The following is a 72,089-nucleotide window of genomic DNA, read 5'->3' as shown; positions in this document are numbered from 1 at the left end:
ATTTTGGAATTAATATTATTCTTTTTTCAATATCTAAGAGGAAAGATGGATATTAATTCAGATACTGAAAATCACGTTATATTTATCATATAATATGGATATTAAATAAAAGAAATTTTTCAAAAAAATGATATCCAAAGTTTCAAAGTCATTGATTCCAAATGAAGCGATGTACTTTTATCACTATTGTAAAAAAAGTCATGTGTAATATGTTTCCTTTTGGGTGACTCTTTTAAAAAGTTATTTGTATGGAAATAATCCATGAACCGATTAAGTTTGTTCGCGACATAACTCAGTTTATAAGAAACTGAATTTACAGATATAGTTTCCTAGTTTCTAAACGAAATTATATTAGCAGTGAAATAAGAGTTCTCGTGATTTTTGCATTATTGAAAATAGATTTGATTCTATGTTTGCGTAAGTGAAATCACAAAATGAACTTCAGCCAGATCGTAATGACTGAATCGTATGAACTAATGAAACATATTTTCTAGGAGCAAATAATCACGACGGGGGATCAGTCTCACAATCAGCGCGAAATAAAAGCAAACTTCAAATACAGGTTCCATCAGACGTGCCATTTCCTTGCAACGTTATAGGTAGTTAAAATTTTATTTATTACTGTTGACAAATTTTTATCCATTATTATGAAAAAACGAAATCATCCTTAGATATTACTTTTTTGTATTTACTTTTCTAAAATCATTGCTTAATTTAAATTACAGTTAGACGTATTTTGCCTTGAAAATTTAAATTAATTAAACGCACAGAAATTTTAATATACTTTTAAGTTTATTTCTAATCTCTTTATACTATTGCCATTTTTCGTGATTCATATTTATTTAATCGATACAACAATTAGTCAAACATGGCACGTCTTTTTATATCCAATTAATATTTTATCGCCATATTTTTAAGTTGTCATTACATTTAAATAAATAGATTCATTATCGTAGCTTGGTACAATTGTTAGGATCTGTTGCTATCGCTCGATATAATTCCAGGAACTGAGTATCCTAAATTTTTATAACAACCCTTTTAGGTGGCAGATCCCAATGTTCCCGAATCGGTTCATCGTTTGAGACCAGGTGACATAGATGTTATTGCCGCGATGGGCGATTCTTTGACAGCCGATGCTGGAATTTTTGCAACTAATTTATTGGAGGTGCTCGTCGAAAATAGAGGCGCGTCAGCGAGCATTGGTGGTGAAGGAACTTGGCGAACATACTTGACGCTTCTCAATATTTTTAAAGTACGTTACTCAAATTCTTTACTCAAAAACTGATTACGTATATAAATTATATAATCATTAATATATTTATTACTTTGTATGATTTATTAATCATATAAGAGAATAACGCTTTCATAGTCGGCTCTTTTTATAATTAGGAATTTAACCCCAAATTATTGGGTTTGGAGATTCTCTGACTACTCAATCAGCTTCGCAGTTAAACGTCGCTGACGACATTATGAATGACTGGGAATGCTTGAGAGATATTCAATGTGATTTTCAGTTATTTATTTGTCTTCCGTTTTCTATTCTTTCATCGTTGCTTGTTTGTTTTGTTCCTCCTCATTACTATCACGATAAAATAAAAAATTAGTCACGAAGTTATTATTCAGCGAAGTAAAAATTGTTCAGTTTTGCAGAAAAATAAATTTCCTCGAGAGTTAGCCATATTATTAATAATACATATTATTAATAATACATATTATTAATAATTACAAATAATACAAACCATACCATTCCTTTTCGTATTGTAGAAAATAATATCGCAAATGAAAAAGTTCGTACAACTGTTCTAATAGTATTTCCAAATACAACTATCTGTAAAATAGTTTATAAAATACAAATTTATGTTTCCAATTATTATTATTACTTCTACTAATATTATTATTTATTATCGCGTAAAGAGGCGAACAAAAGTTAAAAGAAAATTCGAATTTCTCTAATTAAATTACTATTCTACGATAGATTAGGCTACTTTACTTTAAAACGTCATCATTACTTTTTCAGTTTTGGTTGAATGTATTAGGAAAAATTGTTACTAATCCTTTATAAAAGCACAAAGTAAAACAGCCCAAATATCAGTAGTTGTTCTTCTGCAAATTCTAGTTCATTTAGTTTATTGCCTACTTTATTACTTATTTCGAATAAAATTTCTAAAATTTTTTTTCTATGACTATTCTTCAGTTTTCTACGTCGTGTACTTAATAGAAAATAATAGACTATCTAGAATTACAATAGAAAATTCGAATACTCCACTAATTTTTTATGTTCACATCCCTATTTGCTGAGCTTCATCTGCTCTAGGGGTATATAATACAATTTTATTCCTATAAATGTATTAGAAACAAGCAATTCTAGAGATCCACAAAGCAAACAAGACTTGTTGTGAAATACTAGGAAGGAATTCGAACGATACGTCCATCGAATTATTGTAATACAAACGAAGTCTTGTATTCAACGTTCGAAAGCCATACTCCAAGGTTTTCGTTAATCATTTCTCGTAAATTAACCAATATACATCCTTCACCCTATAATCTGACCTTACCAATTAACACGAGGTGACACGATATACATACTGATATATGTAGTGTGTATTAATAGGTATAAGATATTTTTTAAGATGATTCGCAGTCCTATCTTTTCCTCATGTGAAGTTTCGAAACTTGTTGAGCCATTTTCTGCTTACTCGTTACTTATCGTGAGTATTCTCCTAAATAAATCGGATACATAATTTTTTACAAGCTTTCTAGAAAAAGGTAGGATGGAAAGGTAGGATGGAAAGAAGATTATTTAAAAACTAGTTAATAATAATTACTTGTACTAATGAATAGTAAATACTTTAACTAAGGTTTTTTTAGCCCTACTAGAAGACGCTTTAAAAAATCTTACGATTTCTTTATAAATTCTACTTATCAGAAATCTATTCTAATCAAAATCTATACTTATCAGAAAAGATTTTTCTATAAGTCCTGTTTGTGCAAAAATTTAAAGACAACAAATGTGCGTGCTTGTTTGTAGTAGAGCCTTATTGTTCGTGAATAAACGTTTGTATTGCGTAAGTATAGATTCGTTCCATGCTCCACCGCCAGAACCGGCAAAAATTCCCTTTCTTTTCTTGTTTTGAACTTGCATGTGATTATGAAAATGCTATCAGTATTTTTGCTGGTCTATATAACCATTTGTGGTAATTACACTATCGATATTTTGTATTTCAGTATTTACGTGATTTTCATTTTCTTCTTTCTTCGTTTCTTCATTTTACTGATAATAACTGTTTTAAATGTCTGATATGAGATACCGGTCTTTTTGGTTCAAGGCGCGTAATTAGTAATTAGTATGTTGGTAATTATCAAATTTAAAATTAACTTATCTATCTTTTATTTTCTCCTATCAGTTTCCAAGTAAGATATGTAGCCATTATTTCTGTTAATTCTATAACTATCTTGAGTTGTGCACTTTTAAATGTTTCATCATAGTTGTCATACATTTGTTGGATTTTATTGTTTTCGCACAAATATTACACTCCTCATCTCCATCCTCAATAACTGTGTAATAATTTCACACACATATCCATGAATCGCGGCTCACAAATTCACGAATGTGATCCTTTCAGCTATCTGATGTCTTTATAATAAATAAATTCAGTGAGCGTAATTGCGGTTTTTTTCAGTGTAGGAATATTGTTCGTAGTGCGAAACCCAAGTATTTGTGGAGACACTCCTTATTCTACCGTCAAATGACCGACACATCCAAACCAGCTAACTAAACTAAAAAGAAAGGAAACTAAAAAGAGAACACCACACTGATTTCACTAAAAAAATAAAATAGGCAAACTCGAAGATGGTATCCCGCTGGGGGAAGCCCTCCACATGTTATTTAGCAATTAAGCTAGAAAAATTCACCGAATGTCCAGCTGGATATATTGTAAAGTACGAATTAAATAATAATAATAAAAAAAAAAAACAGTGATCATCCCGTACACAGATATGCTAAATGTCGCCAGCTAAAACAGAACACGAAGGAAGCTCCTAGTGAGATCTCGCATCCCGCGCGAGTTTGCTGATCGGGTTTACTAACCAACTGAGTGTTTGGGGTTACACATATTAAGATATGTATAATTTTGTGTGCTAGACTAGATTGGCCGCGTAGTAGTGACACACATATGTGAATATGAGTGTGTGGAAGTATGCGTGTGCGCGGCGTTTTGAAAAACAGATGAATGTAACTGTTCCGTTGGCAGTGTGGTATGGAAGATGGTGAGACAAAGAAAGTGCTGAGACGCATACAAATGTATACCCACGAAGCTCCTGGAAAACATTTATTAAATAAATCTGAAACTATTTTAATATGAATTCTAAGTGTAACCTTAGTGTTCTTTTACTTTTATTTCGGTAATTAAGATCCAGAATTCTCAACAACACAACAGCTGTAATATTTCGTTTCTCTTATCACCAAGATCGGCGAGATCGTTACTCGAACGACACGTGACCACAGAGATTATTGGGATGCAATGAGGCTATCCCCTATGAACCTAACCCCAATCCCATGAAAATATCTTATCGAAATGGTGTAACTACCACTGCTTTCATCCTCCATTTTCACCGTAGAGAAATCATCGACAGTGCCCTTTCAGTGTGAAACAGTTTAAGTTCGCCTCTAGCCTTTACTAAATCAATATTTGTGTCTATCCCAATTAGGAATGTGGCACTTATACCAAATATCTTGGAGAGATGTTACATCCTTCCATTACCATATCGTGTAACGAAAATCGCTAATTTTGGCAGTGAAACATTTCACATAATCTGCTACCGTGTAACAAAAATTATATTATGAAAAACTACGAACTTTTAGTTACTATGATAATGCAATTGATTACGAAGTATAATTACGAAGGCAAAATGTGATATACTTATACTGAAAAACTGGAAAATCTTGCAAACGAATTTTACCTCTATCTCAGCACGGTGCGAAATTTCGCCCCACAATCGGCCTATTTCTATAATTTCACGTTTATGCGATATTATTTCCCTAACAAATTTCAAGTACCGTTTGATATCCATTCTAAGATGCATATAAAGAATATGCCATTTTGCTTCATCTTTATAGGTAGCAAGAGATAGACGAAGAAGTTGCTGATTATCCAGAATTTCATAGAAATTACTTCACTGTGGAAATTTTACCGACTCTGAAAGATGCAAAAGTACCGCTTGCCGAGGATGGATTCGCCGATCTCTCATATCTTACTGCTGATTGCTTTCATTCGAATCAAAAACTACATGCACTATGTGAATATAACAGATGAAACTATACAATTATTTAATGAGTGTTACGTTGATAATCAGAAATGTTTTGTGTTTCCCAAGATGCGAGTAACCTGTGGAATAATTTGTTGGAACCAGTTGGTAACAAGAGTAGCACTTACACTACGCTATTTAAAAAATGTCTGTGTCCTACTTCGGAAAAACCGTTCTTGATGACGTATAAAAATTCACAGAATAACGAAAATTAGGATGGTTAGAGAAATTAAAAACAGTTTCTGTAGATGTATTTTCGTCTTGGCATTCAATTAAAACAACAAGCAATTTGTGTGCATCAAAACGGCATATTTATGAATAATGAATTAAAAGAAACTTGTTTTTCTACATTTCTTCCTTCTTGTACATAACTGCTTACAGTTATTTTTTCTGTATGACATACTTTTACAGTCGCAGGAAGATTCTGAGGTTTTTGATTCCTTTTGATCCATCCAGACTATTTACTCCAATCTTAAATATTATCAAATAAAATGAACATATAATTTTTAAATAGATTTTCTAAAAGAAACGTAACAAGCTGTAGTACCAGATTTAATGTCGCTTTATTTCACTAGATTCATCTACATACAGTCATGTCCTAGATACAGTAATGTAAATCTCGTGTTCGAGACTCGAGTGGCATAAATTTTCATTTTCTTCGTTAATTTTTTATGTGGTTCCAGTCCTGCGCCTATGGGTCTCTTGGAAACACATCACCCAATTTCTGAAACGCTCATGTAACCACACTTATAAAAACGCATTTTCCGGTGACCAAGCTTCTTGCCGCCCTTAGAACAAAGAGTAAATTCGCCAAGATCATACTTTTTATTCAGAACGCGCTATGCGTCGCACTGCAACGACTTTTTAGTTTAATTTTAAAAAAAGTTAGAATCCTTTCAATCGTCTTCGTCGTAAATGTTGAGTAAATATTAGGTTGGTATGATTACTAGTTCCTACATGCTAAGTTGGTATGACTTTTAGCGACGCTCCTTCGTCTTTGGCGTCGGCCAGGTGTTAATTATCTGAATGTATCCGGTGTGTTCATATGTACATGGTGGTGAAATACAGAACGTAAAAGCTGAATCTGTGTGAATCAATAGATATCAAACTCCAAAACCTGTTTAATAACAGTAAAAATCGTCCACGTAAAGTCTGGTCGTCCAGCACCGTTACTTTTAGTTGTGCAATAAATGTTAAACGGGAGTTCGCCTTTTTCTCTTTTTAATTCATTGGAGATTTCTCCACGACACATCGGCGGATACATCTCAAAATCTTGAAGACCAGTTTATGTCATATGTATCAGTACCAATTAAGTAATATAATGTGTTTTTTCTTTTTTGCTGTAAAATAGGCATTAGTTTGAAAGCATTTATCCGGAACTATTCCGATGTAACCCTTTTTGCATAATATAATATCATCAGTTAGAAACTTTGCAACTTGGAGAGTACAAATTACCAAAAGTAATAATTTGTAATTATTAAAAAATTAGCAAATTCGACAGCGAAATAATCGAAATTTTACGAGAGTTTTATAAAAGTTAAAAAAGTTACAAGCTAACTGATTTAATGAAAAATTACAGAACCTTAAACAAAAAGTGTAACGAAAATGAAGAATAGTGTCAATTAATCAACATTGTTAGATTATCGTGCAAGGCGGTCCAATTTATTGTGAAATATGTCATGGCTTCGTTGATCTGATGACGATGATGGAATATCAATGACGGATTTCACCGTTGCAGAGATGTACTAAATCGTGGTAGAAGCACATGCCGCTACTTCTTCCTCCAATCTGGAAGATTTTCTTATCCATTTTATTCACTATTTTATTATTCCAACTATTTATTTCAGCGACATGACATTCCGACATATGTTTTGACAACTAAACTTATTGTAACTAAATTTTAAAAAAAGCAAATGTCATGGTCGCTATTCAAAAACGACAAAAATTATAGGCAGCGAATGTTCTACAATAAGAGCCAATATTGGATCCATAATCATATTTAATATTTACTGTGGTATTTCAGTCATTATCATATCGTTGTGTTCTTGTATTAAAACTCTGTATCAATAAAAGCAATAATGAAAATTTATAATGCGCTGACCAATGAAACATTTTCCCCGTCCTTGCCGGACGTTCAAATTCAACATAAAATCTAACTTTTTTGAAGATATTTCGTTTTCACTTTAGTTAGTTGGTTGTTTATATCTCCTTTGCAATTTTATCTTTTTGTTTTTGTTTATATAAATATATAGCATATCTCATGCTATGAACGTGAATCGTGCATGAATCCAGAAATGAAAGGAGAAAGGAGATCTTCAGTAAAGAAAAAGAATGTACTCTTCGTAGTCGCATGATCGTCATCTCCACCATTCAAAGATGGTCGAATAATGTTAACGTAACCCAATGTCAGATATTACCGAGATAAAGTATGTTCCTTTTAAATTTTTTCTAAATTGAACTTCTACCAACGTATTTGTAAAATCTTCTTGATTAAAATCAGACCAAACACGGTGTAATTCGAATTATATTTACTTACCAATGTGCATTTAATAACATTTAGCATAAGGAAATATGCTACGAATTATATCGAATTTTTGTTATTTTAGTCGGAAACATCTAACGAACAGTTGTAAAAGTTCTATTCATTACGAATTAAAAATAAGAAAGTTTGATTTTTCAGCTTAATAAGGTCTCAGCTTATTGCGAGGCTTTATATTTTATATGTTGCCGAACGCTTCGACTATCAGTCTCTGTTACGCCGGGCGACTCTCTGCCTGGCCCAGGTCACACACCGCGGGCCAGACGGACACCAGATGTCCGCTCTTCCGTACGGCGTACCCTCAATAGCCTTAAGCACCCGTCATAAACCCGAGTCACTTGCCTGCTAAGGTCCTTCAGACCCAACAAATGTCTTTTCTAAATCAGTTTCCAAAGACTATTGTTTACTACGGCTTGACAGGGGAAAGTTAGTTTTTCTCACGTACGATGCTTTCTACTAGCAACTTTCTATCGAGGGCGGTTAAGACCTTTCCTAGTCCACCAACCTTCGTTTGTCCAATCCGAGGCAATGTATACTGCCCTCACTTCCTGACCTAAAATGGCATGAACAAATCCGATGATCCCGTGCGCTAGACACTCCCATCACTAGCTTTCCTCCGACACAGCATCGTCGCTCAACTTCACTTCTTCTACATCGTTGGAAAAGTCAACTACTAAGTCAAACGCTAATGCCTATCGTGGCAGTCTAAGCATAACGCGAGAGTCGGTCTCGGTATTGTCGAGCATACATTTCCTCTCCTAAATATCTTATAGTGCTACGTCCACTAATACATTAAATCCAGTTATAAGAGCCCTGCTCTAACGTACATATCTATCTTATCTTCGTGCGATAAGTGATTATCTATCTATCTATGCTCATCAGTGTAATCTAAGTGTTGGAAATATATAATTTATAATTCTGTGAATCACAGTGTTATACAAACTCAATCACCCCTATTATCTCAACGGAAATCAGGGGATCGATCAAGTCGTGGTGTCGATTGTTATAATCGCAACGGGAATTTACGACTCCCGTTGACGTCTCTCCTAGCGACTACGTCTCTCCGCGATTGGTCGAACAAACAGTCTCTCTTTCTTTTCCACTCGCATTATTCTTTTCTACATTCGCCACGTTTAATACTTCATTGTCACTGGCTTCAGGAATAAAATCGTTTCTACTTTTATTTTACCCTCTAATTGCGGAATTTAGGTCACGAATTTGTTGCAATTATTGCAGATTTCCTGCATATGATTTATTTACCTAATAAATTATTAGAGAGAGGAGTTGTAGACGCTGTATCTATTTTAAGAAGCTAGAAGAATGCGGGCAACGCCAGAGTTGGCGTTACTTGAAAGTATACGCCATTGAATGCTCGGTAATTAAACCCGCCATCTTTCCTCTTGATGGATCAAGGCATTGGACGATCGAATAATGCAATCTGATCCGAACTCAAATATAGATAAGGCAATACTAATGCAACAGTGAAATTTGATTACTGTTTAAAATTCTTTAAAATAAAATTTTCACTAACGTACTTGTAAAATTTTGCTGATCAAACTAAGACCGAATACAGCGATATGCTAGAAATTATATTTATTTATTGATGAAACAAGGGAAAGGAAGTTGCTAGCGTTTGTTAAACGAACCGCCTTCTTCACCGATATCCGAATAATATGAAAGCTGTATCTGTATAAGGAGCACATATATTCCACTTGTGTGCGATTATACTATTTTCATCCAGTAAAAGTAATCGAAAATAATCATTTACGGGGGATTCATGTGGTCGTCACGAACACGACTGAGGGGCGAGAGCTTTGTGGAAGTAAACATTCCTCCACTCTTTACCGAAGAACAACAATGCTGACAACACAAAGCGGAAATCGTTGCAAATTCAATTGATTAAATATCATGTAATACGGTCCAAATTTTTATTTTGTGATAGTGCCGTTATTCATCTTTCCCAAGATTCATCAGTCATTACTTTCAGGTTACTCTGTCGGAAATGTAATATCACGCGTCGGTTCATATACAGGGTGTTCGGCTATGTTCTTTAATTATTGACAGTGAGAAATCGGTCGAAATATCCCAGTGCGCGGTCTGTGTTGCGCTTCTTAACGACTAGGTGACAGTCAGTTAGGTTGCAACTGATCGGTTGATATCGCGAACTGTGAATGTTATTAACGCTCAAGATGGAGGTAGATTAAAGATGACGAGTAATACTATATGTAATTGATTTAGTTGCACTGTGTAATATAACACGAGGGGTATGGCGCTCCGATGAAGACTGTGTTAAGGCTCCTTGAAGAAGCTTCTTCTGATCCCCAGCGCATGATAACTTTAGAGGGTACCCATCATGCACTTAGTGTGTTAATTAGCCTCTTGATGAGGTCGGCATCGTAAAGTTTACAACTTGGCAGGTAGGAAATTCGGACTTTCCCAAAAATGGCAATTGTGGTGTCCGTATTGCAAACTGAGGGACACCCAAAATTCCGAACACAGACTGCTCAAAGAAAATTGATATGTGATATTTGAGGTGTTCTTTTTAAAAGCATGGTTGGGTATGTGTATAGAGAAAACGAATGGGCTGCTCACCAGATGTTTTTTTTATTTACAAGTACATTACAATCGATTCTCATATTGAGAATTTTGAATAAGTTTCTCTGGCGTGGCGCAGTGATATGACTAATTATTTATAATAAGTTTATTTCTAGCAGAATCTAGTGCTTGGGTCTGAAGGATAGTGTTTTCTTAGCCTGCGGATCTGGTCCGACATATTAAGTAATTTAATAACTAGGGGGTTCGATGGTTGTTGAGTCTTATGATATATCTATTACTACATTTTGTTATTTCTTTTTTGACTATGGGTATCTTGAGGTCACGATGTATTGGAATTACTTGCTGTTCCCCATAGTTGGATTCCGTAGCTCCAGACAGGTTTTATTATGGTCTTATAAAACGTAATTTTGCTCTGCGTGCTTAAGTTGGAACGTCGGCCAATGAGCCAGTAGAATTTTTCAATTTAGACTGGAGTTGCTTCGACTTGTCTACGATGTGTTGTTTCCATGTCATTCTCCTGCCCACAGTCATGCCCAGGTATCTGAGTATCAAGTATACTTAATGCACCTGGATATTGGTATTTTCATTATGATCTTTTTGTGAATAATTCGCACACTAGCGGTACGTGTGCGATTTTCCAACATGATTGAACTTTGTACAAACACTGTCTATATGTGCTTTTGTTTATTAATTATTTACCGAGCCAAAAGATTAGAATAAGGAGACACTCATCCTCTCTATACGAAAATATCATAAAGCGGTTTACAATATGCTTTTATGGATTTTAATGGGTAAGCATAATCGATGATTTTTCTTAGAAAACGTCACGCAGGATAGTACACGTCTCTGAATGTCATGGTTTGTAGTACAAGGTAAACTGCTGTCCACCTATTGTTCAATTTGATGATCACCGTGTACCCCACTGCTTGAGCTGATCTACTTTCGTTCGTGTAAAGAGATTTATTCGCGCACAGTCATATTTCGACCGATTTTTAATTGTCAATAATTCAAAAATAAAACCGAAAACGCAATATTTTTCTTCCTGGTTTTCGTCTTATTTTAGCTTCAAGAATCATCCCTTAAGTTGTTTTACATTGAACACCCTGTATATACCATAAACAAAAGATGGACGGACAACAATTACCAGCATGTACGCTGTCGCGGATGCACAGTTGTGCATAATTATATACATTATACATTGGTAGAATTCATTGGACTGGTATCGATAATTTTTTTGGAATATCTCAGAAACTATGATATAGCCAACAACAACAACAATAACAACAATTACATGCACAGGGAAGAGCTGTTCAGAGTCATTGTTGCGCCATGAGGCTTACTATAGGCCGTATTTCTAACCGTCGCTCGCGGTCCTACAGTATCGCAGACGGATCGTCTTATCTGCCCGACGGAAGATACACAATGTATCGACGAGCGCATAGTTGTCACCAAGCAGCGAGTTCTGGATACGTCGATTTCGGTACGTTATGTCATACACATAAAGAAGGTGGTATACGTGATCATAGGCGCGAACGGTGGCGTGACCCAAGCGTAGTGGGGGTCGTCTCCCAAAGAAGACAAAGAAATGATCGAAGGGCAATTAGTCCCTTCTGAAGAGTCAAACGTTATACATCGAGAGGTCTGACGATTAAAATTAAGGTCGCATAGTCTAACGAATTCATTGAGAGATATCGTAAAGTCGGGTCGACTTTCTGTAACATATTTACTGTATTCATTGTTAAACAATTTGTGGCGTGTTCATCATATTATTGTTAAATATTGTCAAATATACCATTTTATGTCAACCTGTTAATACAGTGTTAAATTCATTGAACTACCTCTGTTATCTTAATCGAAACAGGGGAACGACTATTTCGCGGCGTCGATTAGCAGAATCGTAGCGAGAATTTACGCCTCTCGCTGATGCGTTTTCCTCGCGACCGCGTCTCTCCGCGCACGGTCGTAACAGTCATATTCCCGATAATGTGTTCAAAAGTCATCGAAATCAGAGAGGATGTAGCTGTTCTACAGTTTCACGCTTTTCGTTTCAGGAAAAGATGAACTAACTCGAAGTGCTATTTCACGGATGTGAAAATGATTTTTTTTTATCATTTTTTCACGACGTATGTATAACAAGAAAAGTAATTTAAGAGGACAGTGCGATGGCAGTGATCTTGAATAAAATAACATATTGTTGACGTTAGTGCGAGCGTGTATCTGTAATTGGGTTTGTGATTATTAAATAGGAATGAGGCTATGCTTCATTTTTTGACCACCGCGCCGTAAGGTGGTCAATCATGCGCAAGTAGAAGCTAACGTTCAGCTAATGCATATAAATATGATTCGTGAGTACCTTGACGCTTTTTCCTGTTATTTTTTTCTGTTAGTCGTACTATATAATAGAGTGATTAAATAAAATTCCGCTTCTGTCGCCTTTTGCCCTCTTACTGCTCGTTTTCCGCCAGCTTGCCAGTTTCCATGCTAGAGCATTCAATGCTGCGCTCGCTCAGATTTGTCATTCATAAAATTTATTAAAAAATTGCGAAACAAAGCAACACATCTCGTAATATTTAATATACGTGTATATCGTACAGGGTGTGCAGAAAGTAAGTGTAAATAGAATCTATCATATCGTAATTTTACTCTTTCGGATCGGCGAACATTTGTAAAAAATGATTTGTTCAAAAACGATCTTGACCATGAAATTCGGGGTCTCACTTTTTTGTAGCTATGTACTCTACTCATTACGAGGAACAAGGGTCTCAAAAGTATAATGGATCGCAAATGACCCCTTCTCTGGGCAAAAAATATTAAAGTTCATATTTACATTTACATTTGCTAAGAAAAATAACCTGCTATCCATGACGCAGCGGAGAATTGTAGGTATATCAGAATACAGGGATAACGAAAGATATTTACATGTAGAGAAAAGGTTAACCAACGGTACGATTTTCAATGACTAAGTAAACTTGGTAAGCAAGAACTTAATATTGCGACGTTTAAATCCGTATCAAAGGTCAAATTGACTGTGCATTCCTAAAGAAGAAGAGATTAATTATCGCCTTTATCCATGCATACTCGCTAAAGTGTTTACATAAAATATTTTAAATCAATAGAGATAATGTTAAATGTTAATCGAATTATTCATGCATGACATTATAGAGTTTCAGCAGTAGGGTGGTGTTATTAAGAGTACGAGTATCTAAAGGAGTATTACATCGTGATCTGTGACAGACTTGTCGGGATCTACTATCGTGAAGTCGCACTTTTGTTCGATGTTTGATAAACAATACGCAATGGAAATAGTATCAGTAAAAGTTATATATAATTATAAAAAAATAATAGATCCTTTATAGTAAAGGCATAGGCGAAAATATTTGTTAATAAAATTGTAAATGTTTGAGTCAATAAGAGTGATCACCTGACGTAACTCGTTATATTCGAATGTATTTGAGAAACTTGATCATCAGGCGACTAAAAGTTGGTTTTTTAATTCCTTATATTTTTTGAGATATTAAGGTAACATTAGGTTTTTCAAATGGCGTCGTATATGTATTTTCAACAGTAGTTCATTCAGTTGGACATTCTTTACAAAAAGGCATTAATATATTTATATCGGAAAACCATTGGTTTACTAGATATTTCAATGTCTCAAATTTAACACATACGAGACAGATGACATAGCATATGTATATACAATGTCTGGAAAAAGCGTCCCGATGATCTGCAGCAGCAGCGCAGGTTCCATCTCCATCGTTGCCAGGGGGCCCTTTGCGCGAAGTTTCCGCGTCACCGTCCTGTATGGCCTTCCCCATGGGTCAGACTCGACTGCTTCAACTAGTTCGGACCAGGCACGGTCCTTTGCGTTCTTGATCTCCTTTTGTAGCAAGAGCCGTAGCACGCGGCATGTCCGGTAGCGCAAGGAGACTTCTTCCTTGTCGCGTCGTCGCCAGCGGCGGGCCCTTAGGTACCGTCTTAGGGTCCGGACGCATCTCGCCCTTTGCTCCGCGATGTCGGGGTGCCACCAGTAGACTGCTCTGCTTCGCACCGTGCCCGGTGTGACTCGTGGCATAGATGCGTCGCAAATTGCTGTCATGGCTCGGCGAAGGTTCTCGGCCTCCCCTTCCACGCCTGTTTCGGTCGTAGTCGTCGAGGCCGCCCAGGTCCAAGCTGTTGCTATAGCGGCCGCCCGGAGCAGATCTTCGTTCCTCTCCTTTACCTTCCATCTTGACGGGGGCCGCGTGCGTCCTCTTCTCGGCGGGCCGTGACCATCGTCTGCAGTCGCCGTTCCAGGTCCAGGTGTGTCCACCTCCATGAATATGTAGAGGTGGTCCGAAAGTGTCTCGACCACCTCGGCCACTCTCCAACCTGAAAGCCGCCTGAATGCATCGGGGGAGGCCCAGGTAATGTCGACGATGGAGCTCCCTCTCCACGCCACGCTGATACTAGTCGAGACCCTGTTTGCAAACAGAAGTCCAAGTCCCGCGGCCCAGTTTGACAGCGCGCGGCCGCGCGCATTGGTCCTGGGTTTCCCCATTCTGGGGAGTGCGTGTTGAAGTCTACCAGGACGAGCACTTGCCGGGGAAGTCGTCGCCTGACGCAGTCGCCAACCCCGTCCAGGAACTCCTCGAACACTGCCCATCCGTTGTTGGGTGACACATACACACCCACCACCACCATCCCTGCCCACTCGACCGCGACGTATCCGTTGCCGCACACCAGCGGGGCTCGGTGGGCGAACGCCCCCGCCGTTGATGTCCAGGTGACAGCAACCATTTCGTCCGTATCTCCGGCCTATTTCGGAGCATCCAGAACTGTGTATGGTTCGGCCACTAGCGCTAGGGCGACCGTGCTCTCCTGGATGGTTTGGTGGAGCAGGTCTTACGCTCGTCTTGACCTTCCCAAGTTAATCTAGAGGATACGTATTTTTTGAATCGCTTAGTGTTATTGCTTCCATGACTTCCTCCATACTAGCTTCCTTGTTCACAGAATTAGGGTCGCCTTGTGATGGCGAGCCTTTTTCGTTGCCACTTGTGGCAGTGGATCCGCGGGTGTTTCTTCTTGTTCCTTTCTTCAGGGGGGGGGCAGATCGGTCCTCCCATCCTGTGTACAGATGGTGCTTGAGCGCCTCGCAGAGCAGGCATTTAAGGCTCGCGGCAGTGCATGTTTTAGCTTGGTGTCCCGGTTTGCCGCATCAATAGCACAGGTGCCCCTTGTCCTCCTTGGACGTGCAGATCTTGCTTATGTGCCCAATCTCCAGACATCTGTAGCACTGTAAAGGTCTTCGCTCGATGGCTTCGACCTACGCTGTCGACCAACCTATGGCGACTTTGCCAGCCTGGGCCAGTTTCCTCACTGCACCGGCCGGACTTCGTATCCACGCAGATTCAAGGCCGATGTGTCGTCACGCGGACCTTGTTCAAATCCAAGGCCCGGGTCAGCTGTACTGCGAGCGTAGAGGCCTTCTCCGTCTTCTGGTCCTCGGGGACCTCCAGAACGACGCCTCCGATAATGGTTTTGCGCATCTTCACCGCGTTGATGCCGACCTTGGCCAGGGAGACGCTATCCCTTACCGCGGCCAACACCTCCGCGTAGGATTGGCCCGATTTATCCCTCAGTGTGATCGCTACCGCCGATGTTCGTGGGGTTATGTGAGGGGCAGCTTGTCTGCCCCATTCTCCGATCCTCCCTCTGGGGCTTTCTTCGGGCTCTTCGCCCCTGTCCCTGGAGTTAGCTTCGCCGGCTGTTTCTTCTCTGACTCCTTTTTCTTTTTCTTTTTATTTTCTCCTTCAACGGTCTGGCATTCCTTGGCAGCCGCTTGTCCTCCCTTGATCGCAGGAGTGTTTGGAACTCCAGCATCTACCCTTTTCGTGTTCTCGTCGAGGACGACCTCCTTTTCTTTCCTTCTTTCTATGTTTTGAAGGCGTTCTTCCATCAACCGGAGCAGCAAAGGTCCTAGCTCCTCCACCTTGCGTTCGATTGCGGCGAGTCGCGCTGTGTCGCTGCTCTTTTCTGCGGTGGCGAGGTCAGCTCTTTTCAGAGCGCCTCGTCCTCCGCCCCTAGTGTCGCTATGCGTCCTTCCATTATAGCGAGGGCGCCATAGGCGGTGTCCATTCTTCTCACCATCTCTGTTGCGCCAGCAGCAATGGTCCTCGCCGCTTCTTTCAGCGTTTTCCCCCGTGTGCCCTTGAGGTTGCGAGATGTCTCGGCAACCTTGGTCACCTCAGAAACTCGACGGATCAGTTCGGCTCCTATGTTCGCCGTAGTAGATGTTCGCATCTCTTCGGCTAGGTCCGTGGGGAGCTCGGAGGATCCGCCGGCCTTCCTTTTCTTCGCGCGGGGCGCTTCGCTGGCGGGGGTTTCTTCTTTCTCCGTCACTTTTTCCGTCCGTAGGTTCCCCGCGTTCAGTGTGGAGTAGGAGAACCCCTATTTAGGCGGGATCGCCTTCTTCATGCTTCTGGTGCTGACGTGTGTTGGCTCAGCAGTCAACTCCGCTTCGTCCCCTCATCTCGCGGTTTTCTCTACCTCCTTATCTTTCCCCGCGGCTACGTCCTTTTTCCCCATTGGGCGCGCAAAAATGGCCATTGTTCCGCACTTGTCACTCTACCGGTCACTGCTACTTTCGAATGGCCCGCGCAGTGCGCTTACGGCGCGCGTGCCAATATGGCTGCGTCCGTGTAGTTCCTCGGGTAGCTCGTGTAGCGGCGCTGTTGTCACGCGTCTCAATATGGCTACCTCACCATCATAACTTCACACTCGGTTTAAATTTGCCTTTAACGTCTTTCCAGGCCGGATTTCGTTAGTTCCTACACGCGCTTTTTTTCACAGCCACTAGCCCTTCACTCTGGTTACCTTCCTTGTCCGAATTTTCCAGATTTCCGGAGATTTCCATCACGCTCACTTCTCCGTCCTCTCTACGTCTGCTCCACGTGGATGCCCCAATGGAGCTCCTCAACTTGCATAAACTAATACACGACGAAAGTCAACAACGCTTTGGAGAAATTGAATTCTTGGGTAAGAGTTTCGCTGAAATGCGAGTAGGAGTTCCACATCTGAATTCAACTCCATTATAACTGAAGACGCTAGTGCCAGCACTATGCAGAAAAAGCGACCACCTGTTCCTAAAAAGACTGAAATAAAACCTAACGAAACGGACAATGTGGACAATGAGGAAGACGCAGTAGATTATGACAATCCCATGTACAATGCAAAAATCTGCCTAGGCTTCATTACTACACTCAATGCACAAGACGATATGGGAGTAGACGGCTTTATTAAACGGGTAAGAGAAGCTCGAGCCGAATGTCGAGAAAAAGGCCCATTGTTACGCCTAATTTTGACACAAAGAATCACCGGAGAAGCAGAACGCAGTATCCGCCACATTGATATCGAGAGTTATGAAGACCTGTTTGAAAACCTCAGAAAATTTGTATCCGTGAGTATTATGTCTAATGGAGCCCGTGATAAATTGCAACGTACGCGACAAAACTTTAACGAATCGGCACACAGTTACGTAAAGAAGTTCCGACACAACCTCAACGAACTGATATACACACTCCAACACGATATTCGCTATCCAATACGTCGAGCAGTTGCTATAGATTTTGAAACTGAACGAGCCACGAATGTCTTTATTCCAAGCTTGAAACCCAAAATAGAAATACGCACATCGGCTACAAGACCGAAGAATCTCCAAAAAACACAAGATACAGCTTTCGAGGCAGAGTTATTTATAGGGGAAATCGAACGCAACAAAAACATAGTAAGAGAAAGAACAATGAATCAACCAATTGCGAGAGCCAACCCCCAATTTCAAGAAACACCCAATGCAAGAAGAAATATCACGCTTGGCAACACCGGACGACCAAAGCCAATAAATCCACCTACGGAAAGAAAATTGATAATGGAACGACCACCGCCCAAATGTTTCAAATGTAATCAAACGGGATATTTAGCCAACGCTTGTACCCAACAGCAAAATTTTCCATCAGCCAGCCAAAGAAACTTACCATCTCCGAGAAATTACCATATAATGGCCGACGAAGAGGATATGAATCCCGAGGAAGAAGTGGAAGAGAACCAACAATACGAAGTAACGCCATCACTGGAAGACTCCTCACAATTACCATCGGATCAAAATGTGGACTAAAGCGATATTTAGTAGACACTGGTGCCGAAACAAACATAGTCAAACGCTCAAAAATCATTTCCACTCCATTAAAAGACGACAAGAAAACATTCTTTATGGGCAATGACAAATAAGAGACAGACGAATACGTTTACCTTACAATCTGTGACAATAGAAACAAATTCTACATAGTACCTGACAACTTCCCACCAATTGAATACAAAATTACAAACGACTAAATCCAACTCAACGATCAGGTGTTCTTATTTCAACCACCACAACTAATTTCCCCAGGGCAAACCAGAATTGAAACAATTTATCTGGACAGGAGACCAACGCAAGTATGCTTCTGCAATACTGGTGAGCAACGAATACCAATTTCTAATTATTTCTCTAATGAAGTTCAACGATCTCGAATAAATTCAAAAATTCAAAAACATAATTAGAACGAGCCACATTGAAAACAAATTTCGCATTCCTATCGAAAAAATCCTCCTACACTACATTGACGTATCCAACTTAGACACAGACACTTTGCCATGCACCGATTTAACAAAGCACATCATCACGCTGAAAGAAAACAAAATCATAAACACAAAATCTTACAGACCACCCGAGGCACGCAAATTAGAAATCGAAAAACAAATCAAATAAATGTTAAACAAAAACGTAATCGAAGAATCAGACTCACTGTACAATAGTCCAGTATGGGTCTCCAAGAAATCGGATGCCTTCGGAAAACAAAGATGGCGCACAGTGATAGATTTCCGTAAATTAAACGAATTAACTGATCAAAACGCGTACCCTTTGCCAAACATTAACGATATACTCTCACAATTAGGAAACGCGAAATTCTTTTCCGCACTAGACCTCTCTTCTGGCTTTCATTAAATACCAATGGACGTAACATCAAAGAAATATACAGCTTTTAGTACGCTTCAGGGACACTTTCAATACAATCGAATGTCATTTGGATTAAAAATCGCCCCAGCTACACTCCAACGCATGATGGACACAGCATTTCGCGGTTTATTGAATAAATATTGCTTCGTTTATTTAGATGACATCGTAATATTCGGAAGTAAGATTCAACAACATAACAACAACCTTGTAACTGTATTACAGAGGTTAAGAGAATTAGGACTAAAGATTCAACCAGAGAAATGTGAAATCTTAAAGCCAGAATTAGAATACATTGGACATATTATCACGCACGAAGGAATAAAACCAAACCCGAAAAAGATAAGTAGGAAGTGCAGTTGGAGCTAGGTGAAAAAAGAATTCGTGTTTCGTCCCGGGACGACCGGTGGATTCGTCAGTAACGCTATGCCCAGTAGTCCCTGCCTTAGACGTAGAGGGAGTCACGCTAGGTGCGGTATTTGTATCGTGACATCGTATATTCGACCGCTAGCGAGATAGACAGACGGGTCGTCGTAGTAGCCCTCTGGTGTTGGCGGTTGGTATCCGCGGATCGCCCGGGAGATGTTACGCCGCGTTGATGCCTCGACCTGTCGGCGTTCTGTTGGTACCGATCCGCCACAGATAGAAGCAGTCAAAGAATTAAAAATTCCCAAAAACTCAACCGACGTAAAATCATTCTTAGGACTAGCAGGATATAATAGAAAATTCATACGTAACTTTTCAAAGATAGCCAAACCTCTAACCGACCTAACAAAGAAAGACACACCCTTTCATTGGACAGACAAACAACAAGATAGCTTACAAACTCTGAAAAACGCAGTACGCAAAGCCCCGGTATTGACGTATCCCAACTTTAACGAAACATTTGCATAAACAACCGACGCATCTAACGAACGAATAGACCAGACGACCATCCTTGTTGTTACATCTCCAGAACACAAAGTCCCCCCGAAAGAAATTACTCAAACACTGAAAAAGAACTTCTTGCAATCGTATGGGCAGTAAAACGTTTGAGACCATATTTGCTAGGAAGACATTTTCTCATAAGAACCGACCATCAAGCTTTAACTTGGCTTAAAAATTGCAAAGGCTCCTCATCACGACTAATTAGATGGAGTTTAAAGCTAGAAGAATACGATTACGAAATACAATACCACAAAGGAAAAGATAATACGGCTGCTGACGCACTCTCGAGACAAACTATCAACAATTTGACGACTGAAGACAATCTCCTTGTATGACAGATGGGAACAAGACACCGGCACACTTCCTAAACTACTAAAGATAGTCCCCAACGAAAAATCCTTCTTCCAAATAACAAAAGAAGTTTTAGGACCCTACGACAAAGAGAAATGGTTAAAACAAAATAAAAACATTTTTGATGTATGTTAACGACAAAATAGAAGAATCTTTGCATACGACCCGATTCAAATTCTAACGAACAAGTTGACGCGATTACAAAAGAAAACCATAACAACGTTTTAGGACACTTAGGTATACAGAAATCTTACGCAAAAATCAAAAAACGATTTAAAATCCCACATTTGTTCTCAAAAGTAGAGGAATTTATAAAAAATTGTGTAGCATGTCAAAAACAGAAACTTGTCAGAATCCGCGCGAAAGAAATTCCCATAGTACCTCAAACTCCCACTGAACCAAACGAGAAAGTAGCAATGGACATAACTGGTCCCATGCCAAAAACTCAATATATACTCTCTATTCATGATGATTTGACTGAATACGTGATATTAACACCTCAAAGAGCTGAATCCATAATAGATGCCTTATTGAATCATTACATTTACATCTCCTCAGCACCTAAAACTATACTAACAGACCAAGGACAGAACTTTATTAGCGAACTCATGACGAAGTTCGAAGAAGCATTTAAAATAAAACATATAAGGACAACCAGCTTTCACACACAATCTAACGGATCCCTAGAAAGAACACACGCAACGGTAAAAGACATGATACGAACAAGTCTAAACGACTCAGACAAAGAATGAGACGAAGTATTAAACTTCATATGCTTAGGATATAACACAGCGATTCACGACGCAGCCGGGTTTTCACCTTCTGAACTAATCTTTGGAAGAAAAGCTAACCCCCCATCCTCAATATCCAGAACCTCCAACTACACGTATGAAGAAATGTTTGCACTATGGCAAAAACAATTGGACAAATACAAAATACTAGCTAGACGAACACTTGAACAAAGTAGAAAACGCTACATGCGAGACCAACAAAGAAAAATCATTAAAACACAAACGGTATTTAAAGAGAGAGACGCAGATCATATACATAATGATCACAAGGCAGATAAATTGGACGATGAATGGTTAGGTCCTTACCACATCGAAAAATCTATGACTCCTTATTACGAAATTTTAATCAATAACCAAATTAAGAAGATACATGGTAACAGAATTAAACCATACTTTTCGGGACGCTCATCTCATGCATTGGATTGGAATTAATATCGATTGAAAATAACGCAATTTTCCACGAGAAAATATCTAGAGCCTATTTGTATAATGAAAAAGTTAACCTTTTAATAGAAATAGATGTAAGCGATATATTTAACCACATGGATACGTTAGGAAAACACATAACAGAGACTAAAAAACATTGTACCACCTCATGTCAATTAAAACAAGAGATACCTTCCTTAACCAACAAATTTAATAACGTCAAAACACTAGGAAAACATTTAAGATTATTAACTCATTCTAGGGTTAAGAGAGGATTAATAAACGCTATAGGTTCAATCAGCAAAACACTTTTCGGAACCCCAGATTCTGACGATTTACAATTGATAAACCAGAATATCGACAAACTAGTCAGCGAAGGAAACGAATTAAAAACCATTGTAGCTAACCAAACCGCTCTAATTAGGAAAATCCTAAACACTGACACCCAAAAACTATTTGAAAAGGTAAACGCGGATATGCAAAATGAAACAAATCAAGTGAACAAGCGAGAACTTCTAGTAGTCAAGATTATTTCTATAGAAAGCGCTTTGTCAGAACTACACTTTCAACTCGGTGAGATATTCAATTTAATTTTAGTAGGAAAACAAGGAATTATTAGCCCCCAGATCATAAATCATCACACATTCTTAGAACAATACGCTAAAGCTTTAGGATATTATTTACATCATGAATAAAGGATTTTCACCAGAAGAAAATAATTTCCAAAACATTTTAGATATCTCTACACTCACACTGTCTGTCCAAAGCGAAAAGATCTTTAAAATTTCAATTCCAACAATAACTGACTCAGAATGGGAAATAAAACAGGTTTACCGCAAGCCAACTCAAAAGAATGGAGCATTTCTTGCCCTACTAGTCGAACATCTGATATTTTTATTCTCAGGATTAACTTATATGAATGTGGACCAGATGTATTTCGACAAGCAATGTCGAATCAAACACGAATTGTATATTTGCAAACAAACTCAACCCATACATGATAGACGTTCAAAACACGATTGCGCATCCGAAATAATTAGTGTAGACTGTTGAGGTATAGAGAAGATTCGGAAATACAAATAGTTTACTTTATTTCACACACAACAGCTATACATATATATTATTATTATATATATGTCGGAGATGAAAGGAAAGCCGAAGCCTTTTCTTGGAAATTTTGGGAACATCCTCTAGTACTTTAGCCTAGATTTTATTATAGCTGTAATTGTTTAAAATTTGTGATAGCGAGATTGGGTTCGAGGTGACAATTGGTCGCCGAACGTAGCCACGGTCACGAGATAAGAGTTCTGCCTAACGGAGGTCTGGAGTGGTTGTATGGGTTTTCCGAGAAGTGTGATTGTGGCGGCATGCGGCCTCTTGAGCGGGCCTAGCCACGTGTGAGGTTACCTCGGAGGTGCCGAGACAATGGGACATACATTGTATCAATAACCAAACTCCAGGCAGAAACTGCCTAGCAACGGCGTTCGGAACTTCTCGATGCTTCTAACGAGTGCAGACGAGACGGCATTCGTGCGATTGCCTTGGAGAGTGACACATCGAACATTTCTCGTCAATCGTATTTTGCACCTAAGATTATTTTTTCCGCTTAGTAAAGAGTTATCTCGTTGGCCGTGGATTCGTTTGAACCCAACAAAAACATTGTTAATAGTGTACATAAATTCATTATTCGTAAATCATATTATTCATTAACTTCATTGTTCATCAAATTTATCATTCATTAGACTTAATTATTTGTTAAGCTTAGCGATAGTCTTGTATATACGTGTACATATAATCTCGGCTTTGTGAAACGATGGCTAGTCCACGCGAAGAGTTGTCACGCCCAAAATTCCCCAAAATTCCGATCTTAACCCGACATATATATATTTGTCGGGTTATCATTAGGATTTAAGGCGCGTAACGATTCTTCGTTTGAATTAGCCATTATTTTACGAAACAGAGAATATATTTACGCGAATAAACAAGATTTTACAAAATATTATGAATAATGAGTTTAATAAATGATAAGATTAACAAACGACAAGTTTAATTAATAATTAGATTAAAGAATAATAAGTTTAACGAACAATAAGAGGAACGAATAATATGTTTTACGAATAATAAATTTAACGAATAATGAGATTAACGATTGATAGGTTTTACGAATAATGAATTTAATTAACGCTAGTAACAATGTTCCGGGGTTCAAACGAATCCACGGTCAACGGGATAACTCTTTACTATGCGTAGAATAATTTTAAACACAAAAATATGATTGCTGAGACACTCGGTAAATTGCTCGATGTATCACTTTCCAAGGCGATCACACGAATGAATATCTGATGAAAATCTTTTTCGCTATACGACTGCATTTGTTTGTTATATGCTCGCTGGAGGCATCGAGAAGGTTCCAATCGTTGTTGCTAGGCAATTTCTTTCAAAAGTTTGTTGTATACTCTTTGGAAACATCGAGAAAGATCCAAACGCCGTTGCTAGGCAGTTTCTGTCTGGAGATTGATTCCTAATGCAACGTGTGTCCCATTATATCGACATCTCTAAAGTACAATTCTATGTGATTTCTAGGGAGAACGATACAACCGATCCACACCTTCGTCAGGCAAAACGTTTATCCCGTGACCGTGGCTACGTTTGGCGACCAGTTGTCACCTCGAACCCACTTTCGCTTTCACAAATATCAAACAATTACAAATGACAATTGCTTAATTACAGTTATGATAAAATCTAGGCTAAAGCATTAGAAGGCTTCCTCAAAATTGCAAAGGGAAGGCTCCGGTTTTCCTTTCATCTCCGACATATTATTATATATATTCATAATTTCTCTAATAGACATTAATTCACTCACTGCTTTCGATAGGGCTACATACTCTGCATACGTCGAGGCATTTGTCACTCGCCTTTGTTTTTTAAACTTCCAACTGATTACATTTCCATACAATTTAATTACTTATCCAGAAGTAGATTTCCTATCTACATGATCTCCGTCCAATCAGCGTCCACATAACAATTTATCGTTTCACATTTTTCATTCCTTTTATAATGTAACCTTAAATCTCTAGTCCGGTACAAATATTTCAACATTCGCAAAGCATATTTGAAATGTGTCTCGCTACAACAATCTTGAAATATACTTAGATAATTTGCACTTTAACTTATATCGGGTCTGGTATTTGTACTAATATGCACCAATTAAATTCCTGTATCCAATATTCTTTCTATTTGTCTCAGCATTTTCAATTTTTATATTTGTCTCCATAGGTGTACAGTACAATTTACTGTCTTATAATTTATATTTGTTAGCTAATGATGCAATGTATTTCGTTTGGCTTAGTCTCATTTCATTTTTGACATAATCATATTCTATAATTATTCCAAGATATTCTTTTACTTCACCTAAATCTTTCATTTTAAATTTATCAGTTAATAACTTCTTTACATTTTGTATCTTCTTTTGTTTTTACTACAGATTAACAAATCGTCTACATATATTAGCAAATAAGCAACATTTTCTCCCTCTCCATGAGGCACAATTCTACGTTATTATTCTTAAAACCTAATCTCGTCACATATCTATCAAAACATTCATACCAATCCCTCGGACTTTCTTTTAACCCATAAAGCGCTCTCGATAATTTACAAACTCTATTAGTTCCGTCTGCATATCCCTTTGGTTGATTTACATATAACTCCGAGCTCACTTCACCATTTAAAAGGGCAGTTTCTACATCCCTTTGCTCAATGATTAATCCCATTTTGGCAACACTATGATAGCAATATCTTAAGGGTCTGATTACTCGCTACTGGAGAATATATGTCATCGACTACGTTTCTTTGTTGAAATCCTGTTACCACTAATCTAGCCTTTTTTTTGAGATTTAAAGTTTATTGAGTCCAGAAAATACAGATTTTAAGTACATTATTCACAATAAACATGAATTTTTGTAATGTTATGTCAGGCAAAGGTACCGATACGCGGCGGTATGACGTACCATGCTGTATTATGTGTCGGCGCTTTATATTTTTCGTTGTATGATGCAGTTTTTGGGTTTAAGCTGCTGGGGAGTGGAGCTTTTTTTTCTGTCCTGAAAACTTGGTCGCAAAACAGGACGCTTCGGTAGTTTGCTTTTTGGGTGCTGTGTAACTTTGGGGAGGGGCGGGATGAGAGGGATGGGGGGTGTCAAATAGGATTATTTACAAATATTTACAGTATTTACATTTTACATCTGTGTTATGCGGTGTCAGAATTGAGTTCTGTCGGTTTAATGTTGTCTCTTATTTTGTTATGGGTTCTGTATCCACCAGTATTTTTTTTGTTTTTTCTGTTTGTCTTTGGTGTCTTTCCGGGGGAGGGCCATGTTGTATCTCCATCTGGTGTCTGCGGTCTGTCTATTTATGTTTTCTGCGTAAAGTATGGTTTTGATCCCTATTTTTCTTTTTATGTGATATATTATTGGGATGTTGTTTTGGTCCTGGAGGTAGTTTTTTTTCGTCTAGGTATAGGAAATCTTCTGGGGGGATGTGGCCTGTTGTCAGAGTGTTTTTGTAATATGCGTTGTTAAGAAATAGGCAACTGAAAATTAAGCTGTTTTCTTCTGTTTTTGCCGCTTGTGCGAAGTGGTTTCTTATTATCTTTGGGATGTGACAGTCGATGCGGTGAATGTTGGCTAGGTCGTATATTGTTTTGTTTTTTACATATTTTTTGAATCCGCTGTGTTCGGATCTGTAAGTACTCAAGCAAGCCCTGATGCATTTTCTTTCGAATATGCGGATTTTTTCCATCTGAGAGGCTGATATGTTGTACCAGATTGGGCAGCCGTAGGTAATGATTGGTCTGATTAGTGCTTGGTAGCATAGTATTTTTACTTTGCTGTCGAGATGTTTGGAATAAAATAGTCTTTTTATTCTCCAGAATGCTTTATTGGCCTTAGCAAGTTGGGTTTCGGTGTGCTGTTTGTAGTATAATTTGTCGTCTATGTTTATTCCCAGGTATTTTACGCAGTTTTTGTGTGGTATGAGTGCCACTTTGTTTGCTTTTTCTCTTACTTGGAATTTTCTGCAGTGTTCTCTTTCTGTTGGGCCGATTTCACTTAACTTGGGCCTGAACAGTATGGTTTCGCATTTGCTTGTGTTGATTTTTAGTTTCCATGCGCCGTAATAGTCGTTTATTTTTTCGAAAAATTCTTGCAGTTCAGTTTTTATTGTCTTAGTTTTGCGGCCTGTTACGTAGATGATTAGGTCATCTGCGAAGGCTATGAAGCGTTTGTGGGTGGATGTATTGAGAGTAAAGAGGTTTAGTAAGTCACAGTTGTAAATATTGAAAAGTAGCGGGGAATTTACTGTACCTTGTTGCAGACCGTTTGTTATGGAGAATTCTTTGCTTGATGTGTTTGAACCTTCGGTCATTACGAATGTGCTGCATGTGATCATGTCCCAGACTATTTTAATTAGGTGTTTAGGAAGGTTTATTTTGATCAATTTGTATATGAGACCTGAGATCCAGACTGTGTCGAAAGCTTTTTCGAGGTCTATTAAGCAGGCTGGATTGTGGAGTGTTTATGCCTGAAGCCAAATTGATTTTCTGGAATTATGTCATTTTTTGTGCAGAAGGAGGTTAGGGGGTTGTTTATGATTATCTCAAATACTTCGCTTATGTTGGGGAGGAGACTTATAGGTCGTAGGTTTGCGGGCGATGAGCCGTCTTTGTCTTTTTTTGTGATAGCTATCAGTTTGGCTTTTTTCCATTTTCTGGGGAAATATGTGTTGTTTAGTGCATTGTTGAAGAGTACTGTGTAGTACCATTTTATTTTGTTCGGTAGGCGCTTGAGTAAAATGTTTGGGATGCCGTCGAAGCCGGAGGATTTTTTGTTGCTTGGTTTGGAGAAGATTGTGTTTAGTTGATTGTAATTTGTGAAGTAGTTTATTTCTGGATCTGATTGTTTGGGGTTGTCTGCGGTGTTTTCTTTTGAGAATGTGCAGACTGTTTTGTTTAGCGTTTTGTCTTGTTCCATTTCATTTTTGAGTTCGTTTCGGCGATGATAATTCCGTCTAGTTGTTTTCGGCCCATGTGTTCGTTTTGTGTGTGTATTTTGGAAAAGTGGGTGCCGATAATGTCTAGTTTTTCTGTTGTTTTAGTTATTATGAAGTTACCCTCGGTGTCTTTGATGGTGTTGTATATCGTTATACCTGCTTCTTGGATGAGGGAGGCGTTTTCTGGGGGCAACTTGAGCGGTGGGATGGGGTTTTGTCCTTTTGGTCTGAAGATTTGATTTATTTGTGGGAACATGTTGGCTGAGTCGTTTTTGGAGATATTTGTTATTTTGTTTGTCCAGTAATGGTTTATAGAGTTTGCGATTTCTTGTTTCAGTTGCGCTTTTATTTTGTATTGTAGGTACTTTAGGAATTCTAATTCTTCTCTTTTGTCGTAAGAATAGTTGAATTTTATATTGTTTATTTTGGAGAGTATGTAGCTGTTGTCGCGACGTGTATCTTTTATTTTGCTGTTGATATAGGGCTCACATGAATATTTTTGTTTTATGTTTGGCACGGATTTTTGGAGAGCGATTTGTATATGTTTTTCTATTTCTTCTATGAATGAGTCGATTTGTCTATTTGTTAGGTTGACGTTGTTGTAGATCTTTAGGTCGCAGTTTAGTTCAAGTATGTTTTGGAACCTTTTTCAGTCTGCCTTTTTGTAATTGTACCTGGGTATCTCAGTCTGTGTTTCGAGTGTTAGGAGATCAGATTTATTCTTGTTTACGTGAAATACTAGGGCGTTATGGTCACTGTCATAGGCTAAGGTTTTGAGGGTGTTATTTGGACGTAGGTTTTGAAATTTTAGTCGTACATCTGCTAGGGATATGTCCAGCTATGAGCGTCCTTTTGGGTAAGAGGGTAGCTCGGAGCTGTATAAGATTGTTTTGTAGTGAATGCTTTTATTGTCTAGCCAGTTTCTAATGAAGTTGCCTCTCGTGTTGTTTATTTCGTTTTTTCAGCTCGTATGTTTTGCGTTCAGGTCGCCTGCTATTATATAATAGTTTTCTGTTTTATTGAGCTGTAAGAGTTCGAAGAGTTTATTGAATTCGTCGCTAAATTCTTTCTGGTTTCCGAGGGTTGCGTAGGCTGCAGTAATAAACAAGTTTTCCTTATTGCTTATTTTTATTTTTATGATCGTTGTTTCTAGGATTTTGAAACTTGCTATTTTGTCATTTAGAATTGTTTTGTGTTTTATGGGGTTTTTTATGAGGATTGCTGTTCCTCCTCCTTGGCTGGCGTTCGGTCTGTCGTGTCTTATCATGGAGTAGTTTTTGAAGTGTACTTTGTGTTTTTTATTTAGTTTTGTTTCTGAGACGAGTACGATATCGGGGGTTTCTTTATTTATTAGGGTTAGCATACTGTATCTTTTTTGGTTTGACATTAGAGAGTTGGCATTTATTACTATTATTTTCAGGTGTTTTAAATTTAATTTATGTGTTTTTTGCTGTAATTGTTGGTTTAGTGGATTTTGGCTATTCATCTTCTGCACTGTTGAAAGTGCTGAAGATGGCGTCGATCCTTTCTTCGTGCGTTGATAGTGTTCTTTTAATTCACTTAATTGCGTTTGTTGTTCTTTAAACGCTTGTAGGATACTTTTTTTGAAGTCTTCGATAACGTTTCTAATGCTTTGTTGAAAGGTGTTATCGATTTTAGTTGCGCTTTGGCTTGATCGCGGATTTAAGTTTGTTATTTTTGTTGTGTTTTCGATTATTTGGTTTAGTTTTGTTTGTTGCTTCACTACGTCAGAGAACTTTAGTTCTAGGACATATTTACGGCTTGTTTAAGCAATTCGTTTTATCTTTGTTTCCTTGTCTTTTTCTTTTTTTCAGCTAGCTTTTTGCGCAGCTCCACGATTTTTGAACACCCCTTGTAAGACGCGGGGTGTCCGTAGTTTTTGCAGTTAACGCAGAATATTTTCTCCTTCGTTACTGCTTCTTCTTTTTTTATTTTGCACTCGCCTGGGCCATGGGGTTCGGTGCATTTTACACAGCGGTAGTTTAGGTTACAGTTTTGTGCTGTATGTCCTAGTCGCTGGTATTTGTGCCATTGAGTTATATCATTATTTTTTTTTGTTATTTTTTCCCATTTTATTTTGTAGTAGTTAAAATAGTTTATTGTTAGCAGTTTGCTTATGTTGCTGTCGGGGGATACTTGTATTATGTAAATTGGGAGCAATATATTGTTCTCCCTTGATCTTTTTGTCGTGAATCGTGTGACTTTTGTGAATTTTACGTCGTCTATTTGCAAGGCTTGTAGGTCTGTGAGTATTTCCATTTCGGTGTAGCTATTGTCTAAGCCTTTTAGCAAGTACGTGTGGCGTTTCCCTGTTTTGGGTGTATACGTGTAGAAGGTTGTGTTGGCTGCGCGGAGCGTTCCTTTCGCTGTGTGGAAATCGGATAGATTTCGGAGGCAGAGAGCATGCTTACGTGAGTGTATCCTTTTGATATAGAACTGATTAATCTTGGCTACTTTCTCTATGGGCATTACTGTGTCCTTAGGATCTTGTAACGTTATGTTGATAGGCGGCGGTTTGTATTCCCTTGTAGTGGATGGGGCCTTCGCACGCTCCTCTGCAGCGTATCTGATGGGGTGTCCGTCTGGAGTGGGACTGTGTTTTCCCATTTTGCCACGTAGTATTTGGTTTTTTTGTTTAATTTTCTCTAGCGTTGTGTTTGGCGTTGGGTAATTTGCTGGTCCCGGCTGTGACTGTAGATGTGGTCCTGATTCTAGCAAGCTGAATCGGTTATGTGTTGTGATCGTTGGGGGCGAGGCAGCTTTTACGGGTCTCATGTTTCTGGCTTCCTTAGTACTTTCGTCCTGGGCGGAGAGGAACTCTTGTTTTGTGTTTTTTAGGATTTCTTCTAATCGTTTGGTTCTGGCATCTAGGTTTGGTTGGGGGTTGAGTTTCCGCGTCTTTTGCGCGGAAAGTCTTAAGCTGTTGATTTCCTTGGCCGCTTTTTGCGGATTTACTTTTCTTTTGGTGGGTTTTCTTGTTAATTCTAAGGTGGGTTTCGTTGCCTTGCTTTTTGCATCATTCTCGGTAACTTCTATTTTTTTATATACTTTTATTTTGTCTTTTTTTTATTTATTTATGTCACGATGATGTCACTGCAGTATTTTTCACTTTTTGTCACTTTTTGTCACTTCTTCTTTTTCCTTTAGAGGGTGGTTGTTTACTTTGACGCGCACACTTTTAGGGCCTAAGCCTGCTGTTCTTTTTTAGGCTGAGAGGTCCGTCCTGTTCGGAGGTTTACGGTCAACTGACTAATCTAGTCTTATACTTGTCATCTGATTTTCTCGTGTAAACCCATTTCACATCTAATACTTCTTTGCCTTTTACCCTTTCTACCAATTTTCAAGTTTTATTCTTATATAGACATTCTATTTCTTTATCCATAGCCTGTTTCCAATCTGCACTATCTTCACAACAAATCGCCCCCTCAAATGTACAAGGGATATCTACTCTACAATAATTTGCGTGAATCTCACTACTGTTTTCCTTTTCTGGATACCTTATTGGAGTTCTCTGATTACGTGTAGATCTCCTAGGGATCTTTACGCTTTCACCACTACTATCGTTTTCATCATCTCTACTTTCTAACTCTTTCTTATTGATGCTGTCCAATAAATAATTATCTTTACTATCATCGCTATCTACATCGAATGAATTCTCCTCAAATCCGATACATTTTGTGTCTGTTTCTATGACCTCTACATATCCAGCTACTGTTATTTTTCAACCTAATAGGACTCTGTAACCTATTTCACTATATCCTAACAGAATTCCCGTATCTGCCCTCTTATCTCATTTAGAAACTCTTTTCTGTTCTGGCCTTCTTACAAAAACTTTATTTGCATATAGGTATTAATTTTCAACACATGGTTTTCTCCCGAAGAATATTTCAAAAGGTGTCTTTCTCTCCACAGTGTTTGCTAGTATTCGATTTTTCAAGTATGCCGCTGTACATTTCCGGCCAGTACTTTTTATTTACTTTCGCTTCCGTTAACAAGCAACGCTCCAAGTCCATCACTGTTCTATTATACCTTTCCGTTTAATTCATCTACGTAGGTTATACAATTACTTATTATGATACCTTTATCCCTAGCAAATTTATAAATTCGATTGTTTCAGTATTCACTTACATTATCGCATCCTCATATTTTTAACCTCTTGCCCGTTAAGTTATCAACTTCATTTACAAACTGTACGAGAGAATCAAAGACCTCATCTTTTGATTGTATACAATAGACCCTAGCTATTTTACTATAATCATCGATAAATGAAAGGGAATATCTTTTTCCATTTAATTCGGTAGTCTTAAAGGGACCGCACACGTCCGTATGAATAATTTCCATTATTTCCCTAGTCTTAGTTCGATTATTTTTGAAAGGTAAATTATGCATTTTACTTTCTATACACACCTTTCATTTCAACAATTCCTTCTCAAATTTATTCGGTATACCTGTCACTAGCTGCTCTTTACCCAAAGTATTTAAGTATTTAAAATTTACGTGTCCTAGCATCCTATGCCATCTTTCCTTTTTACTCATACCACTACGTTCGGCACTGTTCACTAAGTGCTCCTTCCCTTTCAATATACTTTTCATTTTATATGTTCCATTTTCTTTGACCGCTACAGCTGTAAGTTTATTGTTCTCATCTATTATTTTTGCAATAATTCGTTTTGAAATAACCATATTATTATTATCCGTTAACTTGCCTAAACTAATCAGTTTGCTGACATTTTTTTCGCTTAAAAAACTTTATTCATATTTATTTTATTTCGCTTTCCAAATGCTTCAAAATAGTACTTTTGTTAGACTTTTGTTGCCTTTGTCGATCTATTATCGCCCAAATATATATTTACCGGTTCTTATAGATGTATCTAAATAATTTACATCGTTAATTATGCGATCGGTACAACCGCTATCTAATAGCCACATTATTTCGTTATCACTTATCTCGTTCATCTCGCTGCTGTGAGCTGCATGCGCCGTTGCCATCCATGTGCCTGCTCCTGAGTTGCCATATTCGCTCGTGGCGGCTGCTGATTGACGATGGAACTTTCCACGTCTCCTGCTCGTATTGCCTTTGTTTCCTCTTCCTCTGCTGCGACCACGTGTTGACCCACGCCGATAACTGTTACTGCTTCCCGCTTGGACGCCATTTTGACACTCTCTTGCAAAATGTCCCACTCTTCCACATTTGAAGCAGCCTTCTTTTTTTGCAGCAAAGACATTAGTTTTCATTTCTCCTCGATTTGATTTATCTTCCTTTTCCGCTATTTCTATTTTATTCCCCACGTACGCTACCGTTTGATTGTCTTCTTTCACTGCATCTATTATATTCGCTATGTAGCTATACTCTTCGGGTAACGCATTTAGCATGTAATTCAGCTTTTCCCTCTCACTCACTTGTGCGCCTGCACAAGTTCATTCATTAATTTTTCAAAATCGCTAAAGAACGATGCTGAATCACTGTATTTGTCGAGACTTATCCTCTCCAATCTCCTTCTGCACACGATCTGTAGTGCCGTCGACTCTCTTAAATACATTTCGTCGAACTTTTTCATTATTTCATACGCTGTTTTTTTCTTCACTAATATGTTCTAATTGTCTATTTGATATGGCACTATAAATTATATTTATCGCCTTCAGATCCTTTTTGTCCCAGTCTGGATTGTCTGTTTCGGTCTTCACTCTAATTACAACAATATCACATTCTTTATACCTCACAAACATTGTTATTCTCTTCTTCCACATCCCGTAATCCTCATCATCAAATATCGGTATCGTAATTTCAGATCTTTCCATTTTAATTGATTTTCTATTCTTTACTCAAGCGTTCCTACGTGTTCGAAGTATTTTTCTTTTATTTTATCCTTGGAACGTTTCTTACCTTACTAAACTCACCCGAACTAACTCGCAAGACTAAAACCCACGTACTAAATAACTTGCAAAATTAGAAACCACGCTCTGCTACCATGTTGAGGCATAGAGAGGATTCGGAAATACAAATCTGGTACTGTATTTCACACACAAAAGCTATACATATATATTACACTCTGAAGACCTCGATAACCTTCTTGCACGCACGCTTGTTGTCAACCGACTCTTCTAGATTCTTCTAACAGCCTCCAATAGTCTTTTGTCTCAACTGAGACCTAGACGCCTTCTGACGCTTACACATACATTCACATGTACAGTGTAAATGTATCATCTACCTAACATAGACAATACCATATGATTTTGTAAATTTATAGTCTATAAGATCGTAGAAATAACTTTTATACCACTCAAAAATAAAATCACTACATAGCTATACCAGAAAAACCAATAGAACTCAATATATTCTCTAACGAAGGGCATCCAGTTGTTAAACTGATGCAACCCTCTCTGTTGAAAACTAAAATAACTATAGATATATTGTGTGGAGGCAATCATATGAGAATCATTGGCAATCCCAAGAGTTTCTTACGATATTGAGACCGAAACTATAAATATAACTAATAACGTAGATTTATCCTCAATGCTCGACACCTTAGAAAAGACTTCTAAAGTAATGAGCAACCTAAACGGTTATAGCGATACCTTGAATCAAATAGAAGATAGAGTCAATCAATTAACTTTTTCGCACAGAATGACACAAATTAAAACTTGGGGTCTCACTACGTTGCAGATAATAGGATATATATCCATTGGACTCATATGCTTGTATCTGCTTGATAAGATAGGACTGTCAAAATTATGTATTTACATATTTTGCTCCAAAATTATGAAAAACACCGTTAGTAACACACCTAGCGTTAGTACTGCAACACCCTCCGGCCCCATAAACATTTACACATCGATACCTGGAACAGAAAGAAGTTTTGAATTATCAACGCTACCCAAGGCCAAATTTCATCCATCGATTCTGAAGAAACGCAAGAACTTAGAAGACTAAGTTCACTGTACGAAGGGGGGAATGCAACGTCACCCAAAAGCCAGGCATCTGGCGACATCGGATATGTCGATAACACCTAGTCATGCGATAGCGATAAGAAAAGACAATAGCCGGACTCCCACCCAAAAGATATGTGAATCATAATGAAGAGATAAAAACCCCAGTCCTTTAGTCAGTAAGTCAGTCCGTATTCTGCAGTTAATAGAGCATACGAATGGGCTATTGCTCATTCGCCTTTTTATGACACCTCGTCATTTATTACGTGACAGAGACACCGAACGTGAGGCAAACCAAATTTCCCGTTTCTTCCCGTAATAGACAATAAATTTAAGGAACACTTGAAATAAAAGCTATTTGTTTAGTCTGAAGGACCATAAATATGAAAATGCCAAGATTTATGGTGGGTCCTTAAGACTATTGCGGGTATGCAATAAGGATGTGCGGTCATCTGACTACCATCTTGCCCGCAGTGTGATGCCTTGTTTTCTAGAGAGTCACCGGACGTAGTATTATGTATTACGCAATTATATTATTAAGTTCAAGTAAAATATCCTACATTGTGATAAAATATATTTCCCTTATTTTATTTATCACCTTCTTTAAAAATATAGTTGTTAGTTATTTAGATCCTACGAATTGTACGTGTCATTTTAGTCGGAAACATCTAACAAACAGGCGATGAAAGATCTTTTCATTACAAATAAAAAATAAGAAAGTTTGATTTTTCAGCTTAATAAGGTCTCAGCTTATTGCCATTCATATGTTATGTGTTGTCGAACGCTTCGACTCTCAGTCCCTCTTTCTCTTTCACTCGCATTATTCTTTACCACATTTGCCACGTCACGTTTAACACTTCATTGTCACTGGCTTCAGGAATAGAATCGTTTCTACTTCTATTTTACTCTGTAATTGCGGGATTTAGGTCACGAATGTGTTGTGATTATTGAAAATTTCATGCATATGATTTATTTACATAATAAATTATTAGAGAAAGGAATTGTAGACGCTGTATGTATTTATTATAAAAAGCTGGAAGAATGCGAGCAACGCCGTTACTTAAAATTCAAGGTTTCATCCAGTGCATGCTATTTAACACTCGGCAGTCCTGTCTGCTACCTTTCCCTTTGATCCAGATATTGCATGGTCGAGTAATTTAATTTGATCCGAGCACAAATATCAATGAGGTAATACTAATGCAACAATGAAATTTTTTACTCTTTAAAATTCTTTAAAATTAAATGTTTACTAACATACTTGCGAAATTTTTCTGATCAAAGTAAGACCAAATACGGCGATTTACTTCAAATCACATTTACTTATTGATGACACAAAGGAAAATAAGTTGCTATCATTTATTAAATAAGCTGCCTTCTTCATCGATATCCGAATCATATAAAATCTGTATCTGTATAAGGAGCATATAACTCGAATTTATACGCGGTTACGCTATTTTCATCCAGTGAAGCCAATCAAAATATTTACGAGAGAGTCAGGTGGCGCGAGTGAAGGGTGAGAGCTTCGTCGAAGTAAACTTTCCTTTGCTCTTTCCCAAGAAACAAGAATGCTGGTAACACGAAAGCGGAGATCGTTGCGAATCCATTTCATCAAATATTATGTAGGCTCGTGAACGAAATTTTACTAGCAATAGAGAACAAACACAATGAGATTAAACATAATGTTTAGTCTACGATTTTTCTTACAACACGTCGCGTAGGATGCTTTATGACTTCGAATGTCATAGTCTTCTTCTCTACGTCTTGTACAAGATGAGCTAGAGCCCATGTATTGTTCGATTTCAGTATCCCCGTGCACCCCGCTGCTGAGGTTGCCCTACTTCCCTCTGTGTAAGGAGGTTATCACGCGCACAGGAATATTTCGACCAATCTTTAATTGCCAACAACTTAAGCATAAAGTCGGAAACGTAATATTTTTATTCTTGATTTTCATTTCATTCGTACTTCAAGAATTACCAATTAAATTTTTCATCAAATAATATCATTAATATCATCATTCATATCAGCAATATCATCAAAGCCGACGTGCCTAATGTGCCATTGATATCTCTACGGTTCTTCTGCCAAATATTCGGAAGAATGCGTACGCAGCAACGGTCGCGGACATCTAACGAACGAGTGCGTAGTGAGCATATCGGGGGGCAACAAAAGAAAAGAATCTGTCCAAAGATTCATTCGGTTTTGAACAGGGAAGTGCGAAGGGTTATGTGTATCAGCGAAGCATACATAGTCGAGAAGCGGGGATTGTAGATTGTTGATTGTTAAATAAATTATATTGTTGAACATCGAGAGTATTTCTGAGGCACTTACACTCCTCGTCAAAGAGATAGCCCAGGTGAGTTACCTTTAATTTCTCAATGACGCGTGTAAAGTTTTTCGTCTGTAACGTGTAGTATCAAAACATCATGTTTTGTTGTTTTGTTGAAAATAATTAAAAATATTGTAAGGCTTAGTGTGTATGAAAAAAAATTGTTTTATTCTACGAACGAAATGATAGCACATGTACAATAAGAAAATAATGATCAACATAAATTATAACTAGCAATAATTACTTATCAAACATATGTCGGAGAGGTGTCAGGAGTAGGGTTGTGGGCGTTTGATAAATCTTCATTGGAATTGGCCATCGTTGTGGTATAACAAAGGTACGGTTTGCTAACACAAGTATGGATACTACAGACTTGACAATCAACCGTGGCGGTTGGACACTCGCGATATTAGTGATGTTGGTCTTAGGTTCAATAACGAATCCGCGGCCAACGGGATGATAGATCTACTTGCTCACAAAACTAACTCAAACGTGTAACACTCGCGGACCGTAAGGCGTTACTCCTCGTCGATGAGATCGCAAAAAAGAATGAATCTCCGTCCCGATGATGCCACAGAGGAAAACTATAATGGGGTGTGTCTAAGGACACGAGATCATCGGATTCGTCGAGGAAAGCCTTCGTTTAGGAAGTAAGGGAAATTGACGTTGCTGCTAATTGGTCAATCACCATATCGGTGGTTAGAAAAAGATGCTAGCCGCCCTCGAGAGAAAGTTGCTAGTGGGAGACGCCGCTCGTTGAAAAATATGTCTCCCCTATCTTCCCGTAGTTGGGACAAAGACTGTTTGTCTGTTTGAAGGACTTTAGTTAGCTGAATCTTAAGATTTATAACGGGCCCTCAGGCTAGCTGAACATGTACTGCGGAGACGCATCGACATCAGCCAATCATCTTACTCGAAGAATAGGGTCTGCGTGTGGCGAGCTACGGGACAGAGACCGTTGGAATGTTTACTGTTGAGTGTTACAACTATTTTCTTTTTAAGTAGAGCTATAAAATTACTCCATACCTTTGTTAGACAAAGCGTTCATCCCGTGACCGCAGCTACGTTCGGCGACTGGCTGTCGTCCCGAGCCCAAGTTTATTATCACAAATCGCAAATAAGTACAATTGGGTAGAATGACGGCAAATCGTTTAATTACAACTGTAAACTTTAATTACAATTTTACGGATTTTCCCGAAGTTCCAGAGGGAGGATCTCCGGTGTCCTCTCATCTCCGACACATATTGTTACGACCGTTCGCGGAGAGACGCGGTCGCTAGGAAAAACGCGTCGGCAAAAGGCGTAAATTCTCGCTACGATTATGTTAATCGACGCCACGAAATAGTCGTTCCCCTGTTTCGGTTAAGATAACAGAGGTGGTTTAATGAATGTAACACTGTATTCACAGGTTAACATAGAATAATATATTATACAATAATATGATGAATATGTTACAGAAAGTTGACTCGACTTTACGATATCTCTAGATAAATTCGTTAGACTATTTGATTTTGCTCGTCAGATATCTCGATGTGTCACGTTTGACTCGTCAGAAGGAACTGATCGCCTTTCGATGATTTCTTTATCTCATTCGGAAGACGACCCCCACTATGCTCGGGTCACGCCACCGCTCGCGCCTATGATCATGTATGCCTCTTCTTGTGTGGAAAACGTAACGGTAAAAAATTCGACGTTTCTAGAGCTCGCTGCTTGGCGACAACTATGCTCTTGTCACGTAAAGTCGGTACTTGTGTGGTAGTAAGAAGGCTGAGTCGTAACCCAACTACTTATTTTCCTTTATAAAACTTTATTATAAATGTTCACACTTACAAAATAATACCGACCTGGAGAAAAGGGGTTGTATGAGTACAGCAACTAGAAGAAGAACAAGAACTGCCCGAGCTGGGTGAAGTCTCGATTTATATACGTTTTGGTTTTAGGATGTTGAGGGGATAGGTGTAGGTTATGATGTAGAAAAGTGTCCGAAGGTCGGGGGTCCATATCCTATCTCTGATGTGGACGGAGGTGCGTCACAGCCTTGGTGTATGCTATGATGATAAGGTGGTGATGTGTCCAAAAGTGTCCAAAGGTCGGGGGTCCATATCCTATCTCTGATGTGGACTAAGGTGCGTCACAGTCTTGGTGTATTATCACTGATGTAGGTTGAGATGTGATTGATGTCACACTCTCGTCGATACATTGTATGTGATCCGGCGAGCATATAAGACGATCTGCCTGCGACATTGTAGGACCGCGGGCGACGGCTAGAAGATATAGCCTGTGGTAAGCCTCGTGGCGTAACACATATATACTTATTTAATAATGGGTACATCCCCCTTTATTTTCTATTGCTGGTATTGTATGATTTCCTATCGATTTATATAGTTTTTGGATGTAATTTTAATTTAACATATCCCATTCGCGTACAATTACATTTTTTAATTTTTGTACGTGTTGATACTGCTTTCCATTCGCGTATACGCTGTGAACAAATTCTGCCCAGCAATTTCCAATAACATTAAGTTCCGGGGAGCGTGCAGGTCACGACAAAATAGACATATTATTTTCATTAAAATATGATTGGACCCATCTAGATGAGTGTACAAATGCATTATCTTGTTGAAAGATGTAATCAGGTCCAGAAATGGGTTCTGTACAATTATTTATTTGTTCTTTGATTAAATTTATATATCGGACACTATTCATTCTCCCATTGATGAGCTTGATACTTGTCTTGCCGAAATAACCGATGCCGGCCCAAACCATCACACTGCCTTCTCCCATTTGTCGTCGAATTGCTGACATTGTCTCTTTTCTTATGTCATGAAAATAATATTTTAACCCATCAGGACCATCCAAATTGAATCTTTTTCATCTGAAAATAGTACCCTTCTGCATTTCTTTTTCAAATGCATTCTTTCTTTTGCAAAGCGTAATCGTTCTACTTTGTATTTCGTTGTTAAAGAAGGTTTCTTCTTCAATTTTAGTCTCTTGATATTTTTGCAGGATAGTAAAACTCGACGAACACTTGAAACACTGACACCAACACTACATTTCTTCATTATTTGCTTCGTTGTTAACTGCGAGTTGGAAGCTGCACGCAAAATTGCTCGCTTATCAGGATCGGATAACGATGACCGTCGACCAGTACTTTTCTTTTTGCCATAATCTTTGTGGTAACCGTCGGAGTCCCTTCTAGCTGAAAAGAGAATTCGCGTTTCGTCCCGGGACTATCGGTGGACTCGTCAGTAAGGCTATGTCCAGTAGTCCCTGCCTTAGATGTAGGGGGAGTCTCGCTAGGTGCGGTATTTGTAACGTGACATCGTATATTCGACTGCTAGCGAGATAGACAGACTCGTCGTCGTAGTAGCCCTCTGGTGTTGGCGGTTGATACCCGCGGATCGCCCGGGAGGTGTTACGCCGCGTTCATGCCTCGACCTGTCGGCGTCCTATTGGTACCAATCCGCCACATCTTCAACATTTTTTAAGAAATTGTATATTACTTTACGACTTCTTCTTATTACTTTCGATATTTTTGTTACTGATAACTGTTGCTGTTTGAGTTCTAGAATTTTCTTTTTTTCAGGCTCGTTTAATTTTTTTCCGCGCCCATACTTAGAAATTTATATAATATTGTACTGTAATCTTTACTCGTTGATAGATCATGAAGTACTGAGCAATTTGTAAACATATTAACAGAGTGTGCTATCATTTCAACCTTAGTTTGGAATAGTTTTTCTTGATTGTATAAAGACATCTACGACATTGTGACTTATTTCCAACAAGCTGCGTATCCTGAGCTCATCATGTTTTGATATTATACGTTACAGATGAAAAAATTTACACGCGCCATTGAGAAATTACAGGTAACTCACCTGGGCTATCTCTTTGACGAGGAGTGTACATCTAACACCAGCTCAATATGAATAGACATAACTGACGTAATCTCTTCAAGCAATTTCTTATTAATTGTAGTATATTTTCCCTATATGTTAAATTTCTGTCTATTTTCAATTATTTTCGTGAATGCCTTTTAGGGGGTTAATTTTAGAGAGTGGTTTTTCTTTATAAACTTGAGTCAGCGTAGATAAAAGACAATATATGTTTAATATTTTGCTCAGTTCTTCAAACCTACAAAGTTTTAACAAAAGCGGAATCTGACTGTTACATCTGGCGACTCTACACAAACCAGGCCCAACACCGCGGGCAAGATGGCAGCCAGATGTCTACACAACCTTACTGCGTACTCTCAATAGTCTTAAGGGCCCACCATAAATCTTGGCATTTTCATATTTAAGGTCCTTCAGACCAAACAAATAGCTTTTATTTCAAGTATTCCTTAAATGTATTGTCCATTACGGGAAGATACGGGAAATTTGGTATGTCTCACGTTCGGTGTCTCCCGCTAGGAACTTTCTCTCGTGGGCGACTAAAACTCATCCTTGCCCACCAACTTTCTTCTTATCCAATCAGAAGCAATGAGTATTGTCCTCACTTTCCTAGCCAAAATTGCCACTAACAAATCCTATCTCGGTTTCCTTTCGATCACCGAAGCGTGCAGACGTGTGTCTAATGCTCAGTGAAGTTCGCAATACAATATGTGACGACCTCCCGACGAAAGTGAGTTGAAACAGAAACAAACCAAGTGTTTTCTAAACTTGCTCGTGGAACATCCAACACATCTAATCTCTAATCCAAATCCTAATCGACTAGTTATTTCAATTTGAATTAACTAGCTCGAAGATGGCTCAAGTAACCAGATCGGGCTCCCATGAACAAAACTACAACTGCATTGTTCTACCTCATCCGTGTCAAAAGGATAATATATCCCATCTTTCGAACTACACTGACATCAAAAAAACGTAAGCTTAAGTCAGTCAAAAAAATGTAAACACTACTCAGAACGAACCGTCAACAAGCAACGTTACTACTTCGAACAGATTCACAATATTAGAATCTATAGACGATTCTATGGACGTAGTTGAAACACCAACAAATCAATATACACAAAAAACCCTTCTCCCACAACCAATCTGCATTGACGATGTTATCCGCATTCAAACAATGATAAAGTCTATCGAGAATGATATTAACAAAGAGGATTACATACTAAAAATTAATAATAATCAGGTTAAAATCCTACCGCCCAATGCAGACTCCTACAGAAAACTAACAAAGTTACTAAAAACCCTGAACGCAAACTTCCACACATATCAACTGAAACAAGAAAGACCTTTTCGTGTGGTACTACGCAACATCCACCACTCAGCTAACTTAGATGAACTGAAGTTAGAACTTTTAAATCGTGGCCACGAAGTAACCGACATTAGCAATATAAGACATAGAATCACAAAACAACCCCTATCTTTATTCCTTATTGACTTAAAGCAAAAGCCAAATAACAATGAAGCCTATAATATCAATCGATTAATGAATGCGGTAGTAAAAATTGAACCACCTTTTATATAAAAAAAACAGATAGTTCAATGTAAAGGTGCCAAAGGTACGACCACATGTAGAAATATTGCAACTATAATCACCGCTGCGTTAAATGTACCCTACAGATATTTGGTAGGTATTTACCCTACAGATCAGTGCACTAAACCTTCAGAAACTCCTGCGAAGTTCATCCTTTGTCACGGAGAGCATTCTGCGAACGATATAAAGGTTGCGCAAGGTAAGAGGCAAAAATCTTTTGAAATGCATAAACGCCAACAGACTTAACTACTTCAGTAAAAATGAACCCATTTACTGACCCGTCGTAGCAACAATTAACTCAGCAATTATCGAAAACCAACTTAATAGCTTTGTCCATAACCAACTCACAAACTGGCAGCTCTTTAGGGAAGTATTCAATCACTCAACATCAGCCTCAATATCCGTAAAAACATAGAAGAAGATATAGAAGCAACCACGGGATATTTAAACACCAGCATAATAAACGCGATCCGTTCTTCCACCTCGCACTAAGTGTTTTGTCAATAAACATGAATACCTCCTTACATAATAATAAAAATCGCAAAAAAGCGCAGACTTAGAAGAGTATGGCAAAGTCATAGAACACCCGAAGACAAGCTCCCCATATGCGGCTTCAAGTACTCACTAAGGAAGGTAGTCAGGAAACTCGCGGTTTCAGGGTTAAAACACGGTAGCGAAATATTGTTAGTTTAACCCCTTCCCGTATTTTAGTGAGTCAGATTCGCGATGAAGATTTTGGTCCAAACATGAATATCGCGAGTCAGACTCGCGATGAAGATTTTGGCCCAAACATGATTATCGCGAGTCTGACTTGGGCCAAACGTAAACATAACAAGCCGAGCTCGCGGACTGCTTTTTGCCCGTTACGATCGTGACTGAATGTTAATTCCTGTTTATGAGCATCAGTCTGGCCTGTTTAGCGCGCGTCGATGTCTACCGCTTGGGCCCGAGTTTCGTCGAACTAAATGACACAGGAAGGGGTTAAACTGACTGTTGGAGACCTTTTCTTATTAGTGAAGTTTCCTTCTGATTGGGGTTAGGCTGTCCGAAAAGTTCCTTTCGTTTTATAAGGAAATAACAAACGCGCAATGTTTTTTTGTTTCATATTACTTAATAATAGAAATAGAGCGGAGTGTTTTAAAATAATATAAAACAGAAATTATTGTTCATCTATTATGGCCTTACGAAACGAAAAAAACTTTTCGGACAACCTAATATTCTTGCCTGAAACTCTCGTGGCGTTGAATTTATCGAATTTATGATTATTCTACTTGAAATATTTTTCCATTCTCCTAAAAAATTCTTCTTTAAATGATTTCTTGATGAAATATGGTGACTTGATTTTCTTTGTTTCAAGTGCTCCTATATATTATCAATAATGTTTATATTGCGGAGCTGTTTATAAGCGTTTCCAAACACGATACAAGATTAACGCTCTACCATATCATTGTATATCGTGTATCATTGAGCTTTGAATAATTACCTTGCATCAGGATGAAATCGTCTTTAAACCCATTTTTTTATGCTTTGATACAGACTATTTTTTTAAATATTTATGTACGTTTTATCCTATGAAGCGCTAACTCTACAAAAATATATTACATATATATTTTTACCATTAGTCAGATATTTATTAATATTTTCATAACAGGTAGCGAATATTTTTTTTAAATCATTTTGAGGGTTTGCAGGAATATGTATATATCTTTCATTTGCTAAAACTTTCACAATAAACGATGTTATACCATAGTTTTGTTAAGGTTATGTACTACATGAAAACTTTTTACATTGGCTCTGTGGCATTGACTTCACCACAAGAAATGATCCGTAATTATTAGAAGTGGAATTTATAATGCAAATATTTCTCCCTTCATCTTGACGAATAAGAACTCATATATCATGCAAATGTCATTAAAATGCAAGCGATGGAAGCAGTCAGTGATAAAAAGTCAATTCCTGTCGACCTTTCACGATCAAAGACCACTCAGTGCTATTTCTTGTTTGGTTTTGGAGATAAAATTGTTAATCGAATTATTCATGCGTAACATCCAGTTTCAGTAGTAGGGTGGGCTTATTAATAGTATGAGAATCTAGAGGAGCGACACATCGTATATCGTTACAGTACTGTAAAAGACGTGTCGGTATCTACTATCGTGAAGTCGCAATTTTTGTTCGACTTATAAGAAAGAATACGCAGTGGAAACAGTATCAGGTAACAGCCGAGTTTTTGTTATTCTCTATTCAATTGTTTTCCATTAGCTGTCATTTATCATTACCAATGTCATATAGATCAAAAATATCATCGGGTTATTAATTACTACAATAGCTTAAATGAAGTTTTTGAATACTCAAATATTTTGTATTTTACATTTTACGCAGTAAAACTGGTTCATTATTGTAATTTTGTAATTTTGTAATTTGTAATTTTTTACAACCAGTCAGTAGAGGTAATCGGAACATTCGTCTTCGTAACATACTTGCACGAGACACCCGTTATTCTTTGGCAAAAATTGAATCAATCCGAGGTGATAACATTAACCATGCGAGATATTTTAGGCATTTTACATTTTAAATGGTAAGATGCCTTGTTTTTAATAAATAAACTGAAATATATGCAAATAAACTGAAGTATACATACGTAATATTGAATGCATATAAAATAAACCATGAAATGGTAGTGGAGAGAGTATGTATTTACGTAATTATTTTATTCAATTTGAGCAAAATACTCTACATGATGATAAAATATATTTCTCTTGTTATATTTATCACATTGTTAATAATTATATTTGTTAATTATTTAGATGCTGCGTCAAAATATCTCTTCGAATATCAATCTAACATCGTTTCATAGGTATTTGTGAGTTAAAAGGGCTTTATGTTCAGTATTTTTAGAAAATTGTTGTTAGTTGATTATATTAATTTTCTTTACTCGTGTACTATATATGTGGATGTGTGTGTACAATATTTGACGTATCAAATCTTTATGACACAATAATTTGTGCAATAAAAGCCTTGGTATTGTAAAAATCAAACAGAAAACAAATTATAAAACTAAATGACGTAGATGTAATGCACTATAATATACATAAACAGGATAATAAAAAATATTGCACGTTTCTAAAGCTGAAGTAAGATGGAAATGGAGCACGAAAAAGTGCGCTTTGTTTCTTACGCGAACGATAGATGAGTGACAGCTTACCTCGTGCAAATCGTAAAGGAGAAGATTATGACGTTCGGAGACGTAAAGCATTCTGCGCGACGTTTTCTAAAAAAATCATTTATTATGGATGAAACTTGTTTACTTAATGAAATCTGTAACGGCATATTGGAAATATGAGTCCTTCTACCTCCATAAATAGTTAATAAATAAGAGCACATATAAACAATGTTTATATGTGCTCTTATTTATTATCTTCTACGCGTACAAGCTTAAAAATCACATACGTATTCTCCAGGTGCTACTATATGTGACTGTCTCGCACGAACCACGCAAATGTTCCACACAAATTAGCGATCACTGCATACTATTATATTCACACAAATACAAATAAAGCAAAAAATGCAGAAGCCAAAGGAAACTACAAAAAGATTGTTTAAGCTTAAAATCTCATCTATAACAAATTTTGTACATTATTTTAAACATTTGCCCACTTACTATTTGATAATTCAGTGGCAAATATTGGAACTGAAAGTGTGAAGACCCTGAAACATGGATACAATCAATAAAGAAACGAATGAAAATGGGACCAATAAAGGATTGAATAAAACGAACTCGCTCGAGGAATTCTATGCTGGTAGTGGGATCCTTGTGACTGGAGGAACCGGATTCCTGGGAGTAGGTCTACTGGAAAAACTGATGCGCGTGTGTCCACGCATTGCTGCCATTTATATTCTAATTCGTCCAAAAACGAACGAAACGATAGAACAACGATTTAAGAAGGTCATGGATAATCCTGTTCGTAAATATATTCTTGTTTCTTTCAATGTTTAAGCCTGTCAGGAACCAAATTGATTAACTCTCATTTCCGGAATTTTCGTTTTCAGATATATGATGGCATTAAAGCAAAGAACACCTCACTTTTCAACAGAGTTTATCCTGTGAAAGGTGACGTGAGTCTGCCGGATTTAGGTCTTTCGCGAGAACATAGAAATCTGTTATTAGAAAAAGTAAACATAGTGTTCCATGTCGCAGCCACTGTGAGATTCAATGAGCCGTTACACGTGGCTGTTAATGTGAATACCAAAGGTACTGCTCGCGTGATCCAACTTTGGAACGAAATAAGGCATCCAATTAGCTTCGTGCACGTGAGCACAGCATATAGTAATGCGAATCTACCTGAGATTGGAGAAAAGATTTATACGTAAGAATAAGTTAGGCGCAAACACTGTTCCATGGTTTATGAATATTTTAATTGTAATTGTAGCGTGAAGAATATGTTCACTTATTATTAATTTTGCAGCACAAGTTGGAAACCTTCGGAGGTGATCGATATGTGTGACAAATTCGACAAAACGTGGATCAATGAAATAGAAAAAAAGATTTTAAAAACTTATCCAAACACGTACACATTCAGTAAGAATTTAGCAGAGCAGATTGTAGCAACCAAGTGTAGAGATCTGCCAGTTGCGATAGTGCGGCCAAGCATAATTGGTGCCTCTTTGGAAGAACCATATCCCGGTTGGGTACGGAATATTTCTGGAATTACAGGTATTTTAATAGATATTCTTCAATAATAATTGTCAATACACCTTACATTTCACAAAAGTGGGATTAATTGATTTGTTTGTGAGAGGATCAATGAGAGGCTCTCCACTAGATTATCATTATTATAGTTCAAATTTGTTGTTGCTCACTATAACGAGAATTCATTCCTATCTATTTAGCATTACATTTCTGCTAATCGAAAGTCACAAATAATTTCTAATCGATTCAATGTTACCAGGCACCTTTCTGCTCATCGGCAAAGGATGTGCAACAGCGATACGAGGTAGGAGAGATGCAAGATTGGATGTAGTGCCTGTCGATTTCGTAGTCGACACGATAATATGTACTGCATGGCATGTCACGCTACATCCTGATCATGAAGTTAAAGTTTACAACTGCACCAGCAACGCATACCCTTTTAAGTAATATTTCTTACGAATATATTTGAACTAATGTAATTCGATTGTTACAGTATTCCAAAAAATTCAGTTTATTTAAGTAATGTAGACAATGCGCAAACAAACGTAGAAAATAAAAGTCCAATTGTGATCACAATACGATAATTTAGGAAGATAGTGATGTAATGTAATACTTATTTAATTGCATAATATTTCCTGAGATACTCGGATAGTAATAAACTTTACTTTAAGCGTAATTCGATTAATTGTACAAATGTAATTATTTCAATTCGTAAGATGGGGTCAGATGAAAGATACCATGGTGAAATGTAGCATAGAAACGCCACTGAACGATACGCTATGGTACCCGGGTTGTCCAATGATAGCTAATAGATATATTTACAACGTTCGGAGTGTAATTCCGCATGTTTTGCCTGCGTTCGTCATAGATATCTTTTTAAGATTCCGAGGTAGTAAACCAGTGTGAGTATTCTACCAATCCTCGAACAACGAGAATAATCTTTCAGGGATAGCTTCTATCTTCATCTGTAATAATAACTAAAAATGATATTTCAGATTGATGAAACTTCTCAAAAATGGTAATAAACTGTTCGCATCGCTACAATATTTCATCTTGCACGAATGGACTTTCCAAAGAGATAACTGTTCCGACTTAGCGAGGAAAGTAAAAATGTTGAACGACAGCGATATGGTCAAACTAGATTTACGGGATATGAATTGGGAGAAGTATGTTGCAATTTACCTGATGGGAATTAAGAAATTTATTCTGAAAGAAGACGTTAACTCAATAGCCCGACAACGATTGTCAAGGTGCGTATAAAAGTATCTTCGCATTAAAAAATAGGATCTAATGTAAATACATATATTTTCGATTATTTCAGGCTGTTCTGGATACATCAGATCACGAAAATATGCGGTATAATAATTTTACTCTGGATAATATTATGTTTTGTGTACTGACTATTTGAACGGTACGTTTTTCTCCTTTAAGCAAAAACAATATAAATACAATTTTACGAAGATGGAGCTTATAATTCGTTCCATTTGGTCTTTACACCCGCTCCATTTCTAAATAAATTCATTTATGACAATGCTTAGAAAGGATTCATGTATATATATTCACAATCAATTAGTAACTTACACAATCTCTAAACGAAGACTTTCACGAAATTTCGAAATGCATTTGTACGAATTCATTAGCGCACTCTGTTACGTCGCCTAAAACATCTGCACTCCAGCCTTCACGACCGGACAGCCAACGGCCTGCGTAACGTCATTCCGACCCTCAATAAACCTAAGGACCCACCATAACTTTTCACCTTTCACTGCATTGCGTCAACATGTATCTTCAGTCAATCCGTTTGTCCTGAGGAATTTCTTAAGCCTAAAAGTATTTTCGACGCAAATCTGGTTTTTAGACAGTTCGCTGTTGAGTGCCGAAGCATGCAGACGCGTGTCTAGCGCTCCGTGAAGTTCGTGAAACAACACGTGTCGCCCATCTGTCGAAAGTGAACACAGTCAAGTGTTCCCTATCCCTTAAAGAAAAAAATCCTACGCTCCTAACCTCTATCCGAATACTAGCCTCATAGCCGCACGACTAGTTATTCATTTTGAATTAACTAGCTCTATGATGACCCAGGAATCGCGACCAGGCTCTTCTGAGCAAACTCATAACTACCCCGCGCTACCTCCTCCGTAGCAAAGGTGCATCAGATCCCGCAGCAGTGACGCCAAAAGTTCGAAGAAACGAAAAATAGAACCACCAAAAACAAACACAAACGACACTCGGAACGAACAAACAACAATTCAAGTAAACAACAATTCAAGTATACACTCACAACAGGTTCGCCGTATTGGAATCCTCAAACGACGCCATGGAAATCGTAGACCCGCCACCAAACCAACACACACGGGGGAGGCCCCCCTCCCCCACCAATATATGTTGATGATGTCATTGACATAAAAACGATGATCAAGTCCTTAGAGAGAGATATCTCCAAGAAGGACTACAACCTGAGGATAAACAACAACAAGGTAAAAATTCTGCCGACAAACCTAGATGCATACAGAAAACTCACCAAGCTACTTAGGACCTTGAACGCCAACTTCCACACTTACCAACTGAAACTCGAAAAACCTCTCCGAGTGGTTCTACGCAATATCCACCACTCAGCAAACATAGATGAACTCAAATTCGAAATCTTAAAATACGGTCACGAAGTTATCAACGTTAGTAACATAAGGCATAGAGTCTCGAAAGACCCGCTATCCTTATTTTTCATAGACTTAAAACAAAAACCTAACAACAAAAAAATTTACAAAATCAGTCGGCTATTGCACGCAATAGTAAAATTCGAACCACCGCTTGTTAGAAAAGAGATAGTGCAATGTAAAAGGTGCCAAAGGTACGGTCACACGCAAAAATACTGCAACCATACCTTCCGCTGCGTTAAATGTGCAGGTACACACCCCACTGATCAGTGCAGTAAATCACCGGAAACCACAACAAAGTGCATCCACTGTCAAGGTGACCATCCTGTCAACTACAAAGGCTGCTCAGCCTACAAAACCCTGTACACAAACAAATACCCTAAACTCAGAGCAAATGAGGTAACCAGTCAAATACCCAGTCCTCCTAAATTCACCACTACTTCAACCTTCTATGCCCAAGCAGTACAAGGAATCCAAAATAATCCGAATAGCCACAGGGACCATTCTCAAAATAGTGTCCCCAATTCACCAAACACAGACAACGTCTCTAGGCTTAAAAAGCTAATAGAGAAATAATCAGAGCAAATAAATAATTTGCCATCACTATTAACACTCATCATGGATAAATTAATACGTCCCGACGCAAAATAAAACCAAAACGCATAGCTCTTTGGAATGCCAACGATCTGGCTCAACACAAATTTAAACCAGAACTCTTCCTTGAACAGCAGCAAATCGACGTAATGCTCGTATCTGAAACCCACCTCACCGACAAAAAACCATCTGAATATAAACGGTTATAAATTCTACCATACACAACGCCCCAGCGGAAAGGCTCACGGCGGCACCGGAATCATAATCAAATCAATCATTAAGCATTCCGAACTTGCATCATTCCAGAAAGACTACCTCCAAGCAACAAACGTAGCAATAGAAGACTGTCATGGTACAATCACCACTTCAGCAGTATACTGCCCTCCCAGACACTCCATCGCCAAAGAAGACTTTGATAACTTCCTGGACACCCTGGGCAATAGATTTATAGCTGGAGGAGACTATAACGCCAAGCACGCCCAATGGGGCAGCAGACTGGTTACAGCAAGAGGCAACAACCTCTACAACAGCATAATAACCAACAACCTCAACTACCTCACCACATACGAATCCACATACTGGCCCACTGACACTAACAAAATACCCGACCTTCTCGACTTCTTCGTAACTAAAAATATCTCATCAAGACACGTTCAAATCAACTCCTCGGCTGATCTCTCTTCTGATCATTCCCCCGTGATAGCAACAGACAGCTCAACAATCATCGAGAATACATCAAATGGCTCCATTCACAACCAACACACCAACTAGCTCTTTAGAGAAGTCTTTACTCACTCAACTTTAGCTCTAACCTCACTAAAAACTAAGGAAGAAGTTGAAGCAGCCACGGAATACTTAAACACGAGCATAATAAACACCATCCTCCTCTCCACACCGACAAAGACGTCCATCAGCAAACAAGAATATCGCCAATACATATTAAAAAAAATAGAAGAAAAACGTAGACTAAGAAGAGTATGGCAGACCCATAGAACACCGGATGACAAACGCAAACTAAACAACGCAACTAGAAAGGTATCCAAAACCATAAAAAATTACAAAAACGACTGTTTCCAAAAATACCTCGCCAGTTTATCCCCCACAGCAGACTCCAACTACTAACTATGGAAGGCCTCCAGGAAACTCACACGCCCCCCAAAAATAATCCCTCCAATCTGCCGCCCGCAAGGTGGATGGGCGCGTAGCCCTATAGAAAAAGCCAACCTGTTTGCTAAATACTTGTCTAAAGTATTCAAACCCCATTCCTCCAATGCTGTCGCGGACGTTACTGAATACCTGCACACTCCCTTCCAACTGTCCCCTCCTATTGAACGCTTCACTTCTGCGGTGATTATACAATCAATCAATCGCCGAAACCCCAAGAAAACAGCAGGGCACGACCTAATAGGCAATAAAGCAATCAAGGAACTTCCCATAAAAGGGATCGCACTCATCACATCGATTTTTAACGCTATTCTTTGCCTTCGATACTTTCATAAGGCCTGGTAAATCTCACTGATTACCCTCATCCTTAAACCCGGTAAACCGATATATGAAATTAGCTCCTATCGCCCAATCAGTCTTTTACCTACCCTGTCTAAACTATTCGAGAAGATGCTCACGAATCGACTCCTTCCACTACTAGAGGACTTGAAAACACTCCCAGATCACCAATTCGGTTTTCGAAAACAACATTCAACGGTAGAACAAATCCATCGCATAACCCACATTATCAGCCAAACCCTTGAAAAGAAAAAATATTGCTCAGCGGTATTCCTAGACATTCAACAGGCATTTAACAAAGTCTGACGTGAAGAGCTACTATACAAACTTAAAAAGATCCTACCACACCCCTACTACTCCATCCTAAAGTCCTACCTAACCAATAGACAATTCATGGTTAAATGCTTAGACGCCACTTCCGCAACATTCCCAATAGAATCTGGCATACCCCAAGGTAGTGTCCTCGGACCCCTGCTGTTCTCCATCTACACCGCCGATTTACCTGTATCAACAGGGATAACAATAGCAACACTTGCTGACGTCACAGCGCTATTAGCTACCCACGCAGATCCGGTAATTGCCTCATCCACTCTCCAGCGATGTCTCGACTCTATGGAAAAGTGGTTTCATAAATGGGGCTTCAAAATTAACGAAAAAAAAGCCTCACGTGTAACTTTCACGCTCCGAAAACAAACCTGCCCCCAGGTCACCATCAACAACACAATAATTCCTGTTACGCCACGAGGCTTACCACAGGCTGTATTTTCTAACCGTCGCTCGCGGTCCTACAGTGTCGCAGGCAGACCGTCTTATCTGCCCGCCGGATCATATACAATATATCGAGCATAGTTGTCGCCAAGCAGCGAGCTCTAGAAACGTTACGTTTTCCACACAAGAAGAGGCATACATGATCATAGGCGCGAGCGGTGGCGTGACCCCAGCATAGTGGGGGTCGTCTTCCAAATGAGACAAAGGAATAATCGAAGGGCGATCAGTTGCTTCTGACGAGTCAAACGTGACACTTCGACAAATCTGACGAGCAAACGAATTTATCTAGAGATATCGCAAAGTCGAGTCAAATTTCTGTAACATATTCATCATATTATTGTGAAATATATCATTCTATGTTAACCTGTTAATACAGTATTACATTCATTAAACCACCTCTGTTATCTTAACCGAAACAGAGGAACGACTATTTCGCGGCGTCGATTAACATAATCGTAGCGAGAATTTACGCCTCTCGATGACGCGTTTTCCTAGCGACCGCGTCTCTCCGCGAACGGTCGTAACAATTCCTAACAAGGACTCAGTCAGATACCTGGGCATGACCCTGGACAGGAGACTAACCTGGAAGAAGCACATCTCAGATAAAACGAAGCAACTAAAAGACAAACTAAAAAAATTCTATTGGCTCACGGGCAGACACTCCAAACTAAACATACAGAATAAGATTACCCTCTACAAGACCGCAATAAAACCTGTCTGGGCCTACGGAATCCAACTATGGGGAACAGCAAGTCACTCTAACATTGAAATACTTCAACGCTTCCAATCGAAAATGCTAAGATCCTTAATTGATGCACCTTGGTATGTTACCAACGAAACAATACATCGCGACCTCAAGATACCCACAGTCAAAGAAGAAATATTAAAATATAGCGACAGATATAGCAAAAGAGTCAACAAACACCGAAACCCCCTAATCACTGGACTACTTGATACGACGGACCAGATCCGCAGCCTGAAGAGACACTACCCCCTAGACCTAAACGATAGATTCAATTGGTTATTCAAATTAAGTAATATTTACTTATTTATAATACTTACGTACAAATTATACTTATCTATAATAAGTATTAACTTATTATAAATAATTAGCCATGTTACTGCGCCACGCCAGAAAAATTACTGAAAATTCTCAACGCGAGAATTGATTGTAATTTTAATAAATATTTAAAAAATCTGGTTTTTAGAGAGATCCTTGGGTTTATTAGGCGTACTTAAAAACGTGGAGAAAGCGGGTACGCACCAATTAGGAAAAACCGAATAGCTTTCTAATAAAACAAGCTGGTTTTCCCATGAGCAAGGTCACTCACGAACCACGATGGTAGGAGGCTTCCTACTCATCCCTTCAAGCAGCAGCGTGGATCATAACCAATCGACATCGCGGATCGTTACCCTCACTTTTCCTGACGAAAACTTTGAACAACGAATCCGTGTCCCTTGTGCAAAGGAGCACGCCCATATCGAACTTTCTTCCGTATTAACATAAGAGCGACAAGTCAGTACAAAAATCTAACGCCTAATCTAATCTAATCTAAATCTACGTATAAGCACAACGCTAGAGGAGTCTAACTCACATCAACTATCCAAGTCGGTTCTCGGGAATATCGAACATTCACCTCCTCTATTAAGCATCCTCTAGTGCTACGTCCACTAACATGCTAAATTCAATTATAAGCGCCTTGCTCTAGTGTGCATATCTATCTTAGCTTCGTACGACAAGTTGTTATCTACGATTTATACCTATTCAACAGTGTAACTTAAGTGTTGGAAATATATATATAATTCTGTGAATCACAGTGTTATACTAACCGAATCACCCCTATTATCTTAACCGAAATCGATCTATTCGCGGTGTTGATTCTTGCGATCGTAATGGGAATTTACGACTCCTGTTGACGCGTATTTTGGCGACCGCGTCTCCCCGCGGTAGGTCGAAAATACACATTCCCTTTGCCATTACGAATGTCGAATAACATACGAATGAGAGACGGCACATTTTAACGGTTTCTATCCTTTTGCATATCATCATATGGAGGGTTTCTAACCTCATACGCCTTATTTTATAGAATTTTCCAAAGTCTACATTTGTCAATTTATCTGAAAAATCATTATATATCTTTCTATATGCGAAATACCTGTTTTCCGTACCTCCGTGTCTCTTCTTATCAATTTTTTTTTTATTTTTATTTAATATATCACATTCACAATTTGTCCAATTTGGACATTTGGTAGAGTTTTTTAGCTGTTTGATTATCATGTGGGTGGATACCCCCAACGGGGTACCATCTTCGTGTTTGTTAGAATATATCCTTTATGAGATCTGCTGGGTGTTTCCTTTTTAGTGTTCTTTCTATGCTTGTATTGATCGTTTCCGCTGCCAGCCGGTTCGGGTGCGTTGTTATTCTTTCTCTGTACCTTCTGCTAATCTGCTAATCTAATCTGCTAATCTCTTCCTTGACCGTTGGTATTCCAAGGTCTTTCCATATGTCCTCGTTTCTAACGTACCATGGGGCGTTTACTATTGTTCAAAGAATTTTAGCTTGGATTGTCTCTATTTTGCTTATATGGCTCATTGCTGCTGTTCCCCATAGTGATATTCCGTACGTCCAGATTAGTTTTATGACGATTTTATATATTTTTAGTTTGTTTTCTATGCTTAGTTTGAATTTTCGACTTGTTAACCAATACATTTGTCTCCTTGCTATCTGTATTTGGTCTATTATTGATTTAATATGCTGTTTCCATGTGAATCGTGTATCTAAGTGGAGTCCTAGGTATTTGACCTGCCTTGTTTGTATTATGTGCGTGCCGTTTAGTGTAATGTTTGGTGGTATCCGTTTTCGCAGTGTGAATGTAACGTGGTTGCATTTATCGGGGTTTGCTTTAATTTGTTTATCTTGAAACCACTTTTCTATTTTTGTGATATGTTCTTGTAGTAATGAGACTGCTGTTACAGGGTTAATGTGCCGGACTAGTACAGCTGTGTCGTCCGCGAATGTCAGTATTTTGCTACTGGTAGTTGCTGGTATGTTGGCCGTGTATAGTGTGTATAGAATTGGTCCTAAGACGCTTCCTTGCGGAACCCCTGCCTTGATGTCTTTAACTTCAGAGTATGTGTCTCTAATTTTTACTACAAAGGTTCTGCTGCTTAACTAAGATTTTATTAAATGGTATATCTGCTCCGGGAATTGTTTTCTGATTGATTGAAGTAGGCTTTCGTGGTTTATTCTGTAAAATGCTTTCCCGATGTCCATAAAGAGGGCTGTGCAGTATTGTTTGTTTTCTAATGCTAGTATTATTTCATTAGTGAGTCTGTCCATCGTGGAGTGTTTGTATCTGAATCCGAATTGATGATCTGGTATTAATTTTTCCTTCTCTATTATTGCTTTTAAGTGGGTGTAAATTATTTTTTCTAGTATTATGGAAAACACGGGAAGTAGTGATATTGATCTGTAAGATGCTGTTTGGTGTGGGTCTTTGCCTGGTTTAGGTAACATTATGATCTGTGCTAGTTTCCATAGTTTAGGATAGTATTGAATTCTTAATATTGCATTGTAAATTATTGTGATTAGTCGTATCGCTTTTGGAGGAAGGTTTTTCAAGATTTTACCATTGATTAGGTCGATTCCTGGTGTTTTATTGTTTTTTGTTTTCTCGATTATGTTTCTAGTTTCTTGTGCTGTTGTTTTAGGTATGGTATAGTGTTTGTCAGTTGAGGTACTAGTGGTTAACGCATCCTCGTCGGTATGACAGTTGTGGTTGCTGTTATTGATATTATGTGGTGTAAATGTGTTGCTTAGGTGGGTAGAAAATTCCTCAGCTTGTTCTTCGTTGCTTCTTGCCCATGTATTATCTGCTTTTCTGATTGCCGGGACTAGTCTTTATTTCTTTTTTTTTTTGTGTGGCTTTCCATAGGGAGTTCTCGTGTGCAAATAGTGACTCTATGAATTTTGTAAACTCGTTATTGTGTTCTTTCATTTTGTTTTTTATTTCCTTTGCAGGTTTATTTAGGTGTTTTTTGTTTTCTTTTGATGTATGCTTTGCCATTTTGCTTTCGCTTTTCTTTTTTCTCTAATTTCTTCGAGGATGTCTAGTGGAACTGTTTTTGTTTGTCTGTTGGTTGTTTCAGGTATAGTGGTTGCCCTTGCTGCTTCTTGGATAGTTTCTGTAAATGTTGTTACTACTTGTTCGATGTGTTCAGGTGTTTTCAATGGGATATTGCAGTTGATTTTGCTCTCAATTATTTCTTTAAATGTCTGCCATTTGGTGGTTTTATTGCATAGTGTCTCTGAATTGTTATAAAGTATTGGTTTGTTTCTGTATGTAATAATTATGGGTGCATGATCGGAGCTGAGCTCGAGGCTGGGTACTATATTTAGTTTACTTGCATTTAGTCCCTTTGTAACTGCAAAATAAAGTACGTCATGTATTTTGCTCAGGTCTGTCGGCCAGTATGTCGGTCTTCCTGTGGATAATATGTTGAGATTATGGTTTCTAACGTATTTTTCCAAGGTTCTACCTCGAGGTGTAGTGATTCTTGATCCCCATAGTGTGTGCTTTGAATTGTAGTCTCCCGCTGCGATATACTTGTCTCCTAAGTGTTGAAAGTACTTGAGGTGATATGTCGAGATAGGGTCGGAAGGAAAACTCAGATTTATTCAACGATAAATATTTATTCGCTGTAATGTCAATGAGTACACTTGACGCAGGACTCGCGATTATATTCGGTTCGCGAATGCGCGGTTACAAGTTAGAGCTCGGATAGCTATGATTCGAGATGCGCTACGAGTGCGGACAATGATTGCACGAGATGTCGAGAGCTTAGGTAATTATTCGACTCGAACCTTGTAAGTGTAACGATCGTTGTGTGTTGACTCGCTGTAATAGACTGACTTTCCGTCGCGATGCTGCTGCGAAGGAAGACTCGTTGGGATGTGTTTAAGGATGCGAGGGCATCGGATTCGTTGAGAAAAGCTTTGGTTCGGGAAGTGAGGGAAATGTACGCTAATGTTTATTGGCTAATTCGTGTTGGTCGTTGGAAAAGGATGCTAGCTGCCCTTGAGAGGGTGTTGCTAGCGGGAAGCATCGTACGTGAGAGATAGCGGATTTCTCGTGTGTCCCCGTGGTAGGTGGTCGACTTCGAGACTGATAAACAAATACTGTTTGTCTCTTTGGAGGACCTTAGCTAAAATAAATTCTAAGATTTATAACTGTCCTTAGGATAGTTGGAAATATTCGGCACGAATGTATCGACACCTGGCAATCATCTTATCCGCAGGTATAGGGTCTTTGTGTCGTGTCGAAGTTTACTGTCATGTGCCGCCACGTACTCTTCCCACATTATGTGATGTAATTTTGTGTCGCGGTGGTACATATACTGCTGACAACTGTAAAAGGTTGCTGCTAGTTTGTACAGTAAAGGTGGTTGCTTGTATATGTTCCGTACTAAGTTGGTTGTGTAAGTGATGTGTAATGTCGTTTCTTATTATTACTGCGGTCCCTCCGTGTGCTTTTCCTGAAGAATGCTTAGTATCATATATGGTGTAGTACGGTATTTTTAAATAGTTTTTTATAGTGAACTGTGTTTCTGAAACAAGTAGTATATCGATATTATTGTTATACAGGAATGTTTTAGTTTCTAGGGCCCTTTTTCTAGGCCGTTATAGTTCCAGGCTGCTATTTTAAGCGTGCCCAATTTAGTTTTTGCTTAGCATGTTAGTAAGTAATTGTAGCATGACTGTTATTTGCTGTGTTTGCTGTCTGAGGAGTTCGTTTTGGTCGCTTATCATTTTTGTGAGTATTTCGGTGTTTTTTATGGAATGTTTTATTAACTCTTTGATTTCTGTAGCGTCGTTGCTGTGGTTGTTCAGTTCTTGATTGTCTAAGGGCGAAGACCGGTTGACCACTTGCGCGTAGCTTCGGTTTCTAGCGGTGTTGTTGTTAGTGTGGTTATTGTTCCTTGCGTGCTGTGTTTTTGGTGTTGACGTAGGTTCTGTGTTGTTCTGTTGCGTGTGGAGATTGTTGTGTGTGGAGATTGTTGCGTGTCCTGTTATGAAGCGGCGGAAACAGTTTGCCTTAAAGTTGCTTTCTTACTAGACAGCCTTTGTAACTCGCTGGGTGATTTCCACCGCAATTGTAGCATTTTACGTCGTTTATTTTTCCCGCGTGTGGGTAGTTCATTGTTAGGTGCTTTCTTGCGCATTTAACACACACCGGGTTTCTGTCGCAGTAATTTTTTGTGTGTCCATATTGCTGACACCGTATGCATTGCGGTATGTCTTTTTTGTGTCTGGGTGGCTCGACTGTAATTATTGTGTTTAGAACTTTTTTAATTTCGAAAATTTCCTTGTTATTATTTTTAGGTTTAAGTTCAATTAAAAATAGCGGTAATGGTTGTTTAGTATCAAATCTGGTTATATTATTTATTGTTCTTACCTGATGTCCGATTTTGGCTAATTCCTCGCATATGTTACTTGTCTTTGGGTGTAATCCTCTGATTATTGCTTCGTAGCTTTTATCAGTTTTGAGTTGGTAAGTATGATACCCAGCGTCTTTTTCTTTTAGTGCTTCTTGTCACTTTCCTAAAAATTTCTGGGGTATTAGTTTGTACTTTTACCTGATCCAATTTAAGTTGTTTAATGGTGTAATTTTCTTTTCCTGCCGTGCTGTTTAGCAGATCAATGAGGGGGTTTATTATTGTAGATTGGTGGTGGTTTAGGAATGTGTGTTATTGGTTTTTCAGCTGGGTCTGAATCCATCTCTTCTGGCAGAGAGCTGAAGGAGTTTTTTGGAGGAATTTCCTGTAGCTATTGTTGCCTTTTTGTTTCTATAGCCCCCCCAGCATTTGTATTTGAAGTTATTTTTCGTCTTTTGCTGGGAGTTACAGTCTTCCAGCTTTCGTTCTGATGTGGTAGATCATTGTTGATATTATTCTTTTCGCCATTATTTTGTGTAATTTCCATTTCTATTTTATTTATAACTGAACAATCCTGAACTTCGCTTGTTGGTTTAGTTGTGTTTGTTTTATCTGCAGCTCTGTTTATAAAATATGTTTCGCCTTTATTTAGAATTTTTATTGGTGGTATTTTTTGCATGTTTTCCATTATTTAGCGATTGGTTCTATTACACGTCACTTTGTTTTTCCACTTGTCGCACTTACGGAAGCACTGATTCACACGACCGTATAGCTCGATTGCTCGGGCACAACTGACTTCTTATCAACGACATCCAGCTTCTCGCGGGTTTCAAAGGCGTACATTTCCCTTCTAATGACCTTGCGGATCATTTCGGGTAAGAAAATGTAAATTTCGAACGCCTGGGGTGGCCGCCTGTTCTCCTTCATCTTCGCCTGTGGAAGGAGAAGTCGTAGATAACGACTTCTGAGGATTTCAACGCAAGGACAAGAAAGGGTGGTTAGTTACGAAGCGAGGAAAGAGCGAAGCCAACTTGTAAAATAAATGGTACAGAAAAAACGAAACTGCTCGAATGAGAAATTCTGTATGGGAATATGGAAGAAAACGATGTAGGGGATTACAAGGGGATCGGCAAGAAGGACAGTTGAGTAACCGATTATATAATAATACAGCCAATGATAAAACACCAAGTTAGAAGCATCAGAACTAAGGATATAATAGAATCAGACCACTTACCGATGAGGGTGGAGAAAAGTAATACAACCAGCTCGAATATTCAAAGTGAAGAGCAGTGTAAAAATGAAAAGGTATGAATACCAGAAGGGATAGACTACACTTCGAAAACGAGGAAACAAGCGAAATGATGGAAGAAATAATACGAACATAAAAGAGGCGACACTGAAAAGAGTAACAAAGATTAAGAGAATAAAAGTAGGTTTGGAGAAGTAGTGGCAAACAGAAAATGGAAACAAGGAAAGAGAGAAAGCACTGTTCTGGATTTGTACTTATTTTCCACTGACTAGCAGAAAAATTTTATGAAACTACTAGTGGAAGAAGAACGAAGCAGGCAGAAATAAGGGAATGCAGGAATAAGAGGGAACAGGTAGCAAGGAGATACCATAAATGAATAGGAAGTAAGAAGCCAGACAAATAAATTAAAGAAAGGAAAGGTGATAGGAACAGATGACACATCAAATGTGATAAATATGCAGTATATGAGGTATAGTTGCATGGTGGTAGAAAAGCACTAACAGGAATTACAGAGTTGATGAATGAGGGATTACTAGAATGATGAAAAGAAGGTATTATTCGCCCTACATTTGAACCAGGAAACGGAGACAGTACAAAGAATTACGCAGTGATAACATCACTAAGTAAGGCATACAAGATATATGCGATGGCTCTTGAAAAAAGATGAAATACGAAACTGGGACAGAAGAAAATTATGCCAGAGATGCAAGCAGACTCTTGACGCGGAAGAATATTTTTGTCCTGAATTATGTGATAAGTAGAGAAATTAAGAAGAGAGAGGAAAAGCTGTAGACGTTCTCACCGACCTTACAGCGACTTTCGAAAAAGGAAAAGATTTAATGTTAAACGCGAAAAAATCAGAAGTATTGATAGTCACGAAAAAAAGAAGCAAAAGGAAAAGAAGAGAAGGAAATTAGGGCGATGGAGTAAAACTAGAGGAAAAAGTAGAAGAATTTAAGTATTTAGAATACATTCTGCCAAAAAATAAAAAAAAAAGAAAAAATTCAGAGACCCAAGAAAGGCACTTGAGTGAGATGGCAAAGAAGGCCGTGATAGCCATGAAACAGACATGGGGAATAGGGGGAAGATGTATAAAAATAGCCAGTAAAAAAAAATAATGATTTTCGGCAATTGGTGAAAAGCTTCACGTAACAGAAATATGGGAATGGGATGAGTCGGAAGAGTTAGAAAAATTATACACGAAAAACGTAAATAGGGTCTTAAGGAAAGATTTTAACACGTCCTCGCACGTAGTGATGGAAGAAAATAAAGTGGACAAGTTAAGAATCGCAGCGGGCAGAAGAGACGTAAGGTACTAAGAAAAATGAAAGTCAAGCGATGCAAATAATATAATTCCCAAATGCAGGCAAGAGAAAAGGTGAAAATGGAAAGAGGAAAGTGAACGATATTATGCAGAAGAGGACATAAACGGGAGAGAATTAAGCCCTAGTACCGGTGCACAGGGCAGGGCAAAGACAGACACCATATAAAAGAATAATAAAAGAAACGAAAAGTACAAGGGATTAAGGGAGGGAAGCAGAGCACAGTGTCGAAAGAGGAATGTAGAAGAAAGGATGAAGTGGTGACAGCGGGATTCAGATGCGGTAATATAGAAAGAATCAATAACTTTTGGATAAAATTAAAGGAGAAGAACCTGTGTGGTACTAGATTGTTACTAGATTGTTGGGACGAACGGATGAAACGATGCAACACCTTATAAAAAGATGCAGGAATAAGGATGGCCATGCGTGGACAAGAGCAAGGAAAGAAATGTGACGAGAATTTTGAATATTTTAGCATAGTTAACACGTTGTAACATCTTTTACACGTTATATATTTTACGTAACTTGACCTGTCCTGTTCCTTCGTGTATTTGATTCCTTTCGAAAAAAAAAAAAAAAAAAATGGTAGAAGAGCAAGAGGAAGGAATTTACTACAACAAAATTATTCTAATTTTTTATATTTTACTAGTGTGAAAAAAAGAACATTGATATTTACATATTTAACTTATCTTCTTTTTAAGAAATCGTAGAGAAGAAATAAAAGGCATTTAGAAAGAAATAAAAGAAATTTATATAAAATAATTCTTTTTATTTTTGAAATTCTATACGCGAATAGTATAAAATTTATAAACGATAAAACTTAGACTTTAAGTTAATAGCTGAAGTTAGCAGTTCGCGATCTGTCTGGAAGCGTTCTTCGAAAGAGTTCTCATTTCACGTTTCTTGGATGTACAACATGTACAGTCCTACGTATCTGCTTTTTGCACAATTTCTGCGAATTTATCGTATCGTATAGAACACTTTCGAATTGCTGTGGGAATATAGGATTCATACAATACTCGAATTTACATATCGTATTCATAACACATTCAGTAACAAATATAGATGTAATATCGTCCGAAATTTTTTTAACATTTATTTAATCCTGGTAAAAGGATCTCCAATTTTATGATACTGGCAAATTCTACACACCGACCCTCGGCTGACTCGTTGATTGCATCTAATCGTTGAACATGGTTTTTCGATCGCATCAGTTCTTTCTACATGTACATGTTAAAATTCAGATATCAACTATTGGTGATAGAGTGCCGCCACTCCAACCATGGTCAACGACATGACCCACGGAGTACGGTATTTTTGACTCGGACTCATCGGGATCACATTCCCGTACTGCCATCGAATCCCCATTTCTGCACCCAATCTGATCGGTTCGAAGTGGGAGTCAGTTCAGATTAGAGAAAAGAGAAAGAACGAGCAGCGGCTGACGCAGATCTCGAGGGGTTATTAACCCGCGAAGACGCCCCCCTTCCTTTACTCGGGAAAGGTGGACTCTTACTCTCGCATTGCCTTCCTGAAATATCCAATATTACTCCGTTACCCATTACCAAGTCAGTGTTTACCAGGCCCACCGACTTGGACGAGGAATTGGCATTTGGCACAGGTGGGCGTGAGGAGTGCAATGCCACACCAGCACCTTAAAGGCCCAAATGTTAACAAAGACCTAGGCGATTACTAAGGTCTATCCTTTCATGCATTCTTTCTTTCTAATTTTTGGATACTCGAACTTATTTTGTTTGCATTTATATTATCTTTGATTGAAAGGGAAGCAAGTAACGTTCACATAGTCAGTACACAACACATAATATTATTCATAGTAAAATTATTATACAAATATCTGGGTGATCTGATGTAACCAGAACACACTAAAATAACCGAATATGTCAGAGGAGCGTCGATAATAAAGTTGTGGGCATTTGCTAGACCTCCCTTGGAGTTTGCCAGGGTCGTGTTATAACGAAGATACGGCCTGATACAACGGGTATGAACACTACCGATTCGACAATCAACAGCGGCGATTAGGCCCTCGCGACACTAGTGATAGTGGTCTTAGGTTCGATAACGAATCCACGGTCAACGGGAGGATGGATATGCTTGCTATAACTCAAACGTGTACTGATCGTAAGGCGCTATTCCCTTCCTCGATGAGGTCTCAGTCAGGAATGCCTCTTCGTCTCAACGACGCCACCGAGATAACCTCTGGTGGGGTGTCTAAGTACCCAAGATCCTCGGATCGACGTCGCTGTCGATTGGTCAATTTGTGACAGAAGCTGCCTGTCCGTTTGCAAAACATCTTAATTGCCGAAAAACCCAGGTTTTATAGCGGGTCCTCTGGCTGCCGGGACTTGTGCTGTGTACGTGCATCAACCTCAGGTATTACTTGTCCTAAGGAACCGTTAGCATGTTTTACTGTCCGATACCTCTATGGGTAGTTCCTTTAATGAGGGTCATAACACCGCTCCGCACCTTTGTTAGACGGAGCGCCCGTCCCGTTGACCGTGGCTACGTTGGGCGACAGGCTGTCGCCCCGAGCCAAAGCTCACCGTCACTAATCCCGGACGGTTACCATCGGCTTGGATAACTGCGATTGTTTCATTACGGCTATAGTAGTCTCTAGATTACAATGTTAGGAGGTTATCTTGAAGTTCCAGAGGGGCCCCGGCGTCCTTTCGTCTCCGACATATATATATGTCGGGTTTACATTAGAATTAGGGTTGGGGGCGTGAAACGAATCTTCGTTTGGGTTACACGTTGTCGTTATGCAATAGAGAAGACACTGACTAGTGCAAATACGATTATCATAGAACTGGACAAGTAACCGTGGTAATTAGATTCTAGGGAAACTAATGACAATGATCCTAGGTTCAGTAACGAATCCGCGGTCGACGGGATGATAGATGAACGTGCTCACAAAATCTAAGTCGGACGCGAAATATTCACTGGTCGTAAGAGTTACTCTTTTCGTCGAAGAGATCGCGAGAAAGAATGACTTTCCCCTTCCCGATGATGCCACAGAGGAAAACTATAATGGGGTGTGTCTAAGGACACGAGATCATCGGATTCGTGGAGAAAAGCCTTCGTTCAGAAAGTAAAGGAAATTGGCGTTGCTGCTAATTGGCCAATCTCCATATCGGTGGTTAGAAAAAGATGCTAGCCGCCCTCGAGGGAAAGTTGCTAGTGGGAGACGCCGCTCGTTGAAAAATACGTCTCCCCTATTTTCCCGTAGTTGGGACAAAGACTGTTTGTCTGTTTGAAGGACTTTAGTTGACTAAATCTTAAGATTTATAACGGGCCCTCGAGCTAGCCGAACATGTACTGCGGAGGCGCATCGACATCTGGCAATCATCTTACTCGAAGAATAGGGTCTGCGTGTGGCGAGCCACGGGACAGAAACCGTTGGAATGTTTACTGTCGCGTGTCGCCACGAATATTTCTTTTAAGGAGAGTTATAGAATTACTCCATACCTTTGTTAGACAAAGCGCTCATCCCGTGACTGCGGCTACGTTCGGCGACTGACTGTCGCCTCGAGCCCAAGCTCAGTATCACAAATTTCGAATAAATACAATCGGATTGAATAACGACAATTGCTTAATTACGGCTATGACTAGAATCTAGATTATAATGTAAGCGGATTTTCTCAAAGTTCCAAAGGGGAAGCTTCGGTGTCCTTTCATCTCCGACATATATGTAGTAACTGATGGATTCTTAGAGTAAGGACAAGTAATGATGGTAGGTTCAAAGTTTAATGTATTTTAATAAGTGATATTCGATAACAAAAGGACCGACTACGATATCGTCGCACGTCGACTCACACTCCGTATCCGCTCGACTCGCACTCTGCTTCTCGACTGACTCTCTGGCGGTTGTAGCATTCTATTGTCTTTTGCTAGGCCTACCGCACACGTGTTCTGCAGACGCTCGTAGCCAGGGTCACGTAGGTCTTTTCGGCGAAGCTATTTATTTGAAGGACCCGATAACGCATCGATGGTGCCGACAACTCCTCGGCTCTCGCGGCATTGTCTACAGTTGGCTCGACGTTTCTTAGGCCCTTCTCCCCGATACTACATATATTATAATTATATTATGTCGCAGATGGAGGAACATGTTTAATATACTGAGTATAAATTAATTTTTCACGTTTTATTGTACACTTCTTTTCATATCGGCCTTTACAATTAACTTTCCTTCAAACGTTAAATATAATATAAAAGTGTTCTACTCTTTGGTAAATTTATCATTGACGCATAACTGAACAACCACGGATGCAGAAGAAGACATTGGTGTGTTATATCAAAGAAAATATACGCCGAATCAATGGATAATCCTTTAACATATGCATATCACAACTTTTATGGAAGAAAATTTATGATTTCCAATTCTGTATTAATAGAAACTCAATTATAGATTTTAGATTGTGATGATCTAAAATCGGAAAAGTCACCATCTGCGCTATCGATATCCTCTGACGGTCCCTAACAAACATAAAAAGAGGAAGACAAGTTGCGCAAAAAATTACTACTACATACGTTAAAACAATACGTAACAATAAAAAATTATTTTATCTGTACTTACTTGTCAGCAGCAACCGCTTTAAGTTCTGCATATAATTCTGGACGGCGACTCGTTTCGATGTAATTCAGCCATCGAGATTTGAATTGTGAAAGCTGTAACTGCAGTTTGTTATTCTCAATCGTGGTAAAATAAAAAGAAGATTTCAATCTTGCATAGAAATCTTCAATAATCCTTTAACTAATGACGTACAGTACTTGTATTTATTAATGTTTCTTTATGTTTTATTAATGTTTCTAACTTTTTCTAAACATAAAGTAGATAGCACAATGCCATAATGTGGTCCTTTTTACTCCCTAGATGATATCTAAAACTTCTGCTGGTGGTGTTAGACATTGTAGATACTCTTCGATATATTTAAATTTAGTGATTTTTATGTTAGCGTTGGAAGTTTCTCACGAATTTTAAATATTATTCGCAACTAGATCGCATAGGAAATCCCATCTTGCTATTCCCGGTCTGTTCAAAGTATGTCTTAATGTATTTTGCATTATTTCGGCAAACTTGGGACGTGCGATACATTTCCGTAATGCATTCCATTTGGATATAACGTTGTTGTTAATTAAGAGCAATGTGTCACATTTTTCATACATTGCCACCATACAATCAATTTTAATACATAAACTTAAAGTATATGCACGTCTAAGATGTTGTGATAAACACGGACTGATATCCAAGGTGAAAGATGCATGGTACCTGATCTCGGTATTCCTGATACAGATACTGACGATAGTTTCTCAATGTATCTATTACATTCAAAAGTATCTGAGGCATAACTGTTGTCCGTGATAATTGTAGCTGCTGGCTATAGACATCGCTTGCTGGGGCACTGCTGTATATTTCTTCTAATTTTAATGCGTGGAAGAAAAATCGGACTACGGGCACCAGGATTCGCACCCCAAGTTCCGAACACGTTCCTAACCTAAGGCGCTAACCACTGCGATCCCTCCCAATGCCCGAACTATGAATGACTCCTCCAGAATGGGAGAAGACGCCGAATATATATATACGTACGGGAATATATATAAACGTACGAATATATATATGTCGGAGATGAAAGAACAGCGGAGCCTTTGGAATTTTGGATAATCCCGCAACATTGTAACCTAGAGTCTACTATAGCTGTAATTGAACAATTGTAGTTATTCAACCCGATTGTAATTGTTCGAGAGTCGTGATAATGAGCTTGGGCTCGAGGCGACAGTCAGTCGCCGAACGTAGCCGCGGTCACGGGATGAACGTTTTGCCTAACAAGGTATGGAGTAATTCTATAGCTCTCCTTAAAAGAAATATTCGGGGCGACACGAGACAATAAACATTCCAACGGTTTCTGTCCCGTGGCTCGCCACGTGCAGACCCTATTCTTCGAGTAAGATGATTGCCAGATGTCGATGCGTCTCCGCAGGACATGTTCGGCTAGCCCGAGAGCCCGTTATAAATCTTAAGGTTTAGTTAACTAAAGTCCTTCAAACAGACAAACAGTCTTTGTCCCAACTACGGGAAGATAGGGGAGACATATTTTTCAACTAGTGGCGTCTCCCACTAGCAACTTTCCCTCGAGGGCGGCTAACATCCTTTTCTAACCACCGATATGGAGATTGACCAATTAGCAGCAACGCCAATTTCCCTTACTTTCTGAACGAAGGCTTTTCTCGACGAATCCGATGATCTCGTGTCCTTAGACACACCCCATTATAGTTTTCCTCTGTGGCATCATCGGGACAGGAAAGGCATTCTCGTTCGCGATCTCAATGATGAGAGGAGTAACCCTTTACGACCAGTGAATATCACGCATACGACTTAGATTTTGTGAGTACGTTCATCTATCATCCCGTCAACCGCGGATTCGTTATTGAACCTAGGATCATTGTCATTAGTTTCTCGAGTGCCTAACTACCACGGTTACTTGTCCGGCTCTATAACAATCGTATTTGCACTAGCCGATGTCTTCTCTATTGCACAACGACAACGTGTAACCCAAACGAAGATTCGTTTCACGCCCCTAACCCTAATTCTAATGTCCGCTCCGACATCAGAAGTGGGATCAGTGCCGATTATAACAGTGCAAGAGCTTACGACCATCGTGCGCGAGTTAATTCCGTCGCTAGTGCAAAAATCGAGTGTGGAACCTAACAATTTTTCGACTCCGCTGCATGGTGCGCAGCTACCAATCTGATTATGGAGGAAGATCCTTTACAAAGCAGTGCCCTGAATATAATTTCAATACCGAGTGCCGAATCGACTTCTACGCAGTGGAGGCGCTAACTGGTAGATCAAGCCATCCGGGTGAGTCGTTTCCATTTTACCCCGATTTCGGAGCCGAGTGTTCGCAAATTAAAGAATCCGTAGTCTTGAGAATCTCTGGCAAAAGAACGATTGATATAGTAGTAATGCGAGGAATAAGAAATATTGGTACTAAACGTATCGCTCAAATCTTGTCCATTGCAGGTGTCGGTGGTTAGAGATAAACTTTTCATGTTCTCGCTGATAGTTATTTAACAATACGATATCGCGATTGCTCGTTAAATTTTAGGCCAAGATTTTGACGTAATATTACACAAAATAGCCTCGCTATGTGTAAAACAAAAATAATTAATGCCTGTAATAAAACCGCTGAAAACGAGATCGATGTTAATGAAGTTGACAATGAGGTACGTGGTAGTGATAAAAGTCGATTAATCTTTCTTTTCGAAAATTCAGAGATTCATCCGTTACGGGTTCCCTACGTACCCGTACAAAAAATACAGGCCAGTTAGAAGTACAATTAATTGATCCTAACATCGCCGTACAAGGAGTCCTAATAGACTTCGCGAGCGCAGAATAGTACGTGATAGAACAAGCGACTTAATTAACAAGCCAAAAATCATAAAGCCTAGTAATTCACCGTTCGCGAGCCCTGTGTTACTCGTGAAGACGAACAATGGTTCAGATAGATGATAGGTAGATTTTCGAGAACTAAATAAATATACGGTCGCGGATCGGTATCCTTTACCCCTCATTGCGGATCAAGTCGCGAGATTGCAAAAGCGAGATATTTTATTATTCTGGACATGGCCGGCGGGTTTCTCCAAATCCCTATTCATCCTAATTCTAGGAAGTATACAGCATTGATTACCCTCGATGAACAATTTGGATAATAAGTTGTTGTTTTCTTCGAATTCTTTTGTGCCTTTGTTCGATCCATTCGATGTCCTTTATTTGCATAACATAAGTGCGTGCGCGTTTAATGTTTCTTCCGGAAGTCATTTTCGGGACGGCGATACTAGGCTGACCCCGTCGAAAATGGGGATTCTTATACTTTCGGACAACCCTAATAATTGTGCAGCTCATACTTGTCTAAATATTCTAATATTTATGTTCTTCCTTGCTACAATTTTGTAAACCATCAAAACGTTTACTACGGAAATCCTCAGGAGTAGTCGCGTGCCAAGTCTTCTGTAGCATTTGACCCTTTTTAATTGTGGTAACATAAGAAATCATTTGGTCAGAGTGATCTGTACTACACTTTCCTTCATTGTATTCAGCAGCGGCTGCTGATTTCGATGTTGCGAACAAACGAAACGAGAGACCATTCTTGAGATTCCTTTGAAAACACGTATAACAGCCAACGTGCCATTCGTACGTTGTCGTCTATTTGGATGATGTCCTAATTATTGCCGACTCGATAGATCAAGCTCTAAAAGTATTGCACACCGTACTAGATACCCTTGTAAAAGCCGGATTCTCCTTTAACTTTTCAAAATGTTCTTTTCTAAAGGCATCGGTACTCTATTTGGAATATGTAATTTACGTCGGAGAAGTTCGTCCCAATCCGGGTAAAATGCACGCCTTGAGTTCTTTACCTGCGTCAACGACCGTCACACAGCTCAGGCAGTTCATAGGTTTAGCCCTTTATTTCCGAAAATTCGTCCCTAAATTTTCACGGGTAATGAAACCCTTGTATGCGCTTACTTCCGATAATAAAAACATGACTTGGACAGATAGGCATGGAAAAATAAGACAAAAGGTAATTTCCGCCCTGACCGACGCGCCGGTGTTAATGGTATTTGACCCGAACTACCCGATAGAACTTCGTATCGACGCTAGTTCGGATGGATAGGAGGTCATTTTAATGCACAGGGTTGAAGGTAAAAATCAAGTAGTGGAATATTACAGCAAAAGAACTAGCCCTGCAGAATCTAGGTATCATTCCTACGAATTAGAAACGCTAGCAGTTGTAAACGCCGTCAAGCACTTCCGTCATTATCTCCACGGACGAGAATTTCTTGTCGTCTCCGATTGTAATCCTTTGAAGGCTTCCAGTAGTAAGGTAAATTTAAATGACAGGGTTTACAGGTGGTGGGCTTACTTACAAACTTTTACTTTTGACATTCTTTACCGGGAAGGTAAACGAATGGCCCACGTAAATTTTGTCTCGCGAAATCCCGTAGACTTGGATCACCTTACGATCAACGAAGTCATAGAGAAGGAAATCAATCTGACCGAAATCTCCGAAGACTAGCTATTAGTGGAATAACGTCGCGACTCCCAAATGTCTGGGATCGTCAATAAATTACAGAACGAAGAGCTCGCGGAAGACGTCGCGAATACGTATGAGTTACGGTCCGGTACCCTTCATCGTAAAATACAGAGAAAAGGCAGGACTCTCTGCTTGTCCATTGTCCCCAGAGGTTTTAGATGATCTGTTATTAACCATGTGCAACAGTCAATTATGCACTTAGGTTGGGATAAAACGCTTGAGAAACCGTGCGAGTGTTACTGGTTCGAAGGAATGGCGGAGTATGTTCGCCAATTCGTAGAGAACTGTCACGCTTGTCAAGTTTCAAAGGCCAGTTCAGGTAAAATACAAGCTGAATTACATCCTATACCTAAGACCAGCATACCTTGGCATACAGTTCACGTGGACATAACGGGCAAACTAAGCGGTAAAAGTGGTTCGAAAGAGTATGTCATTGTTTTGGTCGACGTCTTCACTAAATTCGCATATCTGCATCATACTCGCAAAGTAGATTTCCTTAGTACCGGTAAAGCACTTAAGTACTATATTTTTATTCGGCAGTCCTTGCCGGATAATAGCGGACCAAGAGAGGTGTCCTAACGGGTAAAGAATTCCAAGATTTCTGGCAAGGTGAACACTAAAACTCCACTTAATCTCAACCGGTGCGAGTAGGGCCAACGGTCAGGTAGAGCGTATTACGGTACGTTGAAAATTATGTTCACGATCATAGAAACGACCGGGCGATCGTGGCTAGACGCGGTTGGCAAAAATACGGCTGGCTTTAAATTGCACCACCAACCGCGTGACTAAATCGAGCCCATTGGAACTATTAATTGGTGGAACAGCAAAGACCTTACGACTCATTGATACCCGATAATATCGAAGAAAAAGAAGTAGATATCTCTGATGTAAGACAGCGGGCAATAGAGGATATAGAAATTAGTGCTAGGTACGATAAAGGTGGAGTTGACAAAACTAAAACTAAGGTAGTTAGGTTTAACCTTGGTGATTTTGTATTATGCAAAAACGAAGAAAGAAACTAGACGAAGTTAGATCCGAAATTCAGAAGTCCAT

The 72,089-nt window shown here is 38.7% G+C and overlaps 1 protein-coding gene and 1 pseudogene across 1 annotated transcript; both read left to right on the top strand.

Annotated features, from left to right (window-relative positions):
* LOC117215244 overlaps window positions 1-5,519 on the top strand; it is a 6,145-nt pseudogene extending 626 nt beyond the window's left edge.
* Window positions 5,520-46,431: 40,912 nt separating this feature from the next.
* LOC117215237 (fatty acyl-CoA reductase 1-like) lies at window positions 46,432-48,868 on the top strand. Its single transcript, XM_033461632.1, has 7 exons — window positions 46,432-46,677; window positions 46,767-47,083; window positions 47,183-47,430; window positions 47,666-47,849; window positions 48,123-48,308; window positions 48,402-48,656; window positions 48,728-48,868. Exons 1-7 carry the CDS (start codon window positions 46,432-46,434, stop codon window positions 48,804-48,806), a joined length of 1,515 nt encoding a protein of 504 aa, XP_033317523.1. The 3' UTR covers window positions 48,807-48,868.
* The last annotated feature ends 23,221 nt before the right edge of the window (window positions 48,869-72,089 follow it).

The sequence above is a fragment of the Bombus bifarius genome, unplaced genomic scaffold (assembly GCF_011952205.1).
Source record: "Bombus bifarius isolate JDL3187 unplaced genomic scaffold, Bbif_JDL3187 scf7180000009471, whole genome shotgun sequence".
In the NCBI taxonomy this organism is placed as follows: domain Eukaryota; kingdom Metazoa; phylum Arthropoda; class Insecta; order Hymenoptera; family Apidae; genus Bombus; species Bombus bifarius.
This window is presented reverse-complemented; position numbering and strand designations above follow the sequence as displayed.

What these genes read in the sequence shown, in the direction of transcription:
- LOC117215237 (XM_033461632.1), top strand. Translation starts at nt 46,432, where the DNA reads ATGGATACAATCAATAAAGAAACGAATGAAAATGGGACCAATAAAGGA. An exon ending in GAATATTTCTGGAATTACAG is followed by an intron (nt 47,431 to 47,665) that starts GTATTTTAATAG and finishes CAATGTTACCAG; the next exon opens with GCACCTTTCTGCTCATCGGC. An exon ending in GCCCGACAACGATTGTCAAG is followed by an intron (nt 48,657 to 48,727) that starts GTGCGTATAAAA and finishes CGATTATTTCAG; the next exon opens with GCTGTTCTGGATACATCAGA.